Source organism: Muntiacus reevesi, chromosome 3 (genome assembly GCF_963930625.1).
Source record: "Muntiacus reevesi chromosome 3, mMunRee1.1, whole genome shotgun sequence".
In the NCBI taxonomy this organism is placed as follows: Eukaryota; Metazoa; Chordata; class Mammalia; order Artiodactyla; family Cervidae; genus Muntiacus; species Muntiacus reevesi.
The window spans coordinates 168,282,052-168,342,999 of record NC_089251.1 but is presented as its reverse complement, the minus strand read 5'-3'; the positions used below and the strand labels follow the sequence as shown (position 1 = coordinate 168,342,999).

At 42.3% G+C, this 60,948-nt stretch overlaps 1 pseudogene; it reads left to right on the top strand.

Moving 5' to 3' along the window:
- The first annotated feature begins 7,030 nt into the window (after nt 1-7,030).
- On the top strand, nt 7,031-7,405 carry LOC136163307 (non-histone chromosomal protein HMG-17 pseudogene; annotated as a pseudogene).
- The last annotated feature ends 53,543 nt before the right edge of the window (nt 7,406-60,948 follow it).

Below are 60,948 nucleotides of genomic sequence, written 5' to 3'. Positions count from 1 at the left end.
AGTTGAGATCTGGGTGTTTAAGTGTTTTGTGTCAATATTGCTCTTCGAGCCAGACCTCCTCCTTTTACATTTCTTTAGGGAAAACTATTTTATTTATATCTTGGATGACATGGCAATTTAACTCACTGCTCTTCTGTAAATTTATTGAAGTATGGTTGATCTAACATGTGTTAGTTTCTGCTGCCTGGTACCGTGGTAAAAACCGTGCCGGCCAATACTGGAGACACGGGAGAGTGTGGTTCGATTCCTGGGTGGGGAAGATTCCCTGGCGGAGTAAATGGCAATCCACTCCAGTATTCTTGCCTGAAAAATTCCAAGGACAGAGGAGCCTGTCTGGGTACCGTCCTTGGGGTTGCAAGGAGTCGGACATTACTGAGCACGCACATGCACGCAGTTTCTACCCTACAGAAAGTGATTCAGTTATACCTGTATGTACATTCTTTTTCATATTCTTTTCCACTATGGTTAATCCCAGGATGTTGAGTATAGTTCCCTGTGCTATACAGTAGGCTCTTGCTTATCCATTCTATGTGTTAAAGTTTGCATCAACTAATCCAAAACTCCCAACCTATTCCTCTTCCACCTCTTCGCACCTGGGCAACCACAAGTCTATGTCTGTAACTCGCTTCTCTTTTAACGCTGTTGCAATATTTCAACTTCGAAACTAAAATGAGTCATAAAAAACTGGTAGCGTAAAAAAAAAAAAAAAAAAACTGGTAGCGTTTAGCGTTCTATATTGCTGTATTGTAATACTTAGATTTGCAAACGGAGCCAACGCTTATTTGAATTAGTCATCAATCGTGAAGGGAAAGTTGTTAGCCAACTCTTTAAAAAAAAAAAAAAAAAAAAAAAAAAGGCCCTTGCACAGTTTCAGCGACTGACAGAGGGCCCTTTTATGTCTGAGGCCAGAGCTAACCCAGCATTGGGAGAAAATCCTAAATTCGAATATCTACCTCTCCTCCCTCAAGTCCCACTGCGCCGCCCCCCACCACACCCCAGTCCCTGTGGCCTCTACCTCCCACTCACAGAGATTCTTTGGCACTTAGTGATTCTTACCTTCAACTGCATTATTCATTTATGTCTTCCCCTTGGAGACTGGTAGCTCCTGGGAGGCAGAACTTACCTGATATTATATAGAGCTTTTCTTCTCTCCCTCTTCCTACCACTTGGCATCTAGCAGGAGTCAAAGGTGTGGCTGGTGTTTCTCCATTCACTTAATATGTATCTGTGGATGCCTCCTGAGTGCCAGCCAGCCCCGGCATTCATGAACTATCTGTTGAATTGGTGATATGTACTATTTATACAGGTCTGCCTGAATGTACGTGTTGGAAGGATGGCTAACAGAAGCCCTATGCTTCTGTTGTATGGTGTGATGAGCTGGAGTGCCCAAGAAGGAAAAACATATTTGGAAAAGTGAAGCATCATACCCACCTTCCATGCAACTTACCTATATGACAGAGAACCCATAACAACACCGATATGAAGTTATCAAATATAGTGATTTTTGTTGCTGTTGTTTGAGCAAGAGTTACCGGTAGACCAGGAAACTTGGTAAAGGCAATGACAAAATTCCAGATGGAGTAGTCTTTCCAAAAAAATGACAAATGACTTTTTTAAATTAATAACATCAATTGTTAACCGTCTTTTCTTTATGGCAACAGATAGGGAAGCTCTCAATGTTTGTCACTGAATTCATTGGAAAATGTAACCAATCTTATCTACAGCATTATTTACAGTAATCACTGAATTTTGTGACTTATTTTAGTCATGGTTAGCATGACCACACAATTTTTTTTTTTTTTTTTATGACCACACAATTTATCTCCAAGCCGAGATATTCCTGAATCTGAAAGGGGATTTACCAGTACTTAAGATGGAATAACATGAATTAACTGAGCCATATGGTCCCTGTAATTATGAAGAAAACGCCAAATGATGTCAAATGATTTTACCATAGCATTCTACTTGATGTTTTCACAGTGTTTTCAAACTCATTTGCATTCGTCACTACCAGAGTGTTAAAAGCTAAAATTCTGAGAGTCAAACAAGAGTTTGCAAAATTTTATCCCACTGAGTCAACCCATTATCTGTGTGTTGATGATAAATACATCATCGCTGAAAAGGAAGGCCATGTGAAGATCTCTAACCCGGAAGACCAATTAACTACCTAAATGAATTAGCATTCTGTTTACACTTCAAGTCCTGAAGGCTAATTACTATTTAAATAAGGCCTTCTACCTTAATTACAGTTGTTAGCATGTGAAAGTTTGAGGGAGGCCTGCTTTCCTATCTGAAATGCAGAGTTGAAGATGTCCAGTCACTAATGGCAGATAATAAAGGCAGAATCTTAGGTAAATAACTTTGGAAATTAAAGTGTATACAAAACGATCATTTATAAATGTGCCAGTTTTTCTTCTCTGCTTGCTATAATCTTCACCACTCTATTACACTGCACTTGCAGGCATTACCAAACAACAGCCAGGCTAGATTCTTGAGAAGTAGAATTTCTCACCAGCAGCTTGATGTTTACCGCAATCCCTGACACAGAAAAAAGAGCTAAATAAATCCTCTTTTTAATTGAATTTGTAGAACTGATACTAAAGCCCAGGCTCCCTAGATTTCTCCTTTCAGCACCTTTATTTTTCTGCCTTGGGGTCTCCTTACACACATAGGTCATTTATTCAGTCAATGAGATATTTACTCTGTATTATTAAAGCACGAAACTAGGCACAGAAACAAATGCCAAGTAGCCTTTGTCAGTTCAGTTCAGTCGCTCAGTCATGTCTGACTCTTTGTGACCCCATGAACTGCAGCATGCCAGGCTTCCCTGTCCATCACCAACTCCCAGGGCTTGCTCAGACTCATGTACATTGAGTCAGTGACGACATCCAACCATCTCATCCTCTGTCGTCCCCTTCTCCTCCTACCTTCAATCTTTCCCAGCATCAGGGTCTTTTCCAATGAGTCAGTTCTTCACAGCCTTTGTAGAATAAAGATATCATGGGATTTTCAGAGGGGGGAGTTTCTCCTCTAATCTTTAATCAGAGGAAAGTACCCTGTTTGACCCAAACAGTTCTAAGGATCAATATGATATGAACATTTCTGAGCCAGTCCATACTTTATTAATTTTTTGAGAACTAGAGATGAAACAATTTGTGTTAGTAGTTATTACCATAATTTAGTTGATAAATACAAGAGAAGCAAAATAAGCAAACCTGTAAGCAAATTAATCTGTAAAGACCCAGGCTCCTCGCCCAATCCAAAGCAATGTCTTCCAGAATGAGAGAAAAAAAATAATAAAGTGAGCTTCCCCAGTCTACTTTCTTTCACAATTTATGATCCTTCTTTTGATTATCATTTTTTCCCATCACATTGATTTTTTTTATTCTTTTCAGAACATTCCAAATTACTTAATATTCTCTGCACATACAATTGTCTCATGTATATCTCTTATGTTATCTTACATCTTGAGAGATCCCAAACCATTCTTCAAAATGCTACCTGGGAAGTATTCTACTTGGTTTGCATTAAGCATTCTTATCTGTAACATGACCTCACTGCAGTCATTGGTTAAGTAAATTATCCAAGTTGTTGATGATCTTGTCTGTCAGTCAGTTCCATTTGGTCTGAACTTCACACCACAATCATGCAGTTACCCTCCTAAATATGCTGAGTTTTTATCAGATATTTCAAGCAGGAAAGTCCTCCAACTTTTTTTGTTTTGTCTTTTTAATTCTCACAAGGGCTTCCCTACTTGTCCATATTCTTCTGATCAGTTACATTAACTCCTCCTACAGCAGGAAAGTTGATATTTGACTTTCTTTTACTGAGCCCTATCTGTAACTCAGAGATCAATTTTGATTGGACAAATGTTCAGAAACCTCATCTTTTGAAATCAGAGTTGCAGAAATTGGTGACACTTTTGTAGCACAAAAGAGAGGGGTTGACACTGTTAAATCTTCTTTTCCAGGACTTAGAGCTGTATTTTGAAAGAATTGTTACATGAGGCCATACTCAGAAAGAAAGTTCTTTATGTACAACTGTTAAATTAGCCATTAGGGGAACTTGCTATAGACCAAGAAGAAACAATCAATCCTACACATTCCCCCATGAATTTATGCTACTTTTCCTTCCAGCTCTCAAGCTGCCAAGAGTCCAGAAAGGAACCAAATGCCATTTGTACTGGTTGCTCTTACAGTTTCCATTTAACTTTGTGAGACTCATCATCTCTGAACATGAAAATACAATGCCAAGAGTTTCAGATCCAGTGATTTCTGCTTGAAACATAAATTCCATCTTGATGATAACAGATAAAAGCTTAGGGTGAAAAATCACTTTTGTTCGTCATAATAAAACTTAAAAATAAAACTATAATGAAATGAACCAAGCAAAAAATATTTCTTTATATTTTTTAAGTTGAAGTATAGTTGATTTATAATGTTTCAGGTATACAGCAAAGTGATTCAATTGTATCCACACATATATGTATCTGTATATTCTTTTTCAGATTCTTTTCCATTTTAGCTTATTACAAGATATTGCATATAATCCCCTGTGCTATATAGTCGGTCCTTGTTGTTTTATATATAGTAGTGTATATTACCAGTGTGTATACTATATACTATAGACAGTGTGTATACTATATACTACATATGTATAGTAGACCCATTTTATTTATTTGTTTTCTTTTTCTTTTTTTTTGTTTTTTTTTAAGATCCATTTTATTTATAGTAGTGTATATCTATTAATCTATTCCTAATTTATGCCTCTCCCCACCCCTCTTTCCCTTTGGATAACCATAGTTTGTTTTCTGTGTCTCTGAATCTCTTCTGTTCTGTAAATAAGTTAATTTGTGTCATTCTTTTAGATTCCATATATTAGTGATACCATGTGGTATGTTTCTTTCTGTGTCTGATTTACTTCATTTCATATGATAATCTCTAAGTCTGTCCATCTTGCTATAAATGGCATTATTTCATTCTTTTTTCATGGCTGTGCAATATTTATTGTACATATATACCACATCTTCTTTGTCCGTTCATCTCTCAGGGGACATTTCTGTGGTTTCCGTGTCTTGGCTATCATAAATACAGCTGCTAAGAACATTGAGGTGCATATATCTTTCCTATTAATGTTTTTGTCTTTTCTGGATATATGCCCAGGAATGGGATTGCTGGATCCCACTGGTAACTCTATTTTAGTTTTTCAGGGACCCTCCATATTGTTCTCCATAGCAAACCAAGTAAACTTTTAACATGAGAAATGAAACAGATTTGAGAATCATAAACACACTACGTCACAATTTCACAAAAATCGCTAAAGTGTTAACAGGAAGGACATAAAAGCAATTGTCTACTTACTATTTTATGTTTTCCTAATTTGACTTTGGCATAACAGAGATATTTTATAATGTCATTTTACATCAAATAGAAATATAAATCCAAGTGCTCAGACTATAATTAAGCAGCTTTAATAAACTTTGAGTTCATTAAAGAAGTTTACTCTTTCATTACACAGCTACAATTGCACAGCAAAGAAGAAATTTTCTTCTAGTTGTAACCTATCAGAATATTTAAATTCTTCAGCCTCTGCTATTCAACACACCCAGATTTTCACTAAAGACATGTTTATGCCTTCCATTTGGGATTCTTTTTGAGGATCTGTACATTTGAGCCTGCAACAGGACCCTATTCCTTAATTTTCCACAGCCAGGCCTTGTATTCAGAAATATTGTAGTTATTGGGGATGGAGGAAAGGTAGAAAGAAAAGGAACATATTAGAAAAGCAGGAAGTGTTTCAGTCTACTTCAGCATTAAAGGGGAAAGGATGAAAATTAATACCAATCAGTGTTTTCCTGGAGGGAATCAGATGATTCCATAGGATTTTAAGAGCACTCCCAAAGGTCTAATTGAACAGGAAAACTCACACTTGCTGCCAAAAAGTCAGCAAAATGGTTGTTAAACCCACAACCAGCTCACAAATGCTAGCAACAGTAATTGTTTTACAGTAATCGTTTTACAGTATGCATGCCACTCTGGGGGGAAAAAAAAGAAACTGCCAGATCAAATCTCTTTTTCCATTTGAGTTCCATATAAGTTTTGCTTTGAGTTACAAAGGAATGGGGTTGTATTTGTTCATGTTTCACGTTCTTTCCCTTCTCCTGGGTTTAGTTCCAGTGAAAGAGCTGCGATGGGGTGGGGGTGGGGGCTGATTCCAGATGCTAAAAGAACCTCAGTTTAAGGGCCAACAGAAAGCCCTTTGCTGGTCGAGCTTGTGATGCCTGGGTCCTAGGAAATCCTTGGTGCTGGCAGGAAAGAGACAACGGAAGGACCCGCATAACACCAGAGAGGCCTCACCTCTGTCCTGCTCCAAATAATGTCCCCTGTGAATACCGGCCAGGTGGAGCAAGAGATAAGAACAGGAGAAATACGATGCTGGCCTCATCTGCAAGGACCCAGGCAACACGGTCAGGAGGCCAGGTTTGCAGCCTGCATCGCCTCTGCTCCCAAGGCCACCTCCTCCCACCGTGGGCCCGTGTCCCGTGGTTAAATAACCTCATCTCTACTAAGGTGCTGGCCCAGGCTGGTCTTATTCTTAGAGAATCCATATCTTGAAGGGAAATTCTTTGAGATCCCAACTGACTTGATCACCCCAGTCCTGAAGCAGTCTATAAGCCACCCTGGAACCTTGAGCAAGCCAGCTTCTTTGGGCTTATGCATTGAAGATTTAGGTCTAAAGGAACTTTGGGAATCCTTCTAGCTTCTAAATTCTCTTTTCTCGGACTTCCCTGGTGGCCCAGTGGTGAAGATCCCACCTTCCCATACACGGAACCCAGGTTTGATCCCTGGCTTGGGAACTAAGATCCCACTTGCTGGGGAGCAACTAAACCCATGCACCTCAATAGAGAAGATTCCGCGCCCCCTGAAGAGCCAGCACAGAAGAAGAGGTGAGAGGGACCCCTGGACCGACCAATGCCCGCGTGCCCCTGCATGCCTGGGTGCAGCGCCTACGTCCCGCCACTGTCACCACCATGCCCAAGAGAAAGGCTGAAAGTAATGCTACAGGAAATTAAAGCCAAGGTGAAGGCTGGACCACAGAGAAGATCTGCAAGGTTATCTGCTCAACCTGTTTTTCCAAAGTCAGAACCCAAGCCTGCGAAGGCCCCTGCAAAGGAGGGAGAGCAGGGACCCAAAGGGAAAAGGAGGAAAGCTGATGCTGGCAGGGATGAGAAAAATCCTGCAGAAGATGGAGTTGCCATAACAGACCAGGCTCAGAAAGCTGAAGGTGCTGGAGATGCCAAGTGAAGTTCGTGTGTTTTTGTTAACTGTGTACTTCTGATGACTGTACAGCTGGAAATGCTATTTTTTATGAAGTTTTATAAAAATGCAAAATTTTTTTAAGCTATGTTGTTAGCACAAAGAACACTTCATTGTTGTTTTGGGAGGAGGGGAAGGATACATGTCACTAATGGAGCATCTCCAAAGCTGGGTTGACATGGGGGGAGAAACATCTTTCCCGTCTAGCTTTGAGAGACTTCTTCTTGATTCCCAGGAAGGAGGGATTCCTTGATGTTGACACACATTAGCCACCTTGGCACAAAGGCCTTGTGGTATGGAAAAGCTAAAGTTAGATTTTATGTCCTCTTTTCCTTCTCTACTTCAGCATAGACTTGACTCCCCTAATCCCAGAGACCTGTCAGAACCTGACCCCCCCAAAATTGGTTACCAGTATGTCAGGCAATTTGGACTTTCCAGTGTCAGCACTGAGATGGCATTCTTTGAAAGAGCAGTGGTTCCTTTTTTAGACTGTGGCTCCTCCTCAGATTGATACCGCCCCCATTTTCATTCCCGTTTCCTAAAAGGCAGGGTCAGCTTGTGAAAAGCTGTCAAACAACACGTGAAATGTGAACAGTCAGCCCTTGCTCTAAACTTGCCCTGTTCAGAGCATCGCATGAAGACTTCCCTGGGTTTTATAATGGCTTTCCGATTTTGGTGGTCCATTGAAAAAGGGAGTTTGACAGTTGTATACTGTTAACGATTGCCCATGGCCTGCCTGAAATACCATGATTGTTTATGAAAAGTATACTTAATAGATACAGTTTGGTTTGGGAAAAAAAAGGCCCAGCGCAGACAAAAAAAAAAAATTTTTTTTTAATCATCAAAATTCTCTTTCCTAATGCTGCAGTATCAATTAGTTGGGCAAATGAGAGGGAGGGCAGTTTGGCATGAGGAAGCTGACACCCTGCTTCGTGACTTCTATAAATCTGGAGGACTCATGGTGATTGTGTTAACTGGCTTGCTGACACTGAGTTTCAAAATAAGATACAGAGTAGTGATAAGAGGGAAAAACGGAGGAGATTCAGTATTCCGTACATTGTTTATAAGTTTTAACTTGGAGTGGAGATATGAAAGTGAAAGAGGAGAGTGAAAAGTTGGCTTAAAACTCAACATTCAGAAAACTAAGATCACAGCATCCAGTCGCATCACTTCATGGCAAACAGATGGGGAAACAATGGAAACAATGAGAGACTTTATTTTGGGGGGCTCCAAAATCACTGCAGATGGTGATTGCAGCCATGAAAGTAAAAGACACCTGCTCCTTAGAAGAAAAGCTTTGACCAACTTAGATAGCATATTATAAAGCAGAGACATTACTTTACCAACAAAGGTCTGTCTAATCAAGGCTATGGTTTTTCCAGTGGTCATGTATGGATGTGAGAATTGGACTATAAAGTAATGCTGAGTGCCGAAGAATTGATGCTTTTGAACTGTGGTGTTGGAGAAGACTCTTGAGAGTCCCTTGGGCTGCAAGGAGATCCAACCAGTCCATCCTAAAGGAGATCAGTCCTGGGTGTTCATTGGAAGGACTGGTGCTGAAGCTGAAACTCCAATACTTTGGCCACCTGATGCGAAGAACTGACCCACTAGAAAAGACCCTGATGCTGGGAAAGATTGAAGGTGGGAGGAGAAGGGGATGACAGAGGATGAGATGGTTGGATGGCATCACCGACTCGATGGACATGAGTTTGAGTAAACCCCAGGAATTGGTGATGGACAGGGAGGCCTGGCATGCTGCAGGACATGGGCTCGCAGAGTCAGACACGACCGAGAGACTGAACTGACAGACCAGAGATGTGTCATTGGTCAGGATGAAGTTTGTGAGAAGCTGTCAATAATGTAATGATACAAATCATACTTCTGTTGTTAAACCAAGGGTCTCACTTGTGCCAGTATCAAAATAAAATAAATAAAAATATTAAATACACAGAAAAGTACTTATTACTATCAGATGCCCACTCTGGCCCTACCATGAGGGTCTGGCTCCCCAAGAAATAAATGTCACCTGGTGTGAAGGGAGATATTCCAGTTTCATTTAGAACCCAAACCGCCGTCTTACATCCTGCCCATTCACCCTGTCTTCTCCCCAGCCCAGGAGGGCCCACAGGAAAACACTGTTTGAATTATGATTTCAACCGATTTTTTTTTAACAATTCCTATTCTATTTAATTCTGTGGCTCTTCTTTCTTTTTCTTTCTCCTCCTCAGATGAAAACATATCCACACAATAACCTCTGATTAGATTACTATTTTATAAAATGTAAAAATCCAAAAATCAGTGGCTTGGTGTCTTCAGAAAAAAAAATAATGTACTGGAAGTTTCTAGAACTAGCTCTGACCACATCCCTTCACCAAGTGATGATTCACGAAATCATTCCATCTCTCTGGGTTCAGAACCAAACCCTCTACAAAGTCTATCCCAGCTCTGCATCATGAATTTAACCATTGCACCACTGTATAACGTTATTTAAGAGTAAACATAAGTACTACATCTGAGGATTGCTTCATCCAATTCAAAATAACCCCTGGATCCAAGCGTGGCTTTATTCAGCACTTGGGGTTTTTTGTTTGTTTGTTTGTTTGTTTGTTTTTCCCAAGGAACCATCTTACCTGAGTGAGAACCTGGGGTTTTTTTTTTGGGGGGGGGGGGGTGGCTATGCCAAGTCTTGCTTACTCTGCACGGGCTTTCTCTAGCTGCAGTGCATGGGCTTTTCATCGTGATGGCTTCTCTTGTTGTGGAGCACGGGCTCTAGGCATGCAAGCTTCAGTGGTTGTGGCTCGTGGGCTCTAGAGCTCAAGCTTGGTAGTCATGGCAGATGGGCTTGGTTGCTCCACGGTTTGTGGGCTCTTGGATCCCAGACCAAGATTCCAACCAGTGTCCTCTGCATTGCAAGGCAGATTCTTAACTACTAGACCACCCGGGGAGCACCCCCTTCCCCTTATTCTTGGTCTTCATTTTGCTCTCAGGGCTTCCCAGGTAATGAAAGTGGTAAAGAACCCACCTGCCAATGCAAGAGAGGTCAGATGTACAGTTTCGATTCCTGGGTCAGGAAGACCCCCTGCAAGAAGACATGGCCACCCACTCCAGTATTCTTGTCTGGAAAATCCCACGGACAGAGGAGCCTGGAGGGCCACAGTCCATAGGGTTGCAAAGAATTGGACATGACTGAAGTGACTTAGCATGCATGCATGTGTAAACTAGCATGTTTTTCTGAAACAACTAGCTTCCATCCTTCTCTACAATTAGAAATGTCTCAGATATTCAAGACAGTAAACTCCTATCAATACAGGGGGAGAAAAACTGCCTCTTTTGTTTCCCCATTCCTCAGCACCTGACTCCATCAGTAGCTTCTTCTATTTGGGGCAGGATCTAGGAGTAGGGATGAAATCTTCACATAAATGACAAGGTCTGGAATTTGAATATCTTTTATCTGTTTTTCTCCTTCTGGTGGCACTTGTTTCTGCTGTTATTCATTGTAAAAGTGGGAAGAATTCGAAGAATGGTGCTATTTTCAGTTACTAATTAATCCACTAAGAAACTTAAGAGCATTCTTCCCTTCTGAGAAAAGGAGGCCTTATACAGTTGACAAGAGTCTTTTATCTTTAAAGGTCCAAAGGCTAAATCATTGTCCATCTCCAATAGAGCTGCTGTACTTTTAAAAACTCACTAAAGGCTTCCCATGGAAGGCTGCCCAAAGGGGAAGTCCAGTCGCAGAGAAAAGTTAAGCTTGATGAATTCCAAATTTATCATTTCAAGTCATTAAGAGATAAGCCCTGGAACTGTCGCCACACACGGGCCGCAAAAGGGTGCCTCTCGTCTGTTCCAACCAAATACACAAATATTATAGCCACGTAGCCAGAGAATTATCCATGTTTCTCTATGTGTTATTTACATCCTCTGAGCAACCGTACACAATCTCTCAGGTTTCTAAGCTAAAGTGTAGCTGACCACAATTTTAAATTGTCATCTCAAGGTACAGCATTTGTGGTTAGGCAGGTTTATGTGGGTTCCACGTAGGAGTTGTGTTTCCATAGACTTTATTTTTTAATTAATTTGTTTATTTTTGACTGCACTGGGTCTTTGCGACTACAGGAGGTCTTTCTCTAGTTGTGGCAAGCAGGGGCTACTCTCTTGTTGCAGAGCATGGGCTCTTGACATTCGGGTTTCAGTAGCTGGGGTGCACAGGTTTAGTTCCTCCGAGGCATGGCATGTGGGACCTTCCCAGACCAGGGATCGAACCTGCGTCCCCTGCTCTGACAGGCGGATTCTTCTCCACTATGCTAGGGAAGTCCATGTTTCATAGACTTTAGATGCCCCACCAAAAGTAACTTATTTGAGAACCAAAGGGGATTTTAGTTTACTCCTGGGCCATGAAACTCCCGTCTTCCAATCACTTAGACAAATCATATTCAACACAAATGTGGAGTAATACAAATAACCTTAAATTCATCAACTAATTCCAGAAATGAAAAAAAAAAGATCTCGAGTATTTTCATCTGTGGAACCCTAGACAGTGTTGACAGCATAGTAACAATCAACCAAAACAGTAAGAAAAAGGTAAAGTTCAGGAAACCTAAATTTTCAATGATTTTTTTTTTTTTGGTCTAAAAACAATTTTTAAAAACCAACAGCTGCAAAATAAGGCACAACAAGTATATATATGTATATATATACACTAATATATATATATTAGTGTATAATACTAACAATGTATATTTAAAAAGGCATAATTCATTGTGGAATAGCTCTGTAATGTATTTAATTTGCTTATTTGCTCTTCAATGTATCTAAGTAATTATGGTGGTTTTTTTAAAACGTACAAATTCTTTACTATTACCCCTTTAAATGGTAGACCCTAATTCCCAACTCCTTGAGTGAGTGACTCTCTTCTAACAGAATACGGTGGAGGTGACGATGTGTTATTTTAAGACCATGGCTTAAAAGACATGTGGCTTCTGCCTCTTCCTCTTGGATCAGCCTCAGTGGGGGAAGTCAGCCTCCCTGTTGCAATGACCCCCAAGCCCTGCAGAGGGTCCACGTGGTCTGGAACTAAGGCCTGCAGTCAAAGACCAGCACCAATTTACCAGCCCTGGGAGCTTCCTTGGAAGGAGTCCTTCATGCCCAATCCACCTTCAGATAACTCCAGCCTTGGTCAACATCTTTATCGTGACCTCATGAGAGACCCTGGACTGAACCATTACCTAAGCTAGTCCTGGATCCTGACTCATGAAAAGTGGGTAAGATAACCTCTAAATTAAGCAGCTAAATTTAGGGTTAAGCTCTATAACAATGGATAACTAATATAGAATATTTGAGCCATTTCTACATAGACTTCTTTCACATATACAGTATGTCACTATCTCAAACATTATTAATTTGCCCATTGTCAAACCCCTCTCAACAGAATATAAGCTGCAAGAAAGCAGAAAATTTCTATTTTGTGCTGTGCATTTACAGTGAAAAACAGTGCAGGGCAGAGTGGGTACTCAATATACATTTCTTGAGTGCACAGTTCATTTGATGAATTTGTCATACTCTCTATCAGATGAAGAATGCAGGATTAAAAAAATATGTTTTCAACTGCTGTTTCATCAGTAGTAAACTAAACTGTGGGCTTCCCAATTTAGTTTGGGAAGGAGGTACAGTGGTAAAGAATCCACTTGCCAATGAAGCAGACACAGGAGACATGGGTTCGATCCCTGGGTCAGGAAGATCCCCTGGAGGAGGGCATGGCAACCCACTCCAGCATTCTTGCCTGGAAAATTCCATGGACAGAGGAGCCTGGTGAGGTACAGCCCATGGGGTCTCAAAGAGTCAGACCCAAGTGAGCGACAGAGCACACACACACAAACTGAATAAATATCAGCAAAGGTGCTAAATGGTAATAATATTTATACTAAATGTGGAATAACCTTTCTAATGTTCAGATAATTTTTTATTTTATAGACAAAATATCTGTGAAATCTATTTGTTGACAAAAGGAACAGGCTCAAATGGAGATAAATTCTATAATCTTTCCACATAGTGTTAACCAACAAATAAGTATGAGAAGAGAGTTTAATAAAGAAACAAACAAAAACCAAAATAGTAACACACATGCACACCACACCCTAGAATCCAGTGTGGGAGAATGGACTAAAAGTTCTCTAAGTCATGTGATTAACTCTATTGATAACTTGAAAAGGCTGAGGAGCAGTAACATGAGTACAATGTGGTAAGTCTTCTCGGAACCAAAATAAATAGTACAGTGTTCATTTTCAACAATTACAAAGCAGCTGCTTTCCTGTGTTTACTACAGACCCGGATAGGTCCATTGGTTTTCTCCATTTCAACAGCTTTCCTATTTGCTACTAAAGACCCATCTAGTCAATCTAATTATTTTCCACCCGTGTCCAACTAAATCTTTCTCTATTAAATTAACTCTTTATTAAAGTTATACAATTCCTCTGTGCTCTTCCATGGCAGTCATTGTACCATTTTACTTTTTTTAATACTCACTGGACATAAAAGAGATGCTTAGTAAATGATTATGCTCTATTTTACCAGTCAAATCTAAGACAGCTTTAAAAAGTCTGTGTTTTATCTTGTCATTAACTCATGAAGGAGTTGTGTATCTACCACCAGCCGCTACTGCTCTAAGTAGTTTATTAAATGAAATAAGACTTTTTAAAATTAAATAATCTTTTCTAAGAGGAAATAAAACCCACTCCCTGAAATGTTACTGTAATAGACAGGATTATCACACTAGTCTTATGTTAGGCAATTGGAGAAATTGTATATTGATTAATTCAATTTCCTGACTGAATTATGTAACAGAAATGGAAACTATGGAAGCTTGGTGATATCAAAAATACATAAACACCACTCCAGTATTCTTGCCTGGAAAATCCCATGGACAGAGGAACCTGGTGGGTTACAGTCCATAGTGTTGCAGAGAATCAGACATGACTAAAGTGACTTAGCAAGCAGCAAAATGCAAATATAAGTATCTAGAAATCCTCTTTAAGATAAATAAGTAACATATTGTCATCAGTTTTTAGATCACCTGGTATTGGCAAAAAGACATGGATTTGCAGTTTGAGGACTAGTATGTTCAAGTATACGAGTGACTGGGCTCTGTCACTAATTAGCTGTGTGACCCTGATAAAGACTTTACCTCTCTGCCTTTATTGACAAATAGGAATCTATCATAAGAGAACCACCCTGATGATTAAATGATAACCTATAAAGCACTGCACAAGCGTCAGTCATCTCTTGCACTGGAAGCTCCAGGGCCTGGCATGAGACCTGACACAGAGCTAGAATTCAAAATTCACAGAGCTGAATGAGTAACTGATGAGCTGTGTGATCTCAGGCAACAAAAATCTGTTCTCCTTCTCTCCTTCCTCCTCCTCTGACATCACTGTCACCCTGGTTCACTGGGCTACAGTCATCCTGTCCTTTTTCCTGTCCTCCTAAAGAGCAAGCTTAGTCCTGCCTCAGGGCCTTTGCACCTGCTGTTTCCTCTGCGTGGATCACTCTTCCCCAGCTCTTTGCATGGCCATTCTATTCTCATCAGTCAGGTCTTAAGCCAAATGTCATTTCTTCAGAAGCTTTCTCTTACCACCCTGACTAATGTTCCTCTCCTATCATTCACCCAATACATATTCCTATTTTATTTTCTCTACCTGTTGACTTATTACACCCTCCTTCATAGAATAAAAAATACTCTACAAGAGAAAAAAAAATACATAAACATTTCAGGAAAAAACTTTAATGCCAGGTCTTGTATGAGTTGTTTGAGCTAAAACCAAATTGTCTTACTCATCTTGGACCCAGCTTACTCTGGAATGGCAAAGGCAGGAGGAAAAAGTGGGGCAGAGTTTGGTACAGTTTATAATTGTATATGCTACATTACAGAGTGCATTGCTCACAGGCACATTACCCACTGGGCCCCTGCGGCCTTCCTCTGTATAGGGGACCTTCCTCTGCCAAGAGGACCTGGTCACATGGAACCCATAGACCCCTCTGGGCCAGGCTCCACAGAATCCCAGGATTCTTGTCTGATAAGGGTAAATCGTGTCCTCCAAACAAAAATCATGATGCGAGTCCTAATCCCCAGTGCCACAGAGTGTGCACTCATTCGGAGACTGAGCCTTTACAAAGATAAGTTAAAATGATGTCATTAGATATTTACATGTTTGCTTTATTTGTTTGTTTGGCTGTGCTGTGTGGCATGCAGGATCTTAGTTCCCTTACCAGGGATTGAGCCCATGCCCTTGCAATGGAGGCACCAAATCTTAGCTACCAGACCACCAGGGAAATACCAAAATGACATCCTTAGACTGGACCCTACTCCAATATGACTGGTGCTCTTATTTTAAAACAAAAAACAGGAAATTTGAGTACAGAAGCAAACCCAAGTAGAGCAGAGATGATGCGAAGACACCCAAGGATGAGATGGCCATCTACAAGCCAGGAGGAGGGGTCTCCCACCCCTCAGAAGGAACCAGTTTTGCCAACATCCTGATTCAGGCCTCCAGCCTCCAGAACTGCGAGGCAATAAGTTTGTGTTCTTTAAGCCACCAAGTACCCAACGCACCCAAATGGTACTTTGATATACAGTCTCTTAGTTTAGGAAAATGTGTGAAAGTCACTCAGTCGTGTCCGACTCTTTGCGACCACATGGGCTATACAGTCCATGGAATTCTCCAGGCCAGAATACTGAAGTGGGTAGCCTTTCCCTTCTCCAGGGGATCTTCCCAACCCAGGGATCGAAGCCACGTCTCACGCATTGCAGGCGGATTCTTTACCAGCTGAGCCACCAGGGAAGTCCTTAGGAAAATAATGCCGCCCCAATAGACCCAAGTCTGCGGTCAAAGCTGTGCAAAGCTCTTCTTCAAGTCCACCTTCCCGAGGGTGGAGAGGCTGCCAGTACGCTCCATCAAGTTCTAAGGCGGGCCGTGTGTAGGGGGTGGAGATAAAGTTTGGGTATCCACACGCTCAAAGCATTAGCCTGTAGTGACAGTGAAACAAAGCCAATCCTCAGAGGTTCCCCAAGCACTATTTCAGCCCTTTCTTTTCAAGGGATCTAATCACAAAACTAGATTCAAATAATAATTCTGTTCTCAATACTAATTATTATCTATAATGTGAGAGCAATGGACAAAGGCAGAAACCATAATAGAAGTATTTAGGCTAAATAGGATCTGTTATGGGTTGAAACGTGTCTGCCTAAGAGATACATTGAAGTCCTAACCCCTGGTACCTTGAATGCGACTTTACTTGGGAATTGGGTCTTTGCAGATGTCATCAAGTTAAGATGAGGTCATTAGGGTGGGCTCTAATTCAGTACGACTGTTGTCCTTATAAGGTAAGAAGACCCAGAGAGACAGAGACAGACACCAGGAAGAAGATCATGTAACAATGGAGCTGGAGATGGGGGCAACACAGATAGAAGAAGCTAAGGAACTCGAGGACTGCTGGCAAACATCAGAAGCTAGAAGAAGCAAGGAAGAATTCTCTCCTACAGGTTTCAGAGAGAGCATGGCCCTGCCAACACTTTGACTTCAGACTTCCAGCCTAAGAGCAAAGTATGGAAATAAATTTCTATTTTAAGCCACTCAGCGGTTGTGGTAGTTTAGTCACTAAGTCGTGTCTGACTCTTTGCAACCCTATGGACTGTGGCCCACCAGGCTCCTCTGTCCATGGGATTTCCCAGGCAGGAATGCTGGAGTGGGTTGCCATTTCCTTCTCCAGGGGATCTTCCCGACCCAGAAATTGAACCCAGGTCCCCTGCATTGCAGGCAGATTCTTTAGCGACTGAGCTAGTGCTTCATACTTTTGTTTCAGCAACCCTAATAAGTTAACAGAAGAATCTTTCCTGGGTCATCATTTTACCTAAGAGGAAATGGCAAGCCAGCGAAATGAAAAGATTTGCCAAAGCGCCCACAGCGCAAGCAAGACTAGAACCCAGAATTTCTGACTCTTATTCTAGACTTGCATGAACTTCCTGCCTCCAATTCAAGCATAAGAATTAATTCATTCACTCACTTCACAAATATTTATTAAGCACCTACCAATTGACAGCCATTAATAGAGACAAGGATATACACTGCTCCAGAAAAAGTTTTTCTTTTCTGAGCCGTGTTCAGAAGCCCTGGGGAAAATAGATGGCGATTAATAGGGATAATAATCATAACATAAAAACAATTACAAGGAAATGTAGCAAATATAAAAATTCAGTATTCTGCTAAGGGAAACAACAAATGAAAGAATGAAAACAAAAAATTAACAATAATAAAATATTTTCACAAAATGAAAACATTGAAGAAGGAAATTAAGTCCAATACTCTTGCACCCATTTTGCTGAAAATTAAGTTAGACTATACTGTCATAAATTTACAAAGACAAGACCAGTAGTCTTCAGCAGGAGATGATTTTCACCCCCAGAGGACATCTGGCAAAATCCAGAGATGTTTGTGATCATCGTGGCTAAGGGGGTGCTATTGGTATCCAGCAGGTTGGACCAAGGAAGCTGCTAAACACCTGAAAATGCACAGAAGAGCCCCCAACAACACTGACTTAATTATCCACTCAAAGTGTCAATGGTGCTCAGGCTGAGAAACTGAACTAGACTATAATAAAGGCTATTTTTTTAGCTGTACTCCTTAAGTTTATCACCACCTCTTCATTGAAAAGGACCTAAAGATCGATACCTGAACCCATTATAAATCCATAAGAATTTAAGAAAGTTCTATAGAAAAAGTACCTATACTCATTTCCTACTCAACAAATCCTTCTGTCTTCCCAATAATTTCATAGCCATTATTTTATACAGATATCTGGACTGGGTGAACTCACAACAGTCACTACCAAGATTCTGGCAAAATCTAATAAGCAGCACCCTTTATAGAGTGCTGTCTCAACCAAAGCCATCTCTGCTAGGGGACACACTTGTATCAAGAATCTGCTTCTCACATAAATCTGTACATTAATGAGATAGGCATGTTCCGATTTGTTAGGCGCCAAGATATAGGAGATGAAGCTTAGACACTTGTGAAGTGACCAGCAGAGAGCCAACCCCAGAAAAATGGGATGTGAGGCAAGAAGAAAATAATCATATAGATATTGAGTTAAGTAGGAATGCATTAATACAGTACAGGAATGAATATACACGGAGGGACTTCCTTGGTGGTCCAGTGGTTAAGAATCCCCCTTGCAGCGCAAGGAGGCAAGTTCGACCCTTGGTTAGGGAGCTAAGATCCCACATGCTGCGGAGCAACTCAGCTTGGGCATTGCACCCTTGGAGCCTGCTCGCCACAACTAGAGAGTCTGTGCATCACCACGAAGATTCTGCATGCCATAGTTAAGACCCAATGCAGCCAAAGAAACACATCAATTTTTTTTTTTTTTTTAAAAAGAACATATACCAAATCAAAATCAGAGGAGCGGGAACTTACAAATTTAGCCTAGTTGAGCAGAATAATCAGGAAATTAAAAGTTTACTAAAAATGGATGACTCCAAATCCCATACAGGGATGACAGAGCAGAATGAAGCACATTCAAACACACCACGGGCCAAAGGCCAGTTCAGACTGCTTGACCTAGAGCTAGAGATTCTGCCGCAGAGTTAAGTAAGACTGGACTGATGAATCAGACCCAGCTTAAGTGTGACCAAGGACAGGAGTAAGACATAAGATGTATGGTTATGCACGAACCATGTTAAGCATAAAGATAAGAAGATGTAGTCAAAATTGATAGATTACTCTAGAATTTTTAAAATAATTTTTTATTTATTTACTTTTGTTTTGGTCTGTGCTGGATCTTTGTTGCTGGGTATGCTTTTCTCCAGTTGCAGTGAGTGGGGGCTACTTTCTAGTTGTGGTGTGAGGGCTTCTCTTATTGTGCAGCATGGGATCCAGGGCTCATGGGCTCAGTAGTTGCAGTTCAAGAGCTCCAGAGCACAGATTCCACAGGTGTGACACCCAGGCTTAGCTGCTCCGCAGTACATGGGATCTTCTTGGACCAGGGATCAAACCCTAGTTTCCCACATTGGCAGGCAGATTCTTTACCACTGAGCCACCAGGGAAGCCCAATCTAGACTTTTTAACAGGTCTCCAATGAGCTGATCATGATTGCAATTACATTATCATATTTGTCTAATGAAACTTCAGAATCACCCAATAAAAGGAAAATGAAAGAATGACTAGCAACTTTCAAATTAAGCCTTTGATTCATAAAATGATGATGATTATGATTAGCAGTAATAAGTAAAACATATGCTTCGATGGGCCAAGAGTAAGATGTTATTTTTACTTTCTCTTGTAATACTCACAGTAGTCTTATGAGGTAGACACTAGCAGTAACTTCAACTTACAGGTTAAAAAAATTGGTAAGAAAGAGGTTAAGTTATTAGGTCAAAGTTGTGTGGGCTTCCTGGTAGCTCAGACAGTTAAGAATCTGCTTGTAATACAGGAGACCAGAGTTTGATCCCTGGGTTAGGAAGATCCCCTGGAGAAGGAAATGGCAACCCACTCCAGTGTTCTTGCCTGGAAAATCCCATAGACAGAGGAGCCTGGTGAGCTATTGTCCATGGGGTCTCAAAGAGTCGGATGTGGCTGAGCGACTAACACTTTCACTTTCATACTTTCTGTGGGTAATAAATGGCAGACTAAGGTTCTAAGTTGAAGGAGATCAAAATAATCCATCCTAAAGGAAATCAGTCCTGAATATTCATTGGAAGGACTGATGCTGAAGCTGAAGCTCCAATACTTTGGCCACCTGTTGTGAAGAACTATCTCATTGGAAAAGACCCTGATGCTGGGAAAGATTGAAAGTGGGAGGAGAAGGGGACGACAGAGGATGAGATGGTTGGATGGCATCACTGACTCAATGAGTCTGAGCAAGCTCCGGGAGCTGGTGATGGACAGGGAGGCCTGGCATGCTGCAGTCCATGGGTTCGCAGAGTCAGACATGACTGAGTGACTGAACTGAACTGATTCTAAAGGTTTTGTTGTTTTTTCCTTTTATTAGCTACATCTTTTAATTGAGAAACTAATACATGCATCTGGTTAAAAAATGGTGGGGACTTCCCTCGTGGGCCAGTGGTAAAGACTCTGTGCTTGCACTGCAGGGGGCACAGATTCAATCCCTGGTCAGGGAACAAAGATCCCCCCATGCCACATGGCATGGACAAAAAAAATTTTAATTAAAAATAAATCATGAACCATAAATGGGAGGTTTGTGTGTGTGTGCGCTCAGTCATGTTCAGCTCTTTGAAACCGCATGGACTGTAGCCTGCCAGGCTGCTTGGTCCATGGAATTTCCCAAGCAAGAATTCTGGAGCACATCACCATTTCCTACTCCAGGGGATTTTCCTGACCTAAGGATTGAACTGTGTCTCCTACATTGGCAGGTGGATTCTTTACCACTGTGCCACCTGGGAAGTCCATAAATGGGAGGTAATCATTCTTTTCTACTCCAATATTCTGTTCCCTAGTCATCACGCCAAAAAGAACCACTATTCCTAGTTTTTTATATATTCTTCTAGAAAGTCTATAAAAGTATCTCTTCCTCACTCTTTATTTTCTGCACCTTGTAAAGCAATTTTTCTTAACCATTGTATTATGTTGTTTACTTCGATTAGGATCTTCTGATAGCATGTAAATGATGAAATTCACACACACACACAAAAAAAGGAAATGCTCTAATGCAGTCATGCAAAGGCACCCTACTAGCATAACTGTGGATAGCTAACATTTTGGAGGGGTTTAAGGATGACCATACCTATTAGAAATAGCCTCTTAGGTTCTTCTAAACTTTATCATGGTGGTTGAGTGTAGCTGTTATCAAAGAGTGGTTTGGAGACTATCATGGTCCCAAGACCCTCCTGGTGTTCCATAAAGTCAAACCATTTTCAAAATAAAACAAAGTTATCTGGGCTTTTTACAGTGGAATTTTCCAGAGGCTACATGATGTGTGATATTGCATATTGCAACAAATCGAAGCAGAAGCAGATATGAGAATTCAACTGTCTTCTTTTTTAAATTTATTTATTTTTAATTAAAGGATAATTGCTTTACAGTATCAGCTGCCATCCTTTAAAGCAGATAGTGAAGACACTTGCCAGAATGTAAAAGAATGTCATTCTCACAAATTCTTTTGGTTTGGTATATTTTTTTATTAAAAAATAATGTTACTTCAGTTAACATTATTATTGCTCCTTTAAATGAATTGTAAATAAATATGTCACAATTTTCTCAGTTTTATTGTCCATTATGGGTAAACATTGGTGATCTTCCCGACTTCCCTGGTGGTCCAATGGCTAAAATTCCTTGCTACTGATGCAGGGAGCCTGAGTTAGTTAATCCCTGGTTGGGAAAATAGATTCCACATGCCACAACAAAGACTGAAGATTCTGTGTGCTGCAACTGAGACCTAGCATAGCCAAATAAATAAATAAAAATAGTAATAAACTTATTTTTTTAATCGGTAGTAACATCCCATAAGAAAAACACAAAAAGATCCCAAGACTAAAAAGTTTGAGAACCACTGATTTGGTCATTTAGAGACCTGCTAGTACATTATAAGTAACATAAACCTCTCTCAAGTCATAGAAAAATGATCTGAACATGAAATTCAGAAGGCAAGTGTAAAAAGCAAAAGAAAAGGCCATAAGAGCAACTATTTCCCAGCTGTGAAGAGTGGGCTGAGAATATTTTGCCATCTAAAAACAACAGATTTTTAAATCTCATTTAAAAATTAAATGAACTTTTTTTCTTATTTTAGAATTAGAAAAGAGTAGGATTAGCAGGGAAGCAGTTCAATGTTTCGTAAGCTACAGTGGAATGTTTTATACATGGAAGAAGGCTTCCTAAGATGACTCATAGATGTGACAGGCCAGATGTCAGTGCAGATGAGGATTTTTACGGTTCCTTCAAATTCAGAAGGATAAACAGAATGTGATAACATAACTCGAATGAAAACTGTAGGAAACAATTTCCAAAAATAGGGTAGTCTTTTGTTCATGTTTTCAAAATTGCAGCTAATAATCTTTGCTGAGATGAAAAAGTGGGCCCGCCACCAAGGGCCCATTTACCCTTTATGACGGTCCTTCAGTGACTGCACAGAGATGAAAATGAACTGAGGCCAGCGCAACAAGAGGGGAGGTGGGGAGACAGAAATTTCCTACTCAGGTCTCCGCCTTCCCTTTTCTTTCCCTGCCCCTCACAGCATCTCCTCTAAGCCCCCCACTTCATGAGCCAGGGTTCTGGCTCAACCACCAGCTAGCTACAGAACGGCTCCTCTCTGAGTCTCAAATGAATTGTTTAAAAATAGGTATAATTGAAATTTCTTAAGAGAGTAGACTTTGTTTTCTTGGGCTCCAAAATCACCATGGACTGTGATTGCAGCCATGAAATTAAAGACGCTTGACTTCTTGGAAGAAAAGCTATGACAAGCCTGCAGTTCTCAGTCACTCAGTCATGACCGACTCTTTGCGACCCCATGGACTGCAGCACACCAGGCTTTCCTGTCTATCACCAACTCCCAGAGCTTGCTCACATAAAAACAGAGACATCGCTTTGCCGCAAAGGTCCATCTCATCAAAGCTAAGGTTTTTCCAGTAGTCATATATGGATGTGAGAGTTGGACCATAAAGAAGGCTGAGCGCCAAAGAACTGATGCTTTCAAACTGTGGTGCTGGAGAAGACTATTGAGAGTCCCTTGGACAGCAAGGAGATCAAATCAGTCAATCCTAAAGGAAATCAATCCTGAATGTTCATTGGAAGGACTGACGCTGAAGCTGAAGCTCCAATACTTTGGGTACCTCTTTGGCGAAGAGCTGACTCATTGGAAAAGACCATGATCCTGGGAAAGATTGAGGGCAGGAGGAGAAGGGGGCAACAGAGGATGAGATGATTGGATGGAATCATGGACTCATTGAACATGGGTTTGACCAAACCCTGGGTGATAGATAGTGGACAGGGAAGCCTAGCCGGCTGCAGTCCACAGGGTTTACTAAACAACAACCACCAAGAGAGTAGAACTTAAATGTTCTCACCAAGGAAAAAGAAAGATAAATATGTAAAGTGATAAACCTGTTAATTAACCAAATGGGGGAATTCTTTCACAATATTATGTTGCTGTTTAATCACTAAGTTGTATCTGACTCTTTGCAACTCCATGGACTGTAGCCCACCAGGTTTCTCTGTCCATGGGATTTCCCAGGCAAGAATACTGGAGTGGGTTGACATTTCCTTCTCCAGGGGTTCTCTCTAACTCAGGGATTCACTCTGTATCTCCTGCACTGGTAGGCAGATTTTTTACCACTGAGCCACCTGGGAAGTTCTCACAATGTATAAAAGTATATCAAATTATTGAGATGTACAGTTTAACTATCTTACAATTTTATATACCTATTATACCTCAATAAAGTTGAAATTTTTAAAGTTATTTTTAAATGAAAACAACCGTTATGCTTACCTGAAAACACTCTTTTTATAGTTCCAGACCTAATTGGCATGTTATTAGTGGGTTGGCCCAAAAAGGTTGTTTGGGTTTTTCCAAAGCATTCTATGAGGAAATGGACAAACTTATTGGCCAACCCGCTGTCATTAACCTCCTTAAATTCAATCCCTGTAGAATATTGACACTAGGCGTGCAACGTGGGGGTGTCAGAGACACTCCGTGAGTCCTGACGGGAGCTGGGTGAGAAGTCTGTGGCTTCAGGTCGGGGTTGGGGATGGTGTTGAGGGTTAATAAGGTGCTTGCGACAGGCCCTCTGCTTCCTTCCTGAGGCCTCTCCTTCAATACACGGGATCACAGTTCAAGGATTCTAGGGAGCCAGGCTTCAGTCTCAAGGGGCCCTCTTATTCCTATATGACTGTCCTTGAACTTCGGCCTCCTTCCCTATTATATCAGATTGTTACTTTCTTACTCACCCTTTTATGATGGATTATTATCTTCTGGCTCACCCACCGTACAGTCCACAGGCCTCGTGCTCACCCCTTGGTTTCGGGGTCGGGAGGTGTGGTGTAAGGGCCCCTCTAGTAACGGGTAGGGCAGTAGGATGGAGGAGGCTGCGGGAGGGTCCGAGTGCGCAGGCAGGATGTTGGCTGGGGGAGGCAGAAGGGATGCTGTCGAAGGCAAGGAGTCCCAAGTGCTGTGAGTCAATGCAGTTGGAGTCATTGCTGATGATGACAAATAGGAATGGCAGGTTTTACGGAGAACATTCTGGACTGATTACAAATACACGAAAGAAGCAACTATAAACCTCTACTTTTTTTAAATAAAAATAAATAATTATTATAGTAATTTATACAAGATGCTAAATATTGCTGCTTAAGTACCTTGCATCTCTGTGATGATTATGTTTGTTACTAGCATATGTGAACTCACCTGTATTATTTTCTTTGACAATAGAGTTCAGCTGCATCTGGGTGTTCACAGGTCACCATGCAGTGGGGTCATCAGTTCCCTGTCCTGAGCAAGACAATAAAGGCCATAAAACACCAAATGAGCCTGCAGGGTGGTCACAGAGGCAACTGTGTGTGTGTGTGTGTGTGTGTGTGTGTGTGTGTGTGTGCGCGCGCGCGCGCGCGTGTGTGTGTGTGTGCATGCACGCGCACCCCTTCTTCTCTGTGTCTTCCATCTCTCCCTTTTATTGATCTGCTTTAGTTTGAAGAAGAGAAAAGTTTGGCAAGTCCTGAAGACTTGCCCACAATAACTGTGTCTCGGGTAGTGATTTAAGAGTTCTTTTAATGGTAGCAGCAAACTAAAACATTCAGACAAAAGGTCCTTGTGTGATTTTTCAGCTATAAAAGAATTTGGAGAGACTGTCCTGATTTTATATTCCTTATTTGTTTTGCAATTTTTCATGCTATTGAAATAAAAGACTAATTGGCACAAAATAAATTTTATTTCTTTTAGGAGATGTATATTCACAATGACCTTAGTATTTTTTGTAAATCATCTTCCAGGAAGAAAAAAAAACAACAACAGTGATGAGAAATATTCTCCCCCTAATAATTTATTAAACATGTTGAAAGCCAAGGAGAAATGCAAAAATAAATAAAATCTAACCCTGATTTCAGAAGTATTACAACATAGTACCAGGGTCAAACAGCTGTGGATACTGTAATTGTGATATAAGGAGACATTGTGGCCTTTTCCCATTTAGCAATGCACTAGGACGCTGCAGAACAAAAAGCTTATGTTTTCATTAAAGTTTTAGGTTTAAAAAAATAGAAGAGGAGGGCAAACAATGCTTAATTACAATATGTGATCAAAATCTGCTGAACAGATTTAGCAATAATCATGATAATTTTTTCAGCACTAAATCCTATATTAAGAAGCCCATCAGTGAAATGAGAGGGTTTTGTTTTGTTTTGTAGTATATGTCTATTTGTCAATTTGTTTTTAGTTTTTAAATACTAAATTCCTTCCCCAGCCACACATTCCCTGATGCCATTATCAAGAACAGTGGACTCACTTTACTATGGCATTTAGATCACAGCAAAGACTGCAAGAGACACAGGTTTGATCCCTGGGTCTGGAATGTCCCCTGGAGTAGGAAATGGCAGCCTACTCCAGTATTCTTGCCTAGAGAACCCCATGAACTGAAGAGCCTGGTGGGCTACAGTCCATGCGGTCGCAAAGAGACACACTTAAGGCTCACACAAGCAAAGCAGAAGCTGAGATTTTTGTGATCAAGTCAGGTACAAACCTTGAGCATAACGTGCGAGTTTATGGGAAAGTGAACCTGAGACTCAGAACGGTTCCAGGGGCCAGAGAGATTCAGGCACATTGGCAAGAAGGGATCGTGAGCAGAGCTAGGACTGTACAACCTGTATCCTGGTTGCAGTGAGGACAGCGGTTTGGGAAACTGAGAAATGATTACGTATACCAAATAGCTTTAGTAAAAGTGTCTCCATTTTCTTTCCTGTTGCAGCTATTCAGGTCTGCACCTCTGGGATCATACAAGGACCCCAGAGACCAGCATTCATAGCTCTGGAGGATGAAGCCACAAGAGGCTCTGAACGTGTGGCTGGAGAACCAGAACGGGGAAAAACTACTTCTAGGATCTATTTTGTTATAGAGTAAATTGAATTTATTTAAAATCTTAGAAAAGGAGAGAAAGAAAGCTCCTAGCTATAGTATATGACAAGGAATGGTCCCTTGAAAGTGAAAGACGCTCAGTCGTGTCTGACTCTTTGCGACCCGTGGACTACACAGTCCATGGACTTCTCCAGGCCAGAATACTGGAGTGGGCAGCCTTTCCCTTCTCCAGGGGATCTTCCCAACCCAGGGATCGGACCCAGGTCTCCTGCATTGCAGGCGGATTCTTTACCAACTGAGCTATCAGGGAAGCCCCTGTACTCATTATTATTAATTTAACATGTATAAGATGCCTCCAAAAACATTTTAATTTAGTGTGTTCTTTTATTTAATTAAATGTAAAAATAGGCACAAGGGACTATACAGACTACATGAATTTTCATCACACAAAGGTTGTTACTAGTCAGATCTTTGTCTGCTCTGTGAAGAACTAGTTTTACCTTATACAGAGAAGCCACGCTGAGCCTCTGCTATAGGGATGGCAAACATCGGCATTCCAGTATCAACCGAACAGTGGTGAAAATGCCTCTACTATTTAAACAGAAAGCAGATCGTTGATACTTGGCGCCTTCACCAAGTATTAGGACTGAAAAAAGAGACTCACATCCCATATATACCTATAATATTTTTTAGGTGTGATAGTGATAACCGTAAAACCATTAGGTAGACATCCTATGCTTGTAGTAATGTTCTTAACAATGACGACTTTTACTTTAGAGATTTCCAAAAAATGCACTTTTGAAAAACTGTGTTGGTTAAAAACCCAGCCCTGATACCTTTACATAAGTTCCTAATATCAGTCTGCTAAGAATAAGAATGCGCCACCTCCCAGCTGCCACTCTCTTCTCCCCAGGATTCGCCTCTCTTTTAAGGATGTCATCGAGACATGTTTCCTGGCACTTAAACAGCCAGGTTGAGAGCACCCAAACTAGCAGAACTTGCAATGATTCCATTTGCCTCCATGTTTTGGAAGCGTCTGTAGAGCATCATAATCTTCTGAGAAAGTTTGCAAAATGTCCCAACGATAGATCTCCAGCTACAGGGGATCTGTTTAAAAATATGCATATATTTATTTACGTGGCTGTGCCAGGTCTTAGTTGCGACACGCAGGATCTTTGATCTTCATTGCAGCATGTGGGATCTTCTTTTTCTTTGTTTCAGTTTGCAGGATCTAGTTCCCTGACCAGGGATCAAGCCTGGGCCTCCTGCATTGGGAGTGTGGAGTTTTAGCCACTGGACCGCCAGGGAAGTCCCCAACTATAAGTGATCTTACAACAGCTGCAGAAGTTTTGGGGTGCTTTTGTGCGGATTAATGTTCCAAGTTTGATTGTTATGAGCTAGAAGTTGGCAAATCTGAGGAAAGAATCGATTGACTTATGGCCCAGTCTCCTATCTCTATTTTGTTTTCCCATAAGGTATTGCATTTCTGAACTGTGAATTCTTTCATATCTGCTGGAACTCTGGCATAAGGGGAACTTGGGATCAAGAAAGGCACAGCCTGCTACTGTGATCACAGCTAACAGAACTAAAAGGATCTACAAGTGAGCCCCAGAGTCAAAGCACCTGCCCAAGCTATCATCAGGGGCAGGGGAAAGCACTCCCATGGGATACACTTGAAAGAGGAGGAAGACAAAGCTCTATATATTTTTTTTTTTGTCCTTACTGTAAGGCTTGTGGGATCTTAATTCCCTGACCAGGGACTGAACCTCAGCCCTTGGCAGTCAAAGTACTGGACCACCACGGGAACTCCCTTGCTTCTTTTTAAATGAAGCAAATAGGCCAGGCATAAAATTAAATTTTCTCACGATGGCCAAATTGTGTCCACTTGAAATACATAGGAATTAATGTCTCCATTTACAATATTTTGGAGAAACAAATTCAATTCAAAACGATTCTCCTTAATGCAAAAGACTGGGAACAAAGTTAGGCTAAACTAAAGTGTTTGGCTAAGGTTGTGTGTTCACTTTACATATTCTCCTCAAGCCTAGGTCTCTTTCGTGGTTTTTAAGGATCTCTTTTCAACTAGGGTGACACTTCCTCATGATCTTGAAGCCAGAGACCACATCTTAATCATCTACGGAGATGACGCTCATTTTATATGGCACAAAGTGTTATGCAATCAATTCTTAATAACTTTTTATTAAATGAATTTCTTTAGTCACTTTTCAAATGAATCTTATTTATTCTTAATACGTTTTCTTGAGGGCTTGTCAGTCAAAAATCTTATGTGCTGTTATTATGCCATTTCGCAGCTGAGGAAACTGAGGCTCAAAGAGACTGAGTAATAAAAGCAAGGTCCCACGGGGAGAGTTGGGCCTGAATTCATAGTGATGCAGGGGAACTCCAGAGGCTGTGCTCTGAATAACTTTACTCTATGCCTATTTCTTACTGGTTTTCTCAATTAAAAATACACTGAGTTCCTGCCACGTGCCAAACTCTATCTCAGATGTTAGAGGCAGAGCAACAACCAGACAGCGCAGGCCTGGGCTGTTACGGAGCTTACACTCCGGGGAGGAGAGTTTGAAAGAATACGGGAAGCAGGGGAGGAAGAGAGAGGGGGAGAGGAGTGGAGCTCCTCAGTCACGCAGGAACTCCGTGTTTAACCACGTACGGACGTGCCAGACTGTTTTCCAAAGTGGCTGCATCACTTTGCATCCCGTGAACAAAGTACGTGGGTTCCAATTTCTCTACATCCTCGCCAGCATTTGTTATTATCTGACTTCCAAAAAATAACCACAATGAATCTCATTTTTAAACTGATACATATACTTCTGAAACAAAATCCAGATAGTGTCACAAATCACCCAGATTAAGGGAAAAAAGGGAAATTCCCTGGTGGTCTAGTGGTTGAGACTCCATGCTTCCACTCTAAGGGACACAGGTTCAATTCCTAGTCGGGAAACTAAGATCCCACACGCTTTGCAGTGCGGCCAAAACATAGAGAAAAGAAAGGAAGGAAGAAAGAAAGAAATTCTTAAATTCCAGAGCCCTAATTAAGCCGGACACCAGTCGCAGAGCTGCTCTGTGCTATGTGGGACTATGTGGCCCATCAGCTATTTGCAGGCAGGTTTCCCAGATGGTCTTAAAGGATCAATCAGGCTACTTTTCAACACAAGACCCTTTCTCACACAACTTCCTCCCTGCTGAGTCTGTGAAAAACCGTGTAAAACACCGTCTGTTATACAGCCAACAGAAAGCCAAATGAGAAATATGGGTTCGTTTTCTTTCTTTCCTATGCGTTTGTATTTTATAAGGGTCATATCTCATTAGGACAAAAGCAGATCAATAGTGTATTCGATCTTTACCAGAAAAAGCAAGTCACCTTTTTTTAAGTGGCTTACATCAGACTTGAGGTTGTTTTTAAAGAAATAAAAAATAAACTATTTTTTTATACTGGGGGTGTATTTTCACACCTAAAGTACAATTTTTACCTTTTAAAAGACATGTTCCAACTCTTGGGAATATTTTAAAAGCTGGCCTAAGACAGTGTTTAAACAGTGTGTCCATTTAGCCATTACATTACATATGGTACAAAATGTAACATCTCAAACCTCAGCATAGCAACCTCAGCCAACATATATTCCTGTAAGAAGATGCTGCAATTTGTAATAGGCACAAAAACTTAGTACCCATTTGGACTCCCCCATTTCTCTTTGTTATGATTAAAGAACTGCCAAACTCAATAGAACAACCAAGTGTATTTGTACTAACAGTTGAGAAAGAAGTGGGATTAAAACCATGACTTCATGCTCTTTTAACTCTGAAAAAACATTAATAAAATGTAACTGAAAATTCTTACCCTCAGAATTCTTTAGATAGAAGTTACATAAAATTCTTATTTCCTGGTTTTTCACTTAGGGCTTTGATCTTATAACTGTTTTTTCTTGTCGGGAACTCCCACTGGCTCCAATTTAAATAAATAAGGTTTGTTATGAGCTCGGCTTCCTTGGGAAGGCCCCACCGAGAAGTGTGTGCTCAGTACCTAGAGTAGTCAGTTCTTCCACAATTTTCTTTTGCCAGTTACATAAAATAGCTTACATTCCTTTTCCTACAACATTTGTGACTTTCAAAATAATACTCTGTTAAAGTCATACTAAATATAACTTGCATCTTTCATTTGAAGACCTCACAAAACTTAATTTCTCATACAAATGAAATATCTCCCTGCCCTTGCTTTCCAAGGGCCATGAATGTATAAACTTTTCGTTTGTTGAGAAAGTTAAGGTAAGAAGGTTAAGAATTTTTCAGGCAGGATCTATAATGGAAAAGAACCCAAAAAAGAACATATATTTATATATAAAACTGAATCTCTTTGCTGTACCCTTGAAAGCAATACAACTTTCTAAACGAACTATACTTCCATGTAAAAACTGGTTTAAAAGAAGAAAAAAGAAAATGACAATGACTTTAGCAGGGCATTGGGGAGCTTTCTGCCTTGATGGAAAAATCTTAACACCTTGCCTTTGGTGGTGATTACATGCATGAATACATTTGTCACAGCTCACTATTTCCTTAAGATTAATGCATTTCACTTGCATATAAATTATACCTCAACAAAGTTGATTTAAAAAAAAAAAGAATGCTTTTGTGCAGGAAAAGACCTTTAAAATTATCTCTAAGCCACTAGTTTTCAAAATATAGTTCTCAGACAACATACAAACCTATCAGAAAGGCAAATTTTGGTGCCTCACCTGGACCTATTGAACCAGAAGCTTGGGGACTGAGCCTACACAGCTAGTTTTGAACACATCCTCCAAGTGACGCATGGTAAAGCTTCGAATCACAGATTTAGGCTAGCCCTTTTTTTTTTCTTAACAATTGAGACATCTAAGCCTAAAATCATTAATGCCAAAATTGGGATTCAATTCCAAATCTCTTGCAGGCTTCAAGGTGTGAAACATAGCAAGGCAAATCTCATCTGCATTTCCCGTTGGTAACTGCTTAATTAGCTCTGTTTGGTTCAGAGTTGTGAGTTCCAAAAAGGCTGGACTCAGCAAAGAGAACTTGGTGGTAATTGCTTTCAAAATCCTGCCCAGCCCTCCTTATTCCCCCTACCTCCACTTACATGATTTGTTGGCTAATAAGCAGAACATTGAGTCTGGAGGCCTGAGTTCAAACCCGGCTCCATCTCTACCACTAAAAACTAAACACCTTCAGACAAATCACCTCCTTCTTCTGCTTTCATCTTTATAAAAATAGGAGAGTTGTATTAGATCATATTAGAATTAAAGATTCTCTATACCTCAAAAATTTCATGATTCTCTGATCTGGACTTCCAAATTTTCTCCCCATCATCATGCTTGGTGGGGGAAAAACATATCCATTTCCTGGTGACCAGAAAATCTAAGTCCCCAATTATTTAGACCAGAAAATACTTAGTCCCCTAAGTTATTTCATACTTACCCTCCATCCTAAGCCTATGTTCTTTAAAATAACAAAAATTCTGGGGAATTCCCTGGCGGTCCAGTGGTTAGAACTCCATACTTTGATGGCTGGGACCTGGGTTCAATCTCTGGTCAGGGAATTCCCACAAGCTGTGTGGTGCAGCCAAAAAATAAAAAAACTAATATGCTGTCATTGTTCAAATGTCAAACTACAGTTTGTTGTGATCACTAAAGCAGAATTTGAAGTCTAAATTATAAAACCATCAAGAGAAAATGATTGCCCAAAAGCAATGGCTATTTTAACTTCTCCAAGAGTGGAAATTTAACTTGCATAGAAATTCAGTTGAATATAATATTTGCATCGTTTCCATTGAGAATTTGACTACAGTCCAAAGACAGCAAGAAAATTTTAAAAATACTTAAAGCAAATAGTGTTATAAAATAAATTAAAGCATTGGTAATTGGCAAAGTCAACTCCTTTTCAGTTTGCTCATGTGGTGGCATATGTTTACAGACATGATATTCAGCGCCTAGATGCTATTTACTATATGTGTTTAGACGCTCAGTCATGTTTGACTCTTTGTGACCCTTTGGACTGTAACCCCCCAGGCTCCTTTAAACAAGCTATTTTCCAGGCAAGAATAGTGGAGTGGCTTGCTTGTTCCCTTCTCCAGGGGATCTTCCCATTCCAGGCATCAAACCTGTGTTTCCTGCGTCTCCTGCATTGCAGGAGGATTCTTTACCCACGGAGCCACTGAGGAAGCCAGATGCTATTCTACAGCTACATAAGACAACATACAACTTCAGTTAAGCTGAAGAGGAACAGTCCAGAAAGTGGAGCCACCGCGCCTGCCAAAAGGAATCACAGCACCAGTGGAGGGGTCTAGATGATCCAAGGATAGCAATTACATTGATCTCTGATCAGATTTTCAAACCAACATCTGAAGTATTGATGTAAATTTCTTAGACTTAACATCAGGGAGCCTCATTAACAAACCCCATTCATTGCCTTTCCATCTCTTCTCATGACTCTCCTAATAATAGCCATTTAACAGGAAAAGGTCACTTTCTAAGAAAAGTCAAAGACAGCTGCTTGTGTGAAGATCGTCCTTCTACTGATCAGCAATAGATGTGTATGTGTGCGTTAGTTGCTCAGTCAAGTCAAACTCTTTGAGACCCCATAAACCATAGCCCGTCAGGCTCCTCTGTCCATGGAATTCTCCAGACAAATATACTAGAGTGTATTGCCATTTCCTTCCCCAAGGGATCTTCCCAACCCAGGACTTGAATCCAGGTCACCTGCATTGCAGGCAGATTCTTTACTGTCTGAGCCATCAGGTAAGTCCCAGCAATAGATACTGCTTCCTAACTTAAACGCAAGTCTAAAGCCATAAATATATTCTGGATTTTTAATTTTTGTATAGGAAAGCTTTTTAAAGGATAAGAACCTTAACAGTTAGCTACCAAAATAAAGATGCTGCAAACTTCCAAACTAAATTTGAAAGTAGGTGAGAAAAAGGAAGAGAAAGAAAAATAACAGTACTTCAGGAAATTTCACAGGTTATTTCATTAAAACAAGCAACAGCAGTTTATAGAAAAGAAACATTGTGAAATCAGTATCACAAAGGATTACATTAACTTCTTTTATTAACAGCTGCATGAAAATACTTGTATATTTTATTTTTTATATAAAGAAAACAAGACATGCAAAAGAAGTTTAATTCACCTAATGACTTCAGAGACAGTGGACATTAGGAAAATAAAAGCTTAGAATTTTAGTGACGAAATTACTTATTTTTGTTGTGCAAGGAAAACTAGTTACAAAGAAAAATAGCACAAAGTTTCAGTAATTTTTTAGGATAGGAGTATTATACACATATTCTATGCCTTCAAAATATGTTTTTAAATGGCAAAAAAAAAAAAAAAAATGAACTGGGTATTTGAATCCATCAAAATACATCCTAATTGGATCTTGTACCATATAAACTGTATAGCAGAACATTACTTATCAGTGGCTATTCCTCAGGCTCTTACTGGGTGTAACCAAATCCCATAGCTCTTCCCAGGTAGCTCAGCAGTAAAGAATCTGCCTCCAAAGCAGGAGACTCCGGTTCGACCCCTGGGTGGGAAATATGCCGTGGAGGAGGAAATGGCTACCCACTCCAGTATTCTTGCTTGGGAAATTCCATTAACAGAGGAGGCTGGCAGGTTACAGTTCAAAGGGTCAAAAAGAGCCAGACACGATTGAGCGACTGATCAGGCATGACGCACGTGTCGATGGGGCCTAGAAGTAAACTGGCGTGGCCACCATCAGCATCACCAAGGCCATCCTTTCCAAGGTGAGGTCCTGTTTCCAGGTAAGAGTCTTCAGGTTGGACCAGACTCGGTCAGCTTGGGGGATGAGCAGGGAGCCCCTCCCAAACATATCCTCGGCCAGCTCTCTTGGGTACTGCTTTCCTGTCAAGTCCTATCATTGTAATATGACTTCTGTTGTTCTTGGAATCAGTACAGAGAGACTTCACTTTTGGATACAACTGTTGGCTTAAAAAAATACTTCCAGGGAAAAAAATATCACTGAACCACAGAGCAACAAGAACCTTAGCAGCCTTAGCAGTTCCTGACCCCCCTTTGGCCTCCTCCCCAGCAGCTTTCTAAATGTTATCATTCTCCTCCTAGCCCCTTCCTGCTCCTCCCTCCAAGCCCTCACTCTCAGAGAAGTCCGTCAAGTGGTCTCCAGGAAATACTGTTCATAGGGTAAGAAGCCCTTCAGTTTCCTTTGCCCTGTTTCAGCATCTTTCTCCCCATGTGTACAATCTAGTGGCTACCTGTCTGCTATGATGCCAGGCATTATGCCAAGCCCTTAGCACTTGAAAGCCGATTTAATCCCAAGGGTAATTCTCTGATCTACAAAAAAAGACTCAGAGAAGTTCAGGAATTCACCAGAGTGTTTTCATTTATGCATCCCTCCTCTAAGTCTAAAAAGAAGCATCCCATTGTTGATAACCCTGTGTTGCATAATTGCAATTTGCTAAGAGAGTAGAATAGAAATGTTCTCATCAGAACCTCTACACCCCCAAAAAGTAAATAAGTGAGGTGATGGCGTGTTAACATCATGGGGTGGGGGGGGAATCTTTCAGCATATATATACCCATCGAATCATCACATTGTGCATTTGAAGAACCTTACAATTATATTTGTTCATCATATACCTCAACAAAGCTAGTTGCGGGGGCGGGGGGGGAGGTGGTTAAATAAAATAAAACAGGACTTTCCTGATTAAGAATCTGCCTTCCATAGCAGGGGACATGGATTCGATCCCTGCTCTGGGAAGAGTCCACATGCCGAGGAGCGACTAAGACCAGGTGCCACAACTCCTGGGTCTACATGCTGCAGCTACTGAAGCCCGCCTGCCTAGAGTCTGTGCAAAGAAGCCACGGCAATAAGCTCAGACGCCGAAACTAGTGAGTAGCCCCCGCTCACTGCAACTAGAGAAAACCTGCGCTCAGCATCAAAGACCCAGAACGGCCAAAAGTAAATAAATAAAATTATACGAAAAAAAATAAACCAAAGCATCTCTATCACACACACACACACACACCTGTGAAGGCACACCCATGCCTCCCACCTCCTCTGGAGGCTTAATCAATTACTCCATCCTCCCGTGAGGATAAATTTTAATGTGTGAACTTGACTATGCTGAGGGATGCCCAGATAGCTGGGGAAACGTTATTTCTGGGTGTGTGTGTGTGTGAGGCTGATTCTCCAACAGTACTTGTTGCTGTTAAGTCCCTTCAGTGGTATCTGACTCTGTGCAACCCCATAGACGCAGCCCACCATGCTCCCCCATCCCTGGGATTCTCCAGGCAAGAACACTGGAGTGGATTGCCGTTTCCTTTTTCAATGCGTGAAAGTGAAGTCACTCACTCGTGTCCGACTCGTAGCGACCCCATGGACTGCAGGCTACCAGGCTCCTCCATCCATGGGATTTTCTAGGCAAGAGGACTGGAGTGGCTTGCCATTGCCTTCTCCGAACAGTACTTGAATCTGTCTGAAAGGTAAAGACACGCACATCGAGTAAGGTCGGCACCCTTAGCCTCCCAGGGGCCCCTAAAGAACAGAAGTGGAAGGAAGGGCGAATCTCCACTCACTGCCACCCTCTGCACATCAGCGCTGCTGGTTCTCCAGCCTTCGGGCTCTGGGCCTTAAACCAGCCCGTGGGCTGGGACAGAGCCCCACCACTGACTTCCCGCAGTCTCCTGATGGCCTTCCATCCCAAAACGTCCTGAATACCACCACTTGCCAACATCCTGGCGCCCAACACCTGGGCCTGGTCCAGGCCGGGCACTCAGGCCTCGCCCACCACGCCTGCCTCCTGAGGGTTCTCACTGCCCCGTCTCCTGTCCCAATAATGGGGGAAACACACCGGCTGAAGCCACCCACCCTGGGCGGGCACCGTAGTAACCATTTGTGTGAGTTCTTTTCCAACAGGAGAACCTAGGGAGGAGCACGGGACTAAAACGCCAGCGCCTCCCCAAAGAGTCCTGGAAAGGTCAAAAGGAGACACCACGTGTCCCACCACCTCCCAGAATCCTTCTGGCTGGAATCTATCTTGTCTGAGCAAGGCATGCACCAACAGGAAGGACCCTGAGTCAGCGTGATCGGTCAGAAACAACAACCCGGAAACTAACCCCATGTGTGCATGCTAAGTCGCCTCACTGGTGTCTGACTCTGTGCGACCCTATGGACCGAAGCCTGCCAGGCTCCTCTGTCCATGGGACTCTCCAGGCAAGAATGCTGGAGTGGGTTGCCATGCCCTCCTCCAGGGGATCTTCCTGACCCAAGGATCGAACCCACGTCTCTGACATCTCCTGCATTGGTAGGCAGGTTCTTTACCACGGGCACCACTTGGGAACCCCAAGAATGCGAGCCACGTGGCTGAGCAGTCCTCCTGGTTTCCCTTACCGCGTTACTCTCTGCCCAGGTCTTCCTTCCCAGTGAAGTCTGTTGCTTTGGCAGCACCTGCGACTCATCAGACAATTCATTTCCAAGTGTTAGACAAGAGTCCCCTCTTGGGCCCTGGAAGGGGTCCCCCTACCCGCAATACCAACAGACTCTTTCCATTAACAGCCAACAAGGAAAAAAAATCCGTTCTCTATTTCAAACCTCCAGTCATTTCCCACTGAGATTAAAACAAAAGTCAAACGCTTTGTTTTGACTAGCCAAGGGTGAGCTGACCCTGCCTGGGTTTTCGCCTCCCCTCCTGCAGCCCTGCTCCTGCTTGTCCTTCCTATTCTTCCACCCACCTCCCCATCACCCCCAACCCCCTCCCCCACTCCCAGGCTGTTCACCTGGGTGCCTGGGTGCTGCCCCTACCCCTACCCCTGGCCTCAGCATCCACAGCGGTCCTGGCTTCTGAACAAAGGGCCCCTCTCCCGCATCACTGGCCTTGTAAGTTGTTTATTACCTTCCCCAATTCTGAAAATGTTTTTACATGTTCAGAACATGTGTCTGTCTCCCCCACTAGAACGGGGCCCCTAAGGACAGGGTTTTACTGTACTGCTCCATGCCCCCTCACCCGGTAACAGTGTCTGACACAGAAAAGCTAGTCCATAAATATTTGCTGGAAAAGTCATGTCCGATCCATTGCCTTACTCCTCTCAGTTTACACACATGCTCTTGTTTCTCTTCCAAAGACATTCTGCCTCCCAATACGCATTCCTGCATATTCCCCACTGCTTTCCTCATGCATGCTAAGTCACTTCAGTCATATCCAACTCTTTGTGACCCCATGGACTGTAACCCGCCAGGCTCCTCGGTCCATGGGATTCTCCAGGCAAGAATATTGGAGTGGGTTGCCACTCCCTTCTCCAAGGGTTCTTCCTAACCCAGGGATTAAACTCATGTCTCTTTATGTCTCCTGCGTTGGCAAATGGGCTCTTTACCACTAGCGCTACCTGGGAAGCCCAATGCTTCCCTACATTTCACCCCAAATTGTCTTAAAGGAAGCTCTTCCCTTCCAGCCAGGCCTCAGCTACTGTGGCGTTACCCCTGATCCCATCATTTTGTTAAAACTACATGAAGGAGAAGAGGCGTCAGAGGATGAGATGGCTGGATGGCATCACCAATGCAATGGACGTGAACTTGGGCAAATTCCGGGAGATGGTGGGGGACAGGGAGGCCCGGCATGCTGCAGTCCACGGGGCTGCAAAGGGTCAGACACGACTGGGCCACTGAACAACAACAAGCCTCCCTGGGGGCAAAATCCAGTGACCTCTCCCAAACTGGCAAGCCGCCAACGACTTTGCAGCTTTTGTCTTTTCATCTTTATATCCCTGGAGCCTAATTCCCCACCAGGCACAGGATGAGCGCTTAGCTGTTGTTGAATGAATTAATAATTAATTAACTAATTTGACCCAGGTTGTCACAGACCAATTCCTGACGCTGTCTCTTCTTCGCCTTCCACGACCTCGTCTTGCTTTCTCCCAAATGAACACTTCACGAGCAACATTCTTTCTTCTCAGTCTTTTTTACTGGCTGTCTCCTCCACCATCAATGTATACTCTTCTTACTTGTCCTAAATGGAGTTTTAATCATGTTTCCCATTTCAAATCCATTCTAATCTCGAGTACGCTAGCAGCAGCCTCATCCAGTCAGTCGCCCGAATTTGGAGCCTCAGAACATTGCCCTCGGTTCTCTCCAGACTTTGTAAAACATTCGAAGCAGACGAAAGAGGGGGAAATGAGAAAGGGGAACTGAGAATCATACACACTACTTTTACTGTGCCTTACAAATGGTGAGTGGACTGCTTCACACATTCCAACCGGGATGTGCAGAAAAAAATGTAATTTCTTTATGCTGGCCTTTTTCATAAGTCTGGTTAATAAAAAAATTAATTCAGTTAATGTTCACATCTGCTAAAAGCATAGCTCAGCGCGGTAATTGAAATAGCACGTGTAGGGGATGCCAAGTCTCTCTTTGGAAAAGATACTTAAGACGCCTGCCCATCTCCCACTTCTTTCTTGAAGTGTTTCTGGGTGAAGAGAAACAGAGGTATGGGATGGAGGTGTCTCTGAGGCTTGGGGGAGATGCTGGGATTCCCAGAGCCACACAGCATCATCCAGAGTTCCTCTGCATCCTAGGTGTTGGCGGGACCCGTGGTCGGGCCCTCTGAGCCTGGCCAGGACCAGACGTGGCTAGCCCACCTCACTCTGGGCTCCTGCCAGCCGCCTTCTCTGACCCGAGTGCCCGGGGCTCCCAGCCCCTCAGCAGGTTGCCCTGTTGCGCCTCAGCACCCCAGGCTGACCTAGCTTCATCCTCACACAAGAAGGAGGCTGAACCTCAAAAAGTACCCACGCAAAAAAAAAAAGAAAAAAAAAGTACCCACACTGCTGTATTTTTTGAGGCCATACACCATGGTGGCTGTGGCAAGAGCTCCCCAACTTGCCCTCAGCGTAACCCACTGATTTCAGGGGTCCCCACCCTCTCAGAGGGGCTTCTCTGGTGGCTCAGAGAGTAAAGAATCCTCCTGCAATGCAGGAGACCTGGGTTTGACCCCTGGCTTGGGAAGATCCCCTGCAGAAGGGAATGGCTACCCACTCCAGTATTCTTGCCTGGAGATTTCCATGAACAGAGGAGCCTGGCGGGCTACAGTCCACAGGGTCGCAAAGAGTCGGACACGACTGAGCAACTAACGTTTCTGCTTTCGCCCTCTCGGAGACTTGGGACTGACATGTCTCTCCTCCTTCTCCTTACCCTTCACACAAACACTCTCGGTCTCCCTGCTCCTCCCCATGCTCCCCAGGGCCAGAAAACAGGGGGACTTTCCTCACACTTTGCCCCCATCCTGTGCTCCTCTTTCTGACTCCATCTACAGTTGAGGTAGGATTCTCTCTTCTACACTGCAGGAGAATTCTGTAAGCTCATTTCTCCAAGCTTAGTTAGTTGTTGGTTTGCCAAAAAAAAGAAAAAAAAAAGGAATTAAAAGAATTTGGAAAATATTTTCTCAAGATAGCCTGGCAAGCCTGATATAAATTAAAGCTGATGAAGCGAACCTAATCTGGCCAGCTAAAGGAATTTTGATTGATCCTAAAGGCAATATGAAGAGCCACTGACTGCTATAAACAGGATTATATTTTCTTTCGGAGGTCACTTTGGCTGCAATGTAGAGAGCGGAGTAGATGCTAGTGCTTTCCAGATTTTGTACCCATGATACTCATGGAAAATAGTAATACTATAAGGCACGATGAGGGGACAGAGAGAGGTCACTCTAGCCCCTGCCGTGAGAGCTGAGGGGATGAACACACCTGGAGTCCTTTCATGATTACACATTGATAAAGTAGGAAGTACAAGTCTGGAAGGTTGGAAGCCAGTTAAAGGACAACTGCCATATGATTCAGCAGTCCCATTCCTGGGCATATATTCTGAGAAAACTCAAATTTGCGAAGATACAGGTACCCCTATGTTCATAGCATCACTATTTGCAATAGCCAAGACATGGAAACAAGCTAAACATTCATTGACAGATGAATGGATAAAGAAGATATGGTACATATATACAATGGAATATTACACAGCCATAAGAAAGAATGAAAGAATGCCATTTGCAGCAACATGGATAGATCTAGACATGATCATACTAAGTGAAGTAAGTCAAACAGAGAAAGACAGATACCATATAATACCAAATATGTGGGAATCTAAAAAAGTCATGCAAATAAACCTCTTTATAAAGTTAAAACAGACTCACAGCCATAGGAAACAAACTTATGGTTACCAAAGGAGAGAGGACAGGAGGGATAAATTATGAATTTGGGATTAGCAGATGCAAACAACTACATATAAAATAAATAAACAACAAGGTCCCACTGTGTGGCATAAAGAGTTACATTCAATATCTTGTAGTAAAATATAATGAAAAAAAATCTGAAAAAGAATATATATATTATATATGCATGAATAAATGTAATATATATGTCTATATATAATGTTGTTGTTATTCATTAGTTAAGCCATGTCTAATTCTTTGCAACCCCATGAACTGTAGCCTGCCAGGCTCCTCTGTCCACGGGGATTTCCCAGGCAAAATTACTGGAGTGGGTTGCCATTTCCTTCTCCAGTGGATCTTCTTGGATCAGGGATCAAAACTGTGTCTCCTACACTGGCAGGTGTCAACCATATGGCTTCCCTCAGTGGTAAAGAATTATACATATATATGGGTTTCCCTCGAGGCTCTGAACGTAAAGAATCTGCTGCAAAGTGGGAGACCCAGGTTTGATCCCTGGGTTGGAAAGATCCCCTGGAGGAGGGCATAGCAACCGACCCCAGTATTCCTGCCTAGAGGATCCCCATGGACAGAGGAATCTGGCAGGCTGCAGTCCATGGGGTCACAAAGAGCCAGACATGACTGAGCCATGAAGCACAGCACATATATATATGCTGAATATATATATATATATATATATATATATATACATATACATATATATATATGCTGAATCACTATGCTATACACCTGAAACTAACACATTATAAATCCACTACACTTCAACTTAAAAAACAAAAAAAAAGGCAATTGGAACAATTTATGCAAGAGATAATCATTTAAGTTTCAGACAGTTCTCAAAGTAAAACAAACAGGAAATTCAGTACTCTCATAAGTGGATGACAGAGTTGGAAGAGAAACTTACATTTCTAAATGAAATTTAACAGCTCATACACCAAAATGACTTCTAACAGCATATAATCCTAGGCTATTAGACAGCAACTGACAGGATTAGTGGCCATGATGAGGAAAGGGGGAAAAAAGAGAAAGAGAAATAATGATATAAACAGTAGTTGTTTATGGCAGTGATGATATGGGATAAAATGAATGGATCTGAGGGATACTATTAATACTATTAGTACTATTAATACTAATTTATATTATTAATACCATTATTACTATTAATTATTAGATGGAGGGCTCAGAGGTAGAGTCTGCCTGCATTGCAGAAGAGGCAGGCTCAATCCTTGGGTAGGGAAGATCCCCTGGAGGAGAAAATAGCAACCCACTCCAATATTCTTGCCTGAAAAATCCCACAGACAGAGAAGCCTGATGGGTCATAATCCATGGGGGTCGAAAGAGTTGGACACGACTTAGCTACTAAACCACCACCAACAATTAGACCATAAAAAGACATTGTGTCTGATTGAACAGCTAAATAAAAATGGCACCAATTAATGGAGGTTAGGAGTTTCCAAATCAATGGGGAGCATGTTGTTGTTCTTGCAAAATCTTAAGTAAAGAAGATATTAATTACTATGGGGCAAAGGAGTTGCTACTAACAAAGACCATAGAGGTCTGTTACCCAACTTGTGCATATTACAGACAATAAGATTTCTTACTGTTTACTGAGGACCTCCTACTTTTTAGGCAATGACTTGGTTGCACAACAGATATCATGGCATTAATTCACAGGAAACTCTATGAGGTAGTTGTTTTTATTTAAGAGGGAGTGGAATCCCTGAGAGATTCCAAGGGTAACTTGCCTGGACAATTCAGAAATTCAGTCCTGGAGCCAAGGTTCAGACCTGACCTCTCTGCCTCCCAAACCACTCATTGGCCCCCCATCCTACACGATTTATTTCTAGAAACTGCAATCTACATTATGTTTTATCGCTTCTAAAATGCTCCCATTTTCTGCGTAAAGTCGTAGAGACAGTTCAAAGTGAGCCAGGAGAAGATCCAGAGTTCTGCCTGCCTCTCAAGTTTCTGTCCCAGCCCTGTGCCTTTTCCTTCCTGAGCAAAAAGGATCATTGGGAAAATTGAGACAATTTTGTTTGTGACACATGGAGACTCAACATCTAACCCACAGCCACACAATTATCTCTAGACCCTCTCCACTGCCATCGTGTTACCATGCCAAGGCTTTCCGCAGGGAATTAGGGGTTCTAGGCATCAGCCACCCCCTTTGTCACAGAATCCCCTGTTTAATGGTGTCGAGAGTATCAGCGGTAGATAAAGAATGGGAAAAGGTGGGCCACTTCAAATTTTCCCCCAATCCAGTTCGCATATAGAAAATCGCTCCATTGAGTCCAATTCTAGGAAGTCCAGTTTGGGGGAGGGAGAGGTTTGGTGTACCACGTGGCATGCCAGATCCTAGTTCCCCGACCAGGGAGCCAATCTGTGCCTCTGCAGTGGAAGCTCAGAGTCTTAACCACTAGATCACCTGGGAAATCCAGGAAGCCCAGTTTGAAGACTTTGAAAATGATCTGCATTTAATTTGATTTAAACCTGACATCTTTCCCTCTCACAGTGAAAGACACAAGATAACGCCCCCCTTTACTGAGGATGCTAGGTGTACTACCCACGTGGCCAAATGCCCAAAGTCAGAATAATGTCACTTCTCTGTTCAACCTAACCATGCCCTAACCCAAGGGAATGACTCCTTCTACTCATGATAAAAAGCCACAATTTTGCACCTGTGTTAAGCTATATTCGTCTGATACGATTTCACTTTTGAATCATAACATTTCCTAATGCCTTACATTTATGCCAATTTAAGCGGCTTAATGATGTATGTTGTTGGTGTAAACAAACGCCAAGCTTAGCACCAGCACTGTCGAATTCCTTAGATACTTCAGCACAATTAAGAGAGCTGAGTTTCAAAGTAATTACATAGTCTGGATTAATGCGTAATCTTGGAGCCCAGTAATACCCACCGCAGGCAAGCAGGAACTCCGTTTTGTTACTGCAGGGCGTGAGAAGTCAGAGGGGTCAGAGGTCGCCAATCTGAACAGGCTGCAGTGAGGAGTTGTGTTTTGGTAACAGGACATCTAACACTCCTGAATTCTTCAGCTGCAGCTGGAATGTCCTGGGAAACCCATTCCATCCGAGGCCTGGCACAATACTCAAAGGGTTTTTCCCAACCGAAGAGAGGAGAGAGGCATCCTTATAAAACTTCTTCTAGGGTTTAAACTGGCAACTGTTCCCGTAACTCTCGCTACTTATTTTCTGGGGAAGAGGAAGGATTTTTTTATATTTGTCTTTCTTTCATATGGACAAAAAAAAAAAAAAGCTCTGCAAATATTTGCTATCCCTGACCAGGTACAAGGATTGCTAATCAGAGTAAAAATTTGGTTATGATGTTCTGATGGAAGTGTTTTCCATTTTGCTACATGTAATGACTCTATAGAGGACAGGTTCAATAAACCACATTCCCCACATTTAAAAGCAGGGTTGGGGGGACTTCCCTGGTGACCCAGTGGCTAAGACTGCGCTCCCAAGGCAGGAGACTCAGGTTCGATCCCTGGTCAGGGAACTAGATCCCACATGCCGCAACTAAAGATCCTACATGATGCAACTAAGACCCAGTGCAGCCAAATAAATTTTTTTTTAAAAGGCAGGGTTGATGTGAGGGAGAAAACAATTACCGATATACAAAGCAGATTATCAGTGATCTGGAATAACTCTCTGGAAATTTACATCTTTGTGTCCCATTAGAACTTTTAGGAGCCTGGGGAAGAAAGTGTCCAAAGACTGGTAGGTTACGAGCGGACAGGCCCACGGGCGACCGGCATGAGTATGTTCTAGAGGCTGAGCAGCTTTCATGAGCTTGCCCACTGTGTGGCCTCCCGGTGTGGCACTCCGTGTGGTCACCCTGACCACACTTGGCATGGCCAAATGGGGTAATCTTGGACAGTACTGCCTCTTTCCGGATCCTTCAGGGGGCTGGGGGGAGGCAGGTGTCTCCCTCAATTCACACAAGCTCCCTGCATTCTCCTGCACCTAAGGTCTAGCTAAAACCCAGGATGAACAATCGTGGACATGACCTGAGAACTCAAACTGTCAGATGTGGAGAATAGGCATTTTGAAATCCTGGGACAAGTTTAAAGCCAAACATGTGCTGAGCTCTGTCACTTCAGTCGTGTCTGAATCTTTGCGACCCCATGGACTGTAGCCCACCAGGCTCTTCTGTCCATGGGATTTTCCAGGCAAGAACATTGGAGTGGGTTGCCATTTCCTTCTCCAGGGGATCTTCCCAACCCAGGGATCGAACCGGCAGCTCCTGCGGCTCCTGCATTGCAGGCGGAATCTTTAACACTGGGCCCCCAGGGAAGGTCAAAAGTCAGACCCAGTTCACATAATCACCACAACAAGCTGCAGCCAAGTACCAAGGAAACATGTCAGGAGACTGGTTTTGTCCTTCTCCGATTTCCTTATTTACCAGCTTCACTGCACTGATGTTTACAGTTGTTTATTCCTTCGTGACCGCTAGGTAGCTCCTGCTTATCCCCCCAAGTTCACCTCTTGCTCTGGGCACACTGCTGTTGTTCCGTCACTAAGTCATGTCGACTCTCTGCGACCCCGTGGACTGCAGCACGCCAGGCTTCCCTGTCCATCACCATCTCCCGGAGTTTGCTCAGACTCATGTCCATTGAGTCGATGACGCTTTTCCCAGCATCAGGGTCTTTTCCAATGAGTTGGCTCTTTTTGTATCAGGTGGCCAAAGGGTTGGAACTTCAGCTTCAGCATCTGTCCTTTCAGTGAATATTCAGGGTTGATTTCCTCGAGGATTGACTGGTTTGATCTCCCTGCAAGGGCATACTGAAGTGCTTGCAAATTTCCAAACACTCTCCCCTCCTCCTTCCTGTCCCCAGGGCATCCTCACTTGTTCAACTCTGAAATAAGCGTTCGCTGTCTATGTCACCAAGACAGGGGGGACATCACTCCTATGTCTTCCTTCAATCCTCTGCTTCATGGATCACCCACGTTAAATTTCACATCTTTCTGCCGTTTGACAAAAATCTCCATGAATAACAGGGACAGGCAAAAAAATATGTCCTTTTCATTACAGTGGACTGAAATGCAAAAGTAGGAAGTCAAGAAACACCTGGACTAACAGGGAAATTTGGCCTGGGAGTATGGAATGAAGCAGGGCAAAGGCTAATAGAGTTTTGCCAAGAGAACGCACTGGTCACAGCAAACACCCTCTTCCATACCACAAGAGACGACTCTACACATGGACATCACCAGATGGTCAATACTGAAATCAGATTGATTATATTCTTTGCAGCCAAAGATGGAGAAACTCTACACAGTCAGCAAAAACAAGAGTGGGAGCTGACTGTGGCTCAGATCATGAAATCTTTATTGCCAAATTCAGACTTAAATTGAAGAAAGTGGGGAAAACCACTAGACCATTCAGGTATGACCTAAATCAAATCCCTAACGATTATACAGTGGAAGAGAGAAATAGATTTAAGGGACTAGATCTGATAGACAGAGTGCCTGATGAACTATGGACGGAAGTTTGTGACAGTGTACAGGAGACAGGGAGCAAGACCATCCCCAAGAAAAAGAAATGCAAAAAAGCAAAATGGCTGTCTGAGGAGGCCTTACAAATAGCTGTGAAAAGAAGAGAAACCAAAAGCAAAAGAGAAAAGGAAAGATATTCTCATTTGAATGCAGAGTTCCAAAGAATAGCAAGGAGAAATGAACAAGCCTTCCTCAGTGATCAGTGCAAAGAAATAGAGGAAACAATAGAATGGGAAAGACTAGAGATCTCTTTAAGAAAATTAGAGATATCAAGGCAACATTTCATGCAAAGATGGGCTCAATAAAGGACAGAAATGGTATGGACCTAACAGAAGCAGAAGATATTAAGAAGAGGTGGCAAGAATACACAGAAGAACTGTACAGAAAAGATCTTCAAGACCCAGATAATCACAATGGTGTGATCACTCACCTAAAGCCAGACACTCTGGAATGTGAAGTCAAGTGGGCCTTAGGAAGCATCACTACGAACAAAGCTAGTGGGGGTGATGGAATTCCAGTTGAGCTATTTCAAATCCTAAAAGATGATGCTGTGAAAGTGCTGCACTCAATATGCCAGCAAATTTGGAAAACTCAACAGTGGCCACAGGACTGGAAAAGGTCAGTTTTCATTCCAATCCCAAAGAAAGACAATGTCAAAGAATGCTCAAACTACCACACAATTGCACTCATCTCACATGCTAGCAAAGTAATGCTCAAAATTCTCTAAGCCAGGCTTCAACAGTACATGAACTGTGAACTTCCAGATGTTCAAGCTGGATTTAGAAAAGGCAGGTAAACCAGAGATCAAATTGCCAACATCTGTTGGATCATTGAAAAAGCAAGAGAGTTCCAGAAAAACATCTATTTCTGCTTTATTGACTATGCCAAAGCCTTTGACTGTGTGGATCACAACAGACTGGAAAATTCTGAAAGAGAAGGGAGTACCAGACCACCTGACCTGCCTCTTGAGAAACCTGTATGCAGGTCAGGAAGCAACAATTAGAACTGGACATGGAACAACAGACTGTTTCCAAACAGGGAAAGGAGTATGTCAAGGCTGTATATTGTCACCCTGCTTAATTAATTTATATGCAGAGTACGTCATGAGAAACGCTAGGCTGGATGAAGCACAAGCTGGAATCAAGATTGCCAGGAGAAATATCAATAACCTCCGATATGCAAATGACACCACCCTTACACCTAACCTCTTGATGAAAGTGAAAGAGGAGAGTGAATAAGTTGGCTTAAAACTCAGCATTTAGAAAACTAAGATCATGGCATCTGGTCCCATCTCTTCATGGCAAATAGATGGGGAAACAGTGGAAACAGTGATAGACTTTATTTTTTGGGACTCCAAAATCACTGCAGATGGTGACTGCAGCCATAAAATTAAAAGACACTTACTCCTTGGAAGGAAAGTTATGACCAACCTAGACAGCATATTAAAAAGCAGAGCCATTACTTTGCCAACAAAGGTCCCTCTAGTCAAAGCTATGGTTTTTCCAGTAGCCATGAATGGATGTGAGAGTTGAACTATAAAGAAAGCTGAGCATGGAAGAATTGATGCTTTTGAACTGTGGTGTTGGAGAAGACTCTTGAGAGTCCCTTGGACCACAAGGAGATCAAGCCAGTTAATCCTAAAAGGAAATCAGTCCTGAATATTCATTGGAAGGACTGATACTGAAGCTGAAGCTACAATACTTTGGCCACCTGATGCAAAGAACTGACTCATTTGAAAAGACCCTGATGCTGAGAAAGACTGAAGGTGGGAGGAGAAGGGGATAACAGAGGATGAGGTGGTTGGATGGCATCACTGTCTCAGTGGACATGAGTCTGAGCAAGCTCTGGGTGTTGGTGATGGACAGGGAAGCCTGGTGTGCTGCTATCCATGGGGTCGTAGAGTTGGAGCAACTGAACTGAACTGAATGGATACATATATATATAAAGAGTATTTGCTTTTGTGAGTGATCAGATGAAGTTCTTTCTTATGATCTGCACTTTGTAGATGATATGAGCATGGGTGACCTGTGGGTCAAGACCACCAGTGTACCCTGTGCTGAAAGTGGTGAAAACAAAATTCTCAAGATCTTCTCGGGAAAAGAAGTTATTGTTCCCCATTGTTCTAGAGGAGGAAGACTGGAAGGTGCGTCTGGTCTCACAAACAGCTACAATGAGTTTCCAACACAGAATTCTCTCCCTTCCTCCTCACCTCCCTATCTCTCTCTGTCTCTTCCCTTGTCTTATCTCTGCCCTGGATAAAGTAGGCAGCTTTCTCCAAAGATTAAGAGAAACAGGAACCACCACCAGAAACAATGAACTTGCATCCTGCCAACTTCCCAGGGTAAGGCATCTTCTTGTCTTGGTCCTGGTTTGTGTCCCTCACACAGCCTCTTGCGGCTTGGGTCACGTGCGTCCCTGCATTTACTGCTGAGTCCTCAGTTTTCTCGGAAAAGGCAATGGCACCCCACTCCAGTACTCTCGCCTGGAAAATCCCATGGACGGAGGAGCCTGGTAGACTGCAGTCCATGGGGTCTCGAAGAGTCGGACATGACTGAGCAACTTCACTTTCACTTTTCACTTTCATGCATTGGAGAAGGCAATGGCAACCCACTCCAGTGTTCTTGCCTGGAGAATCCCAGGGACGGGGGAGCCTGGTGGGCTGCCGTCTATGGGGTCGCACAGAGTCAGACACGACTGAAGTGACTTAGCAGCAGCAGCCTCAGTTTTCTCAATAATTCTCTCCTCTCCTTCCATTCCCATCCCATCCCATGTGTTCACTGTTCTCTCAATAGTTAGTATAACTATTGATTGGTCCTCTAATTTCCTTTCCTCTTTCCTTTCTTCATTTCTTTCTTTTTTTAAAATTCTGTTTTCTATCCCAATGTCTTTTTTACTTTGGGGAAGTTTTCTCAACTTCATTTTTCTTACCTTCTATTTAACTTTTAGGGGGAGGCCATCTTTGTTTTAATACCCAGGAGTCTCTGAATCATACTTTTTTTTTTTTTTTTTTTTTTTTAAATTTTATTTTATTAGTTGGAGGCCAATTACTTCACAACATTTCAGTGGGTTTTGTCATACATTGACACGAATCAGCCATTGAGTTACACGTATTCCCCATCCCGATCCCCCCTCCCACCTCCCTCTCCACCCGACTCCTCTGGGTCCTCCCAGTGCACCAGGCCCGAGCACTCGTCTCATGCATCCCACCTGGGCTAGTGATCTGTGAATCATACTTTTTTTTTTTAAGTTTTCTCTTTTTTATAAGAACTTTGTCACTCATCCTCCCTGTGTATATTGACTGACAGTGACTGGTTTATTTCTTTGCTTGTTTTCATGTTTCCTTCTGCTTTTTTCCCCCAAGTTGCCTTTATTTGGGATCACTCCTGTATCTTAAAGACTGTCCTCAGATGCCTGGCCATCCCTGGCTGTCTACTCATATTTGGGCAAAAAACACTCAGATGCCTCTTGAAGGTTCTGAATGTTGCTGGACTTACAGGTAGGGTGACTATGATGGTTAATTTTATATGTCAACTTGGCTGGGCCATGGGGTGCCCTGATATTTGGTCAGTTACTATTCTGTGTATTTCTTGAGGGTGTTTGGCATGTGATTAACATTTAAATGGGTAAAATGAGTAAAGCAGACTGTGCTCCCTCATCTGGGTGGGCATCACTGAATCAGTTGAAGGCCTGCTTAGAACAAAAAGTTGACCTTACTCAGAATAAGGAGGTTTCTCCTGCCTGTTTTCAAGGGGGTACATTGTTTTCTTCCTTCATGGAGTCTTCAGCCTCAAACTGAAACATCACTTCTTCCTTTAAAAGTGTTTCAACCAGTTTCCCAATCATCAGAGTCTAACCACAGCCCCATCCAGAACCTCTACTTTCAGGTTGCTGATGCCCAAAATTTCTGAGACTTTCTGGGGTCCTGCCATGGAAATTGGCTGTTGCTGATTGACTGCCACCTATCATTTACAACTTGTCCATTCACTGTTCAGTTTCCAAAATCAGTTAGAATCATTTACTGTTATCTCCTCTCTTCTTTCTGTTTGGTTTTACGCTTAAATTTTTTTTTCTTTACTATTATTTTAGTGGGGTTTTGAAAAAAAGCAGAGATAAAAACATGTATTAATCTTCTACGTTTAAGCAGGATTTACAGGGTTATAATCACATACAGAAGATTGTCCATGCACTGCTAATGAGTATGGGATTTCTTTTGGGGGTGAAGAAATATTTGCAGATTGATTGTGGTTATGGTTGCACAACTCTGTAAACATACTAAAAACCACTGAATTTTATACTGCAAACAAGTGAATTGTATGGTATTTAAATTATATATCTATAAAGTCATTACAGTAAAAAAAAAAAAAAAAAAACCAAGAAGGAAAGACTTCCTGTGTAGCTAAGGTCCTCAATAAAGACAAGAAGCAAAGCTGCACACACCACGTTCAAACATGGATCATGGACGAGTGAACAGATTAGTGAATCTATAAGAAAAGGAATCATGATGCAAAACCTTTTCTAAAATCCGTTGTAATTCCTAAGAAAAGCACAATAAAGCGTCGCTATGTTTTGTGACTATAATACAAGACAAAAACTTGGGTTTGAAAATATGAACTCAAACAATAAATGAAATCAGGCGATTCAGCAATAAATTCAACCCAACGATTTAAAGATATAAAACTGAGGGTGCTTGAGTGGGTTCACTTTAGCTGCCTTTGTCTTAAACAGCTGTCAAAATAGCATTTGGGGGTGGATACTTTCTCTGATAAACTTTATTGAATGGTATTTTCAGATCTTTCTGTATATGCCAGCGGTTAGGTTTGCGGGGGGAAGCATCTTGCAATCTGAGGACATTTCAAAACCAGAAGGCAAGTTCATTTCATATTTCTGCATCAGTTAAACTGCTGCCAGGAAGTAGATGAGCGTCCAGGAAAATTTCAATCAGGTACCAGCAACCTACAGGCATGGCTTTGTGTTTCAGTAACCATTTCGTGGATACAATGAGGGGAAATGGCCCAATAGAAGAATAGCATCTGGAGTGGTCCGAATGCACAACTCTAGACCTGGCCAGTTTAAATGTCACCAGACAGATGATGGTATCATCTTAAAATACGTTTCTATTGAAGTGCCAGATGGGGTTGGACACAGTATTAGTCTATGTGGCATGGAACATTTGCTCTCCTAACATCCTGGAAAGTGATATTTACTTTTTGGTTTGTGTTTTTATGACTGGCTGATACTATGTTCTTTGTGGGCCAAAACCTCATCTCCCAAGAAACAAAACAGGATCCCCCAAACCCAGCACTAAACAGGCCAGCTGGCCCTGAGTCTAGTGGAAATGAACTGAGAGAGACTCGCATGACCTGGCTTCCAGCCGGTGGCACATTCACCACAGATGTGAGCTTACTGTGGTCATAAGGTCTCTGACCTTGAGTCTCCTCCTTTGTTAAACATGTGGAATCCAGGGTAAGGTCAAGGAGCCATAGGATAAGGTATGCGAATGTGATCTGTCAACAACACAGGGTTAGAAGTGTGAGTTATCATTTGAGGTGGACAGGGATATGGTATGTAGGAGAAAAAAAAGACGGGGCGAGAAATAGTGGGACCTGCCCAATAAAAAAATCCTCACCTCTAATTCAAATAATTTTAAGGTAAAAGGGATACTTGGACATATTTCTTGGGAAAATTCTTGATGCCTGATTGCTTTTAAATGTCTGTTGGCCCTGATCAGCTCACAGCATTTCAGACACACACATACAGAGGTTCCCCAAATGCAGATGCTTCATGTTGTTGTTCAGTCACCAAGTCTTGTCCGACTCATTGCGACCCCATGGACTGCAGCACACCAGGCTTCCCTGTCCATCACCAGTTCCCAGCGTCTGCCCGAGTTCACGTCCATTGAATCGGTGATGCCATCCAACCATCTCATCCTCTGCGCCCCCTTCTCCTCCTGCCCTCAATCTTTCCCAGCATCTGGGTCTTTTCCAACGAGTTGGTTCCTTGCATCAGGTGGCCAAAGGATTGGAGCTTCAGCTTCAGCATCAGTCCTTCCAATGAGTATTCAGGGTTGATTTCCCTTAAGACTGACTGTTGATCTCCTTGCTGAGAGAAGGCTCTCAAGAGTCTTCTTTAGCACTGTAGTTCGAAGTTTGCCAGATAGTCCACACAAAAACCCTAATCTTTACAGATGTTTTGATGATGGCCGCAACAAGCAAGTCAACTTCCAGAAAATGCTGTAGGATGTAATTTTATTTACCCAGTTCTGAACAGCCTGACCCCACCCACACCATATATCCTCTGAGGAACTAAGGGGATTCTTGTTTGCTGAGAGTTTAGGTACCTCAGTCATGTGAGAAAGGGCTGCTTGAGTCAACAGTGGGTGTGGTGGGCAGGATATCAAGGGAGGGCACTTCCCAAGCCTACAGCTCATGGCTACTGAATTTTGGATTAGGCTCAACATGATTGATATCGAAGTTTGCAGAGACACAGAAAATGTTTGCTCTATTGATTACAATCATAGTCAACCAAGAACTACATTTAATTTGCATTTAATAACTAAAACCTAATACCTTCAACAGTAGGGGAACTGTTTCTCTGATCAAACTGGCCCCTTGATAATATCCATTAGGAAATAGGAAAAATAATGGCATCATTATATTCTATATCTGGTACAGGAGTCATGGATGAGCCAGCTAAACTACAGACGGTTCATGGAATACAGGTGATCAGGGGGACCCCCAGAGGCCCCCTGATTTAAAGCACCTGTGCAGCCCCAGTGTTCATCGCAGCACTGTTTATAATAGCCAGGACATGGAAACAACCTAGATGCCCATCAGCAGACGAATGGATAAGGAAGCTGTGGTACATATACACCATGGAATATTACTCAGCCGTTAAAAAGAATTCATTTGAATCAGTTCTAATGAGATGGATGAAACTGGAGCCCATTATACAGAGTGAAGTAAGCCAGAAAGATAAAGATCATTACAGCATACTAACACATATATACGGAATTTAGAAAGATGGTAACGATAACCCTATATGCAAAACAGAAAAAGAGACACAGAAGTACAGAACAGACTTTTGGACTCTGTGGGAGAAGGTGAGGGTGGGATGTTTCGAAAGAACAGCATGTATATTATCTATGGTGAAACAGATCACCAGCCCAGGTGGGATGCATGAGGCAAGTGCTCGGGCCTGGTGCACTGGGAGGACCCTGAGGAGTCGGGTGGAGAGGGAGGTGGGAGGGGGGGATCGGGATGGGGAGTACGTGTAACTCTATGGCTGATTCATATCAATGTATGACAAAACCCACTGAAAAAATTAAAAATTAAAAATTAAAAAAAAAAAAAGCACCTGTGCAGTCCTGGGAGAATCAAGCAGCCCGTGTTCAACGTTGGTGCAGGGGGGGATGGGAGAGAAGGCGATCAGAAGAAGGTGACAAAATCACTATCATAAAATATTAATAATATCATAAATATCAATAATTGTTTATTAATAAATAATTGATGTTGCCACAACAACATTAATAACATATAATGATTGGTTATTGATAATATTAATAACAAATAGAAGGTGACTTAGTGGCTAAGACTCCACACTCCCAGTGCAGGGGGCCTGGGTTCAATCCCTGGTTGGGGAACAAGATCCCATCAGCTGCAACTAAGACCCAGAGCAGCCAACTAAATAAACTTGTGTGTTCTTAAAAGCGTTTAGAAAGGAATTACATTTAAAAAAAATTAAAGATAATGAGCTGCCTGGATACTGACTCTAGTCCTTCACTGTCACAGCTCAGTCTCCCAGTGACTTCTCCTGCCACCTTCCCCACCCTTGCTACCTTTGACTTGAACAAGATAAAAATGTCAGAAACAGGGACAAGGGATTTCTCACCCAGTATTATTTGGGAGGTTCCTTTAACCCTCTTTGGAATATTATAGGACTGTCTAGAAAAAGACCATGTGGACTCACATCCCATCTTCCTCTCTCCGCTTATTATTCAGGTACTCATGAGCGAGTCACTTAACTCCTTCAAGCTTCACTTTCCTCATCTATAAACAGGAGTCTGCACATTATAATGCTCATCTTAGAGGGGTGTGTGTGTGTACATTAAATGACATATAACTCATTAGGCAAGTACTCACTACATGTTAAGAGCTATTATTGTCCTTTTTTTTGAGTTATTATTGTTCTTGCCTTTACTAATGGGCTTTGTATTAATGGATTATTTTTTCAGGAAGAAAAAAATCAGAGTGTTGAAGGAGAGTTATGATTTTCAAATTTAAAGACAAATATCTTATTTGAGGGCCTATTAGCCTATTTAAGGCTTCCGTGGTGGCTCAGATGGTAAAGAATCTGCCTGCAATGCAGGAAACTCAGGTTCAGTCCCTGAGTCAGGAAGATCCCCTGGAGGAGGACATGGCAACCCACTCCAGTATTTTTACCTGGAGAATCCCATGGACAGAGGAAGCTGGTAGGCTACAGTCCATGGGGTCGAAAAGAGTTGGACATGACTGAGAGACTGATACTTTCACTTTCATCCTATTTAAAAAGGCGGGGAATTCAACATTAGCTTTGTCAAGAGAGCTCTGTATCTCAAACAATCAGCTTCTTGTTCACTGTTAAGTTCAACAAAAGTACACAAAGTCCTTAGAGAGTTGATAATAATTAAGAATTTTCACAGGCTTCTTCCTAAAGCTCCTTTTAATGACTGGCTCAATATTTGGGTGGTCTTTCAACCGGCTGCTTTTGTTGTTTTATGTCTTCTCTAGTTCTCAATCTGGAATAAATGGGGGAAATTTCTAAATCAGAACATCCGTTACACCAGTTGTCCTTCTTTCCTATTCTGATTTTAATAATGAGATGTTATTATTACAGACAAACCTTCTAGAAATTGAATACTGTTTCAAAGTCTGCTTATTTATATTTCTCCTGGAACGTTCTGCAGCACTCTGCGTTCCATAGGAAACATCTGTTTTTGGGGGTTTTTTATCACCGAGAGGCAGTTTAGTACAGGGCATGGCGGGCCTGGGTGCAGGCAGATAACTCCCCCGCAAGGACCAGCCCGCACACGTGTCCAGGGGCACCCACAGACGCATCCTAACGGGAGCACTCGTGCTCGTGGGCCGAGAACACACCGGGTGTGGTCCGAGGGGAAATGACCCCAGGCACTCCAAAAAAGTGTCTCTTAGTGATAAGAGACCAGCCTGTTGGTAGGAAGGAGGCCTCAGTACTTCTGCGATGTGGTAATGTTGGGTACTCTTCTTTTTTTTTTTTCATTTATTTTTATTAGTTGGAGGCTAATTACTTTACAATATTGTAGTGGGTTTTGTCATAAATTGACATGAATCAGCCATGGATTTACATGTATTCCCCATCCTGATCCCTCCTCCCACCTCCCTCTCTACCCGATCCCTCTGGGTCTTCCCAGTTCACCAGGCCCGAGCACTTGTCTCATGCATCCAACCTGGGCTGGTGATCTGTCTTAAAACGAGCTTGGATCCTTTGAGGGAAGTGTGCTTTGAAAAATTCTGACTAATCAGACTATTGACTTTCCATTGAGATCTCTCACTTTGGTGGGACTCCTGTGTAAGACATATGATCAAAATCTTTTCTTGTTCTGGACTTTGTTTGCTTAGATCTGACCTTCACGTATTGGACTAACAAATGAAATCCATTATTTTTTAAGACCTTTAGTACCTTACAGAGGTCAAGGATTTAAGAGAAAAGGAAGAGTACAAAGACTACTGTTCCTATATTCAGAAGGCAAACTTTCCCAAATGGAAACCAATACTCATCATATATTTTTTTACATCTATAGATGTTGTTAGTTTTTAATTGAAGTGACTGATTAAAATTTCCCACTGTGATTGCCCTACATCCCTGATAATCTGGAGCCATATTTGATAAAATAAAAACATTAAATGAGCCTCTGCATTTCTTTTTTCTTTTTGGCCGCATCATGTGGTACACAGGATCTTAGTCCCCTGATTCCAACCCACGGTGCCTGCAGCAGAAGGGCAGAGTCTAAACCAATGAACCGCCAGAGAAGTCCTCGAGCCTCTTCACTTTTAAAATGCTGTTACCAGCAGTGGCCTGTTGGAGCTGGCCACACCACCATCTCTTCCCCACACCACATTTTATGCATCCCAACAGAAGCTTGAAATCAACCTTGGGGGAAGTAGTTCCACCATGGAAATATGCATTATGCTGCAAATCAAGGCTTGATCCTTCTCCAGACAGCTGGCTATTAATATTTACAGGCACATCCCTGGTTGTAGGCCTCCTCTGTAAAGCTGATGCCATGGGAAGCATGTCAATCGCAGTGAGGCTGTGGAAACAGCTGAAACAAAGTTGTGTAAGATGTCAAGGATCACTTAGGACATGGGAATCACTCTCTGCAATATCCAAACTGCCTACTGAGCAACAACCACCGGAGTGAGGGTTGGGTTATTTCTTCCCATTCTATGTATGTGTCTATAAGAGTTGTTGTTGTTTTTTTTTAAACAGAGAATCTGGCTAGTATTTTATTTTTTTATTTATTTACTTATTTATTTGGCTACATCAGGTCTTGACTGTGGCACGTGGGATGTTACCTTGCTGTGTTCTTATTCTCTAGTTGCAGCCCACAGGTCCAGAGCGTGCAGGCTTAAGAAGTTGTAGCACATGGGCTTAGTTGCTCTGTGACATGTAGATCTTAGTTCCCTGACCAACCATTAAACCCACCTCCTGTACATTGCAGGGCAGATTCTTAACCACTGGACCACTGGAGAAGTCCCAATCCTCGTCCTTTTATAGTTTTTCTCATTTGATTTCACGTCTTGAGTTTAGTTCATTTTTCAAGATACTTCAGTATTTTATTTGGCTTATGATTCTGTGAGGCAACTTGTTAATCAACCTAAGTTGAAGCATTTGATACCTATAAAACCCACTGTAAACAAACAATATTGCTAATATTCATGCACATTTGACATAGAGTCACTTCTGAATCACTGATACTAGTGTTGAAGAGGACCGTGCCTTGGTTTGGGTTTTCCTGATGCAAAGATTTGAGGGCAGATAGTTTAAAAGATGACCCAAGGATGCCCCATGCCGTCACAAAGCTTCAGAGGTGATTGAGGGACTGAGCAACAGCAAGGACGCCAGAGCAAGAAAGGAGGAGGGAACGCCATGAAGAGGGCTTCCTGAGCTGCTCACCACTGTGCACGCGGCCTGCTGGAGACTCGGGGCAGCTCTGGAGGAGGCACACACTGTCCCTCTGAGGAAGGGCAGCCTGGCACTTGCCCCTGACTCCCTTCATGGGGCCGGAGGGTTGCCTCTGGGCTATGACTCTCCGGTACTTCCAGGGTGTGAGGCAACTCCCCAGACAGTTTCTGAGAAAGCCTGATGCAGAGAAACAGGCGACTCAGCCTGCAGGAGAAGTGAACCAGCGCCCACATGCACAGAAATCCCGCTCCCCATCCCACCCCCACCACAGCTGCAGGCAGAGCTGGGCAGAGGGGAGGCGGCACAGGGCACCAGCAGTGTCTGCCGCTGACGGGATTGAGGGAGGCGTTCGTGAATTCAATAAATCTTAATTAAATTATTTATTCATTGATTGGTGATGGTTTAGTCGCTCAGTCGTGTCCGACTCGCTGTGACCCCATGGACTGTAGCATGCCAGGGTCCTCTTCCCGGGCAAGAATACTGGAGTGGGTTGCCATTTCTTTCTCCAGGGCATCTTCCAGACCCAGGGATCAAACCCAGGCTTCCTGCATTGCAGTTGTATTAATTGATTAGATCATCAAATATTTACTCAGCACCTACTGTCTCCAGGCATGGTTTTAAGGACTAAGGATGCAGCAGGAAATAAAATAAGTCCCTTCCCTTGATAAACTTAGAAATCTAGTGAAGGAAAACAGAATTTTGGGGAAGTAATAATATAACATATTGTATCAGTCAGTGATTTGTGCTAGGAAAAACAATTTTTAATTTTAAAAAAGCAGAAGATGCAGAGGTGATGGACTTGGGGTAGGGGCAGGGAGTGTTATTTTAGAAAGGATGGTCAGGGAGGGCTCTTGGATGAGGGACATTTGAGCAGAATCTTGCATGAGATGAGATAGGGGCATGCAGGCGCAGTGGGGAGGTAAGTGGCTTTCCAGGCAGAAGGATCAGTCCTCACAGATGCCTGGAATCAGGACCAAGTCTGGTGGGTTAATGGGCTAGAGACCATTAAGTACAGGATTCAGGGCCAAACGAAAGAAAAATGCTTCCTGCCCATACAGAGCTTAGAATCTATTGGGGAAAAGTAAAAGTGAAAACCACTCAGTCGTGTCCGACTCTTTGTGACCCCCATGGACTAGACAGTCCGTGGAATTCTCCAGGCCAGAATACTGGAGTGGGTCGCTGTTTCCTTCTCCAGGGGATCTTCCCAACCCAGGAATCAAACCTGGGTCTCCTGCATTGCAGGCAGATTCTTTACCAGCTGAGCCATATTGGGGGCGGCTGCCATTAACTTAAGAACAATGACACAGATGAAAGTAAGTTTATACATTATGGTCAGGGCATAATCAGACTTGTGTTTTTGAATGATTACTCTGGCTACTGAAAGGAGGTCTGAAGGGAGTCAGAACAGGGCGTCCATGGTAATTGTGTTTCCTTCTCCCTATCAACATTATCTGGACTAACTCTGGGTGTTTAGTGAAATTCATGACAATCTGCTTCATAGTATGCTTTCTAGAAACGTGTTGGTTTGTAAAATTTGAAACCACCTGTATCCTATCGTCCAGCCCTGCACAGAGAAACTAAAAGGAATCTGAGCTTAAACTCAAAAATAGTAATGATTTCCAATGCCATCCCAAAGAGTAACTAAAGATTCAAGATCCAGGATGATATAGTGAAAAGAATGCATTCTTGGATTTAAATCTACCTAGATTTCAATTCCAGGTCTTATAATCACCGTGTAGCTTTAAACAAATTGTTGTACCCTCTAAGCCTCATAGGTAAAAGGGAGACAATAATGCCTACTCTGGAACATTATGGGCATTAAATCAGACCATGTGTATAAAACATCTGATTGACAATTGAGTCTGGAAATGGATTATTATTATTATGATTGTATTGATGGAAGCACTGCGATTTGTATGTTTTTTTTAATCTAAGCCAAGAAAGGTATTAAAATAGCATACACAGAATTGAAGTTTAGCAAACAAATAAACTAAAAGGAGCTTGTAAGGAGATCTGACAAACCAGTTTAGTCCAATTAGCCTAAGACACATATTTACTATTCTTGGGAAACCGCTGGAGGGTAGTGAGGAAGGGCTAACAGTAGGAAGTAAAAGTCAATAGCATGTTTATGACTTCTGGAAAAGCGTTTCTTTCCAGATCTCTTGTTTGAGGACAGGTCGACTGACGATGAAACCCAGATGTTGAAGCCCCAGACCTAGGAGTAGGATTCTGCAAGGTCCAGTCCCCAAAAGGGAAACGCCTTTTGATGATCCAGCAAGAAATTCTTGTTAGCACAGGAACACATGCCTGCCATCTGTTAAGGGAGGCTGTCATCACATCCCTGCCTCCCACACAGCGAGCAGGGCCATAATCATCTTTTACTGGACAGCCGAGATCACAGGAGTAAGCATGCCCTCTCAGCCCCAGGACTGGCACCACCCTGCAAGGTAAGGAATTCACAGGGCTGTCTGGATCTCCTTCAGGTTGGCCAGTTTGCGGTAGTTACAAGGGACTGCCTCCAACCCAGAGATGGAGGTCAGTCCTGGGCGGAAGCTCCCACAATAACGAAGGAAGCTGTGTATCACATGGACTTACTTCACTGTCTCTTGGGCATCGTCTTAATCACATTTAGACTAGACCATAAGCAGAGACTGTAGATCCAAAAGGGACATGAAAATTGTATTTTTTTCAGTTTCAATACTCTGAAAAGCATATTGAGGGCAAAAGCTTATTGTTGTCTGATCAGGAAGAGCAGCAAAACATTGCATTCAGATGTACTGGCCAGCAGGCTACAGATTCTTTCAGACCTTGGAATCTTTCAACAGGCCCCCTACCCTACTCATCATCACTGACCACAGCAGCAATGCATCCATGTATGGTGTGTGTAGGCACATGTGCATATGATGCTCTGTGGCTTACAACTCATTCTGACATACATTTCATTATAATCCTTATATCAACTCATGAGCAAAGTTGTTATTGTCCTCATTTTAGAGTTGGAGTCATTGAGCCTCAGAAAACAATTAATTTGTTTTTCCCCAGGACCCATATGAAATAGATTTTGGGTCAGGCATTTGAACCTTGGGTTTCTAACAAGTTTTCTTTTTGTGGCTATACATTCCATAGGGTTGCAGATCCCAAATTTCCCATCACGGCCCCATGGTGGTATTGCAGCTACTTCACTGTCTGGAACATTGAATCTATAGTCATTGCTTCTGGTCTAATCTAAATGTGACTAAGTACAATGCCCAAGAAACAGTGAAGTAGGTGCGTGTGGTACCCAGCTCTCCTTGGGGTGGGTGAGGGGGATAATGTGCATTACACATGAGGCCACATCAGAGAGTAAGCCAGAGAATCCGTTCAAACAAGCCAAACGGTCATCAATCCACAATTCAAGTTTGCCAGATCTAAGGAATTGTGTTCTGAAAGTGGGATCCCAGCCAAAGCAATAATTCTTCAAAAGCCAAGGTGATCCAGGGCAACTGGGTTCTGTGAGAGAGGAGGCTTCTTCCTCTTTCAGGAAAGCATCATGTGGGTTGAGCAAGATTATTTGAAGATCTCTTTGAATCTCTTAATATATTTGAAGCAAACATCGAAACTGGATTGAACGCTCTGGTCTTTGGCTTTGGTTATA